The sequence below is a fragment of the Ceratotherium simum genome, chromosome 29, assembly GCF_057802395.1.
Source record: "Ceratotherium simum simum isolate JZ-2026a chromosome 29, ASM5780239v1, whole genome shotgun sequence".
Classification (NCBI taxonomy): domain Eukaryota; kingdom Metazoa; phylum Chordata; class Mammalia; order Perissodactyla; family Rhinocerotidae; genus Ceratotherium; species Ceratotherium simum.
In genome coordinates this window covers 1,439,664-1,508,377 of record NC_141928.1, presented here as the reverse complement: position 1 = coordinate 1,508,377, position 68,714 = coordinate 1,439,664, and the positions used below count along the sequence as shown (strand labels likewise).

Below are 68,714 nucleotides of genomic sequence, written 5' to 3'. Positions count from 1 at the left end.
ATAATTTGCACACAGTGAAGGTCACCACTTGGTGCAGGGTTCTAGGAGTTTGGCAACCCCATCCATTCGATCCCTTTGAAGGTGACCTTGGTCCCCTTGCTCCAGGCTGCGCCTCCTCACCCGCGGGCTCTGCCTCCCCGGTGCCTGGACTCTGTTAGCAGCAGCAGCTGAGTGAACCACCTGCAGGGAGGTGACAGTGATTGCAGCACCCCCCCCGGCCCCCAACAGGTACATGCACGCCCTGCCCTGCACAAGCTTGTCGCCCCAATACTTGGGACCCCTGTGGTCGAGGACCCCTGGCTGGGAGGGGCAGGTTGGTGGCCGAAGTCACACAGTAAGTGAGGGGGGTCTGGGGGTGCCCTCCTCCCCTCTGGAGAGCCAAGCGTCCTGTCTCCTCCCTGGGGCCAGCCCAGCCTGCCCAGGTCCTCCAGCACACCCCACCCCTGCCTCGTGCCCCGGCTCCTGGAGAGACGCAGAGCGGTGAGAGGAGCCGTCAGGGGGGACAGACCCCACCTTCCTCCGTCCACCCCACCCCTGTCAGCACCCAGTGGCTGTGTAGAGTGCACCCAGGAATGACCCGGGATGCTGCGGGGCTGGCGGGTTCAAGCACAGTCCCTGGGTGCTGCACCTGCCCCTTCACAGGCTAATGGACCGGCCGGCAGGAGCGGGCACTGGAGGGAGGGGTGTCCCGGCTTCCAGCCCTGCTGACCCCGTGCCTAGTGCTCGTCCCCTCAGCCCGGGGGACCCTCACGCCGTTCTGGACTTAGCTCAGGGCTCCCTCCAAGACCACGGCAGGGGCTGCAAACCCCAAAGCTGCCTTTGGACTCCCCCATGGACTCTCCGTGCGGCCCATTTACGAGTCACGCAAAGAGGGCACCTGGGCTCCAGGCTCACATCCTGGCCCGAGTCTGTTTGTGGTCCGCCATGGGCAGCAGCGCCCGTCAGCACAACAGGGCTGACCAGGGAGCGGTGGTGCACGGAGCCTCCTGGCCCTGCTTCCCGTGCCCCGACTGGGACAGTGCACCCAGCCGCCTGAGGCAGAGTCTAAGCTAGGAGTCCTGCTCCTGGAAGGCTCCCCAGGCACGCCTGGGAGATGAGGCCTCCACATTGGTCAGGGGGCCAGGCTGCCCACCGTTCATGATGCCCACTCAGGGTTGGGCCACCACGAAGCTGCCTGGAAGTTGAGACTGTCCCCAGCCCCTCCCCAGCCTCCTGGGAGCAGCCAGCCCCCCACGCCCCTCTGCTGTCTCACCTTGACAGGTCCTCCTGGGGGTCTGGTTCTTCCTCCTCGTGGCCTTCCTCCTGAGCCCGGAGGCCCAGACCAGCACCAGGCCCACGGTCAGAGTGGAGCTGCATCTCCTGGGCACCGCCTGGGTTTGGTGACAACTGGGGACTTACGGGCTCCAGTGACTCTGGCCTGCAGCCAGTCTATGTACCTGTGGTGGGGGTGCGAGGTCACACGGCAATGGCTCCTGCCCTGTCCCCAGTGGGGCAGCGGGGACTCTTATCCTAATGTCTTAATGTTAGCCAGCTCTAGTCTGTTCTCTGTTGCTTTGGACACCAAAAGCATTATGTTCTCACAGAGCTAGTTTCCAAAATCAATAGCCAGTCGTGGGCCAGGCTACCTTCCTGGGCCTGCGTGGTGCTGCGGTCACCTTGGTGTGCCCTCCAGGTCTCCCACGTTGCTGGACCGTGGCTAGTGAACACGGGCCGTGGACAGAGAGACCGTGGGGTTGAGTACTGGGTGGGGGTGGGGGTGGGGGTGCATGGGTCAAGGGTCTTGCCAGTTATGCAGGAACCAAGGGTGCCCCCCTTACAATGAGCCCTGCAGGCCACCGGGGAAGCTGCAGCCCCCACAGGATGAGGACACTGACTGGAGTCTCTTATGGGCTGAACTGAGTCCCCCACATGCATATGTTGACGTCCTAACCCCCAGTCCCTCAGACGTGCCTTATCTGAAACCAGAGTCATTGTAGATGTAAGTAGTAAGAAGAGGCCACAAGGGAGCAGGGTGGAGTCCTGGTAGATGGGAATTGGACACAGAGGGAAAACGCCATGTGAAGATTGGGGTGATGCTGCCACAAGCCAAGGGACCCCCTGAAGCTGGGAGAGGCTGGGACAGATCCTCCCCTGGAGCTTCAGCCAGAACCAACCCTGCCAACACCTCGATCTCAGGCTTCTAGCCTCAGAACTGTGGGAGAATCTCTTGTTTAGGTGCCCCAGGCACTTTGTTATGGCCGCCTGGGCAGACTCACAACATCTGACCAGCATCCCCTTCCCTGCTCCCAGAGGTCACTGCTCTGTAGCCGCTGTCCCTTCTGCCTGGACCCAAGGTCTGGGAGGGGCATTCCCCAGGGAGCTCCCTGCCAGCTTCAGTGACTGAGTTACAGAGAATCACATGGCCCCGTGGTTCTGCACTAGCAGACAGGAGCCTCCCCCAACTCAGAGCAGCTGAGAAGTTCTCCCAATAGGAAGCCGTTCTCCTTGGCCTGCCTCTTCCGTGGTCAGGCGGGCAGGAACAGAGAGAGAGTCACATGGTGACCACTGACCCCTAGGCTTGGCTGTGTCAGATCTTCACCAGCCCCTCCCCATGGCTGTCCCCGTTGATCTTCCAGCACTGACGGGAGGTACGCATTCATCCCCTTCCGTGGAAGCCAGGCCCTCTGGGAAGTGATAGTCAGGAGTGCAGACAGTCTGTCGGGGGTGCTATGGGTCGAGTTGTGTTCAAGTCCTCCTCCCCAGAAGCTCAGAACTGCCCTCGTTCGGGAATGGGGTCTTTGCAGGTGTACTTCCACACTGGAGCAGGATGAGCCCTAAAGCCCATGTGACTGTGTCCTTATGAGAAGAGGGAAATGGACCCAGACACACATGAGGGGAAGATGATGTGAAGACTGAGGCAGAGATTGGAGCGATGCTTTTACAAGCCAAGGGACACCACGGATTTCAACCACCACCAGAAGCTGGAGAGAGGCCTCAGGTGGTTCTCCCCAAGAGCCACCAGAAGGAACCAAGCCTGCTGACCTTGATTTTGGACCTTTGGCCTCAGAACTGTGAGAGAATAAATGTATGTTGTTTTAAGCCCCGCAGTCCATGGTAATTTGTTATGGCAGCCCCAGGAAGAGAATCTGGAGGGTAACACCCATGCAAGAGGAGGAAGCAGGAATGGGCCTGAGAGCCTTGCCCACAATATGGCTCTGACCATCTCGGATGGCCCAGCGGGACCTGGACTGAGGGGGGAGTCCTGCCGGGGCGGAAATGGCCGGCCCAGCACTGCCCAGGAAGAGGGTAGCCTCGGCTCTGAAGCTGAGGGGTCTCCTGGGGGCACTGCCACTGGAGGATGTTGGCCAACTGCCCTCCTTGCCGCTGAGCAGTGGGTTCTCTCTTGATGGGGGTCCCTCTATGGACCCCACATTTACAGAAGAGGACCACAAGACTGAGCTCACACACCTGCTGCAGGTTCACACCCATGGCGGAGTGTTACAGACAGAGGTCAGGGAGAACGACAGGTGTCCTGGTCTTCGTGAATTCCCGAGACTGTAACTACTTCCTTTGTTTTACCCATATTTATTGAGCACCTACTGCGTACCAGTGCGAGGTGGGGGGAAACAGCAGGAAATCTCGCAGACTGAAGACCTGCCCTGCAGAGTGAACGGTCTGGAGGGGAGCCGACAACAAGACTGGGGAGCACGTTCAAGATGATCAGTTCTGTGGAGAAAACTACAAGGGAGATCCAGGAAGCTGGGGAGCACTTTTGGGTCAATTTTAAAAGGGAAGTCTGAGAAAGTGACCTGTGAGCAGAGACGGGAGGGAAGCAGGGAGAGAACTTCCAGGTGGGGGCAGGACAGGCAGTGAGGGGCTCGTGGTGGGGGGTGCGGGCGGGGTTTAGGGGCAGCAGGGAGACAGGGGCCTAGAGGGGAGTCAGCGAAGGGGACAGTGGTGGGAATGAGGTCAGGCCCACCTCACAGGACTCTGGACTTACCCTGCATGAGGTGAGCGCAGAGAGCGGACACCACCCAACATGATTTAAATTTGCCTTCATTCTTGAAGGACGTTTACACTGGATGAGAATCCTGGTTTGATGTTGGCAATTTAAAAGCAAATTCGCCTGTTATTCTATCTCAAAACGAGTTTATACCGGAATAGCCAAAAGAATTGCCATTCAGGACATGCAAACGCAAACCAGCGGCCAACCCTGAGAACAAAGGAGGGAGCTGCTTTTATAGAGAAAAAAGGGGAGAGGGAGGGGCTGCTCTAAAGGAAAGTCCACTGGGGGAGAGAAACAGATCAGGTGGCAATGCTTCTCATTGGCTGAACTGTGACATTTCTGATTGGCAGAGCTGCGGCATTTCTGATTGGCTGAGCTGCGGCATTTCTGATTGGCTGAGCTGCAGCATTTCTGATTGGCTGAGCTGTGGTGTTTCTGATTGGCTGGGCTGTTGCTGGGCTGGGAGAGAAGTCTTTCCTCGGTAGTAAGTAGTTGTACTTCCTGTTTGGGGTGATTGACGGTGTGTGATGGGGCGAGAGCACCCCCTGCAGGCCTTCCCCACCCAGTTTAGTTAGGTTTCTTTATTAATTTCCACAAGGTTTATTGCTTCTTTCATCACTTCCAAGGTGCTGTTCCATGTCTTCCGTTGTCCATTGTTTCTGATGGAAAGTCGTCAGTTCCAGCTGTGTTCCCTGTGTGCAATGTGGCATTCAAGGTCATTACTATTGGTTTTCAGCAGTTTTACGATGTGTCTGAGGGTGGTTTCTTTGTACTTACTCTGCCTGGGGTTTGCTGAGTATCAAGAATCTATAAATTTATGTCTTTCAGCAAATTTGGGATTTTTTTGGTCCATTATTTTAAAAATTTTTTTCCTTGCCCGTGTCCCTCCCTTTCTCCCTTGGAACTGCAAGTGAACATGTCAGTCCTTTTGATGTCGCCCCACAGACCGATGATGTGCTATTCGTTTTCTTCAATCTTTTTTTCCTCTTTTGGATTGGATAATTTCTATAGATCCATCTTCAAGTTCAAGTTCCCTGACTCTTCTGTCGTCTCAGATCTGCTGCTAAGACCATCCAGTGAGTTTTTGATTTTAGATGTTGTATGTGTATATATTTTGAGTTCTGGGATTTCCATTTGCTTCTTTCTGTGGTTTTTATCTCTCTTCTGAGACATCCATGTTTTTATCCTTTAGGAGCATATGTTTCCTTTCTGTCTGTGAACGTAGCTACAATAGCTGCTTCAGCATCCTTGCTGGTAGCATCAGCATCTAGGTTATCTCAGTATTAGCGGGCACACGGCTTCCTTTCTCCCTCCCCTTCGTGTACTTACGTTTAGGATTGTACCCTAGACACTGTGAGGGGTGTGATTTAGATTCTGGATTCTGCTTTGTTCCTCTCAAGAGTCTTTAGCAGTCCATTTCCTTGGCTGGATTCAAACTTCGAGCTCTGTTTTCTCCGTGTGGTGAGACAGAAATGTCTGTCCCACCCATTCAGGCCTGGCTGGGCTGCAGGGCCTGTCCCAGGCCCGCGGAGCCCCAGAGCCGGCAGGGGTGTGGACAGAGTGCACCTGCGGATTTGGGGCTCGCATTGCATGGCACTCTCCTTTCTAGGATCCCCCCTTCCTTCTCAGCTGCTCTGGCTTCCTTGAACCTTGTTCTCTGGTTCTTTAAGCCAAGCAGATCGAGGTCTCCATCTGAGTGTTAGCCACCCAGCCTGAGCCGAAAGGGGCCTGTGCTCAGGCAGAAAGCTGTTAACAAAAAAAAGCGGGTGAAGCTCCTCCAGTGCTCTTTCCTTTGTCCCAGTGTCAACTTCTCTCCAGTGTCTGCTGTCTTGGGGTCACTCTCCAGTACCTTTAGACAGTTGTTTTTATATTTTATGCAGACTCGTTGGTTATCTCTGTGTGTGTGTGTGTGTGTGTGTGGATGTGTGTGTGTGTGTGTGGATGTGTGTGGGTGTGTGGGTGTGCGTGGGTGTGTGTGTATCTGTCTGTCTGTGTGTGTTGGTGTATGTGTGTGGGGGTGGGGGTGCGTGTGCATGTGTGTGTGTGTGGTGTGTGGGTGTGGGTTTTGGTGTGTGTGTGGGTGTGTGGGTGTGTGTGTGGGTGTGGATGTTGGTGTGTATGGGTATGGGTGTGGGTGTTGGTGTGTGTGTGTGTTGTGTGTGTGTGTGGGTGTGTGTGGGTGTGTGTGTGTGTGGGTGTTGTCCAGTTGCAGCTGCTCCACGTTGCGGAAGCAGAACGCTGACTCCCGTTTGAGCGGGGATGTTGTGGCTGTTGGGTGGAGAATAGGCTGTCGGGCAGGACAGAAGCACAGTGACCCATGGGGAGGCCACTGCCATAATCCGGGGGAGAGAGAGGGGATGGCTTGGACCAGGGGGGCAGTGGAGCAGGTGAAGAGGGTCGAGTCTGTTTTGAAAAGACAAAGATTTGCTGAGAGATTGGGTGAGGGCTGTGGGAGAAGGAGGCCTAAGGACGATTGTTGGCCGGAGCAACTGGACGTTTGCTGCGGCCATTGACAGAGATGGTGGCGGAATCCGTGTGAGTGGGCGGAGCCTCCTAGACGTCAGCAGACGTGTGGTGTTGGTGGGCATCATAAGCCTCTGGGGTCCCGGAGTGAGGGGTCCCCACGGGTGTAGATCTGAGAGTCACTGCCAGGCTCTGTGTGTTTGAAGCCACGAGACGTGAAGGGTCCCTCCGGCCTGAGCCTGGAGAGGAGATGACTGCACAACGACTCCTGGGTATTTTACACGACAGAGTAACAGACAGAATGTCAAAGCCTGAAGGACACACCCCACTGACCCTCGGCCCTGGGTCTCAGCCTGAGGTCACATGAAGGAGACTGGGACTGAAGTCAGGGGTCCAGTGCTGATACATCCCGGTGGGGAGGCCCCGGGCCAGCCACTGTGAGGTTCAGGGCACCGTGGAAAGAAACTGGAGTGAAACAGCCATTGCACGGGGCCTTTGGGAGAAAGAACCGAGTGGGATACTATGCGTATGGAAGAGGTCTGAGCTTTGCCAACAAAGTGTAACTGGGTGAGTCACTTCCAGGCAGCTTAAGTTAGAGCCAGGCTGCTCCCCTGGACCCCAGGAATGAGGTGAACCCCTGGGGCAGTGGCTTTCCCTCCCCACACCTTGGGAGGCCCCTGACCCTCGGCCTCCTGGTGTGGCGGGGGACATTCACGCAGGCCCTCTGCAAGCCTGGCCCTGCTCTGGAGCTCAGGGAGTTGCTGCTGGGCCCATGAGCTCCTGAACCTGCCCACCTCCCCCATCCTGCCGGGTCTGATGCCCCCAAGTTCAGTCCAGGGTCCCGGGACCATCCAGGCACACCCGGGGCCCCCCAGCCTCATTACAGGCCAATGGAGTCTGAGCAGTGCAGCCAGGGACCAGTCCTCTGAGGGCCCCTCCCTCCCCAGGGGTTCTCCGACGTTATCTCAGCACCTCCGGACGATCCATCACGGGCTTGGTGACACTGATGGAAAGAGGCTGCAAAAACGCTGACTTTGGAAAATGCCTGAATGTCACGAAGCCTGGCTGCCTGGGGCAGAAGCAGCAGAAGTGACTTGGGACCAGCTTGTCCGAGGACAGGAGGGAATGGGGTGAGGTCACCGCTTTGCCTGAGTCCCCGGCCTGCACAGGGTGCTCGTGTCTAGTGTTCATTGTGGCTGCTCGTGGGATGATGAGCTCCACTTCCTCCCCCCAGGAGGTAAACCCGTCCATGGCTAGTCCCCCCAGGGCGGTTCCTGGGTCACAGGTGTGTCCTCTCCGGGACCCCACAGCAGGATGGTGCAGACAGCAGGTACAGACAGAGAGGTGGGTGCAGGGAGCCACTCAGCCGCCCCACGGCCTCCCCGGTCCCCTCACGTGGTCTTCCCAGGTACGGCCACCAGAGGCCGTGCAGGACGCTCAGTTAAACTCCGTCTTCAGATGGTGGATGGCATTTTAGTGTTAGCACGGCCCAGTACTGCGGGCAACCTGGATTTTCATTTTCTGAATCTGGCAATCTTATCCCAGGGGCCCGGGCTCTAAACTCTATCCTCACCTTCACCCCCACATGCCGTCGGTGGTCCCCCCATCCTAAGGCACCTTCCATGATGTCTCCACATCTGTCTGTCTGTGTTTCCTGTCCAGTCCTGGCTCTGGCTGCACCTCTCACCTGGCTCTCGCCCTGTAACCCTGAGGTGACCCTCGGAGCCCTGTCCCCCCTCCTTAGCCCTCCAGGAGGGCAATGGTGCCGCGTGTGAGCCACGTGCCTCAGCTTGCCTTCACACCCGGACAGACCACCCTCCCAGTTCACCGAAGCCCCGAGCGTCACCTTCCGGGACCCTGGTGGACCCAGGGCTGCAGAAACAGAGGGTGAGAAGGCCATGTTCGTGCCCTGGGGACTTGGGTCCTTGGGCGGGGAGGATGGGCCAGGGTTAATGGCTCTGCCCCCCCTTCTCCACATGTCTCGGTCTTTGCCCCTCAACCCTGCCATGTGGGGTCACTACTCCAGGGCTCTTTCCCTGGCCTGGAGCCCGCAGACGCCTGGCTCCCTCCATGCCACATTCATTCTGGAATCTGAGCTCTGCACCCCTTACCAAACTGAATTCAGTGGATGCAGTTCGAGCTCAGAGAGCGAGCGACAGAGGCCACGGGGGGCCTGGGGCTCGAGGGCCTGTGGGTCCTGCAAGCTTGGCTGACGGGGACCCAGACCTTTCTGCCAGTCATGGCCAAGGTCCCTTTCGTCCCACCGTCCAAACCTGGCTGTCAGGTGCTTCTGGCACCGACTGGACGCTGGCTTTGAAATGTTGGTCCTTAAGAACAACACGGAGTGGGCCAGCTGCTAGGATGCAGAGGCTGCAGCCTCAGCTCCAGCCAGCCGGGACCCGGAGCATCCAGCCCGGACCAGCCCCTGACCTCGAGGGAGGACTGACAGGTGTGCCCACCCCTGGCTCAGAGCTCCAACACCGTGACCGATGATTTAATTGAGGTGACTGTGTGCTAGACTCCTCGTTGGGCACTGAGAATATGGTGATGGCCAAGCAGACCCGGCCCACCCCTGAGAACTCACGGTGAGCTCGTGCTCAACCCTAACAACAGCAGCAAGAGTCTCTGTTTTAAGTGCTTTACACGTTTTTATGGACTTAATCCTCGTAAGGACAACCTGATGGTGCAGGTGCTCTTGTTATCCACAGCTTGCAGGTGTGGAGACTGAGGCACAGGGAGGTCGAGAACCGTGACGGAGCTCACACAGCTGGTAGGCGGCAGAGTCTGGCCCAGAGGCCTGCAGGTGCGAGACGCTGAGCTGCCCAAGTGCTGGTTCCTGAGCTCACACACGCCACCGGCAGGCGGAGGAGAAGGGATTAAAAGTTTCCATGTTTCCGAATGACACGGCAAATCCAGCAGGTGAAAGGCAGGTGACAGAGGGAGACGACGCCTGCCACTCGGGAGAAAAGCCGGACTGATGTCCAAATAGAGAGTTAAAAGTCAACAAGGAAAAAGAACAAACGAAAAATGGGCAAGGGGTCTGAATGGGCAGCTCCCAGAGGACGATGCCAGTGGGTCCTCTGCACAGGAACACGCCTCCACCTGTGGAGTCGGGGCGCGGAGACGGGGAGCCGCTCTTCCTCGTCCTCCAGGTCAGGTCTGAGCCTCACCTGCTTGGGAGTCGGGGGCGGGCTCCGGCCACGGGGAGGGCAGCCACCGTGGAGTCGTTTGGATGTGCTGGCCTTGTGGCGACGCACACGCCCTCGGGCCAGCTCTTCTGCGTCCCTGGAGGGAAGGCAGGCGCACCCCAACGTCCTCCAGCAGAAGAGTGGGTCAGTAGAGTGAGGCACAGTCACACAGAAACAGGGAACCCTGCGGAGCCACGTGCGGGATGAACAGGGCTGTGGCGTCCACATGGATAAACCGACAGCCCAGTGCTGGGCAAGAGCACGGGTTCCATCAATGTGGAAACGTCAGCGTGGCGCAACAGCTCATGTTGCTTGTAGACTTGTGCACACGCACGGGTCCCCGAGCCTCGCCGAGAGCCGCCAGAGGGAGAGAAGGGGGATGTAGTCACAGAGAACCACATCACGGCCCTCCTCGCTACGGCCTTGGTGCCAGCTCTCTAGGATCTGTCCTTACTGCTTTAGTGTCCAGCTTTGTGCATCTCTGATGGGTCCTGTGTGCCCTCCCCGGGCAGAAGGGCAGACCTGGGGGTAGTGGCAGAGACTCGAGCCCTGGTGACCTTGGGAAGGGCAGGTCTCCCACCCTTGGCCCTCTCAGGCCACTCCCCATAGACTAGGGATAGCCACGACCCTGTGGGCCCAGCACTCCCTGGGGTGGGGGACGGAGACACCTCCCAAGGACCAAGCGAGAGGGAGAGAGATGCTCCAGGTGACAGCTCCCGGGGGCAGCGGGGAGCCTGGTCTGGGTGGAGCCCCTCTCCACATAGTTTCATGTCGGACCTCTGAGGACGTGCGTGGGGCTTGCCTCTGCCTCCACGGTGGCCCTGAGAGGTGTGAGCCGGGAGGCTGTGCTCACGGACGCGTGGGCTCTACCTAGGGTGGCCTTGTGGTCTCAATGCCCTTTATATAGTGTTCATGTAGGAGCTCACGTGCCGTCTAGGTGCAGGAAACTTCTTCCCCAAGGAAGCATCAGCTTCCTTGGACTTCTCACGATGTCTTGGACGCGTGTTTTAACAGGTCCCTGGGCTCAGCCAGCCCTACAATCCCTTTGGGCCGGTCTTCCGCATGTGCTGCGTCACGTCCACACAGCCCACGGCCTCTACTGGGCCTGCTCCGCCAGCCTGGCTCTGGTCTTGCAGCCCGCGGTGTTTGCTGGGTGTGGGAGCCCCGAAATGCCTGGAGGGGCCTGGCCTTTCTGGACTCTGGCCATTGCGCCCACGGCTCATGGGGGGAGGATGCGACTCCAGGCACGTTTCTCCGGAATAACTGAAAAATCCCAGCTTCAGGAGGGCTTTGAAAGGGGACAGCAGGCAGGAAGATGTTGGATGGATGTACACGGGGTGAAGTGCTGGCCAGCGTTCCCCCTGCGGCAGGGGCTCTGGAGGCCTGGCTGGGCGGCATGTGTCCCACAGGGTCTGGATGTGCATTTGAGCCGTCCCAGGCCCTAAAGCCAGTTGAGGGTCTGCCTTCTCCATGCAGGGACAGTGTCAGGCCCAGGGGCACTCTGGCTGGTATGGGATGGGGACTTTCGGGTGAGCTGTCCTTGCCCAGCCCTCTCCCCTCCCCCAAACAAGTGCCCAGTGCCGCCTGCCTGGTTGGGCTAGACAGAAACTGGCTACTCCTTGCCGAGCGCTGTGGGGTTTGGGACCTTGTCCCCTTTCTTCCCTTGGGGCCCTTGTTCCTAAACCCACTTCCTTCTGGACGTGCGCATGTTGGCCTCCGGGGCCAGGCCCTTCCATCTTGGCCCTCTTTCTAGCAGCCAGCACCCCCCGGGAAGCATCCCAAGCCCAGACGTGGCAATGGGGGAGTCAGCCTCACACCTCAGTGCCACCGGCCTCTATTTCCTGGTTCCTGCTGAGCAGGCAGCCACTAGGACCTCCCCAGGCAGGGTTTTGTGCCTGGAAAGGGAAGTAATGCCCGCTTGGTGGGCAGACGGCCCGGCCTGGCACTTCCTCTGCTCTCAGACCCACCGATACGGGGACCGGGCTCCCTGTGTTGGGCTCCCCCTCTGCCCGGAGGCTCCATGCGGCCTGGGTCTCCTCAGGGAGAAGGAAATGAAGCAGCAGGTCCTCATTATGCGTGTCAATCTTCTGGATAAAACCCACAAGGGACCCTCGTCCTGCCCTCTGTCATCTGAGGCCAAGAGACAAGGGTGCACCTTCTGGAAAGCCATGGGGGACATCAGAGATGAAAGAGGACGGCCACAGGCATGGACGCCTGTTGCCCTGCTCCCCCAGGATGGAGAGGCGGCAGCGGCCCTTCCTTCCTGTCCTCCCCCGCAGGGCCCTGCGCTCTGACCCCACTTAGAGAGCAGGACTCCAGAACCGCCCTGCCTCCTGGCTGCCCACACTCACGCTGGCTGTGGAGTCCACGCCAGCGGTGATTCACGCCTCTGCGGTGGGGTGGCGTTCCAGGGACCCCCTCTAAGGCCCCTTCTTAGGTCAGCCAGGAAGTGCATGGCATCGCAGCCCCCTCCTCTGCTGGACTCAGCCTCTGAAGCTGCTCCTGGTCCCCATCGAGGCCCCTGGACGCTCTGCCCGACCCCGACCTGTGTGGCAACTGGCACCTTCCGCGTGGCCGAGAGCACCGCAGCCCGTCCCTCTCGGTGCATCTCGATGTGGACAGAGCAACGTGACGGGCCGGCTGGGGTAGGGTGTGCGACGATGGTCAGGGGCTGCTAATGTCCTTTTTCACTGAGAATAAAACCACTTTTAATCACAGTAAGTGAGGTGAAGTTAGACACTGAGAAGGACTTTCCCGTTTAGGATCACATGGCTTCTGGAGGTGACCGGATGTCTTCTCTACCTCCTCTCCTCCCACAGGCTTACTTAGCCTTGGGGGCGCCAGGCTCACTGTTCATCCGTCTGAATCCTTCACTGCGGATTGACCTCAGCCGCCCAGATGCTGGCAGCGATGATGGCCTCCGGGTGCTTCCTTCGTGCTCCACCGAGTCTCGCTTTGCCCTGAGCCCCGCCTGGGCCCAGCTTCCCTGCCCACTGCACCTGTGCCCTGGTCCCCCTGGGGGTCTCTGGGGTTGGGTTGGGCTGCAGGAGCCGGCGGGCCAGCCCCAGCCCCACGCTAATCACCAGAGCTGGCTCTGATGGGCCTGGCCGGGCGCCTGGGCACCCCCTGGCTCTGGCTCAGCTCCCCTCTGCCCCTCCTTTTGGAGTGGTCTTCTTTGTGGTCCCGGGGCCTCTTCCAGTACTGTGGTCAGCCGCCTCCCAAGCACCCCTCCCTCTGTGCAGCCCCCGTTCTGTTCTGCACCAGCAGGCCCCGGCCAAGTGGGCAGCTTCCTAGACGTCCCTGGCCACGGCCCAGCAGGCCCGACCAAGGTTCCGGACGGGCAGCTAGAGGCCAGGCTGGCCTGGGAGAGCTGGGGCCCCCCAGCCCCTGCCCATCCCGATGGGGCCACTCTGTCCTGGCATCAAGCACCTTTGGAAGGGGCACAAAGCTCTCCATCCCCCACAGCCTGGAGTACACGAGCGAAGGGGGCCAGTGCCCCGAGCCCTGGGCCCAAAGCAGCCTGACCCAGCTCTTACAAGCAGACACTGGTGCCGGGCTGGGCTCGTCCCCCCAGTCCATATCCCCATCCCGGAGATTTCTGGGGCAGCAGGCCGGGGGGAGGGTCTCAGGCTGTGTTTACCTGTGGAGGGAGGGGCAGGGCCTGCTGCTCCTCAGACTGGGGGTTCTGACGGGCCAGGAGAGCCCCCTCCTCCCTCTGCCTGGCTGCCCCACCCTCGAGCTGCACAGGAGCCGGCTAAGCGTTTTGGAGCACGCGTGTTCCGACGGGGGGGTGGGGCAGGTGGAGGGAACGCTGGTTGGGGGCAGAGGGGACGGGGAGGCAGGGGCACGGATTGTGGTGGGGGCTGGGCCTGAGTCCCAGAGTCCGAGTCAGTGGTGAGGCCGGGGCTGGTGGGGCAGTGCCTGTCGGACGGGACGGGTGGCAGCAGGGAAGGAGCCTGTTGGCATTTTCTGGGTTGACTTGGCAGGAACGACAAACACTTTCTCTTTTTAATGTTTTATTTTGAGATAGTTGTAGATTCACATGCGGTTGTGAGAAGTCAACAGAGGTCCCTGGTACCCTTCACCCCTTCTCCCCGATGAGCCGCTTCACAATCCTAGGATGGTGTCCCACTGATGGGGACACTGGTGCCACCCCGCCCCGCCCCGTCCAACGCAGATTTCTCTGTTCACACGCACCGACCCGGGTGTGAGGGTGTGAGTGTCAGTGTGAATGTGTCAGAGTGAGACTGAGTGTGCAAGTGTGTCAGTGTGGGTATTTAGGGTATTTAGGTCCCTGGATCCACCCCCACAGTCCAGGTACAGAACTTTCCATCCCCACGAGGACCCCTCCCATTGCCTGTTTAAACCACACCCACCTCCCTCACCCCCTCCCCATCCCTAACCCCTGGAAATCATGAATCGGTTCTCCACGTCTATAGTTCTGTCATTTCGAGAATATTCTGTAAACGGAGTCATACATTGTAGCCTTTTGAGGTTGGCTGGTGCACTCGACGTAGTTCTCTTGAGATCCATCCAGCTGGTTCCTCTTCACGCTGAGTTGTGCCCCGGGGCGTGTGTGACCGGCTTGTTCTTCTGTCTGGGGACATTGGGCTGTTTCCAGTTGGGCGATTGTGAATAGAGCTGCTATACACATTTGTGTGGAGGTTTTTGTGTGGACACGTCCTATCTCGGACGAATGCCCAAGGGGCCATCGCTTTCAATGCACGGGGTAACCATGGATTGGCTGGGCCCCTCATGCATTCACCAAAACTTGGGGAGGTCACTTGTCCTGGCTGCTGATCTATTAATAGTCTTCTTGGAGGGACGGCTGAGCCGCTGTTGGGGGGGCGGTCGTGGATGACCTTCTCACTCCCGCCTTCAAACCTCACGGGCCCTCATCAAAGGTTCTTAAGGTCCCAGCTCCTCAGATGAGACGACTCTGGAGGCCAGTCCCTGGGGAAGGGGGCGATCTTCACTGGGGCAGGGCTGGCTCCTGAGCAAGGAGGGCCGCTTGGAGTAGGAGCCTCTGGTGGGCTGAATGGTGCCCCCCCAAATACGTCCACATTCAAATCCCAGTGCCCAGAACCTGTGAACGGGACCTTATTTGGAAAAAGGGTCTTTGCAGATGTGATTAAGGCAAAGATCTTGAGAAGGGATCATCCTGGATGACCTGGGGGCCCTAAATCCAATAACAAGTGTCCTTATAAGAGACAGAAGAGGAGATCCACAGGCACAGAGGAAAGACCGTGTGACCACGGAGGCAGAGATGGAGGGATGGGGCCACAAGCCCAGGGACGCCTGGAGCCCCCAGAAGCTGAAAGAGGCAGGAAGGACCCTCCCCTGGAGCCTCCAAAGGGAGCATGGCCCTGTGATGCCTTGATTTCAGACTTCTGGCCTCCAGCACTGCGAGAGAATGAATTTCTGTTGTAAGTCACCCAGTTTGTGGTCCTTTGTGACAGCAGCCCCAGGACACTGACACAGCGCACATCTCATGTCTGCTCAGCCCCACCACCCGTAAGGCTCCCCACGACTTCAGCAGGAAAACCCTGCAGGCAGAGCGAGGGGTGGGCTTGGGAAGGGTCCGCCCGCCGCCACACCCAGCTCCCCCCCCGACCACCCCCAGGGCAGCCCCCGCCCGAGTTGAATCTCACGCACGGGAAGGCCTGGCCAACTCCTCTACCTCTCGTGCTTGAGACAGGGATCTGGGAAGACGGAGCGGGTTCTCAGACGGGCCTCGCTGGGGTCTCCACCCCGACCCCGTGAGCCCCTGGGGCCCTCTGTGCCAGGGCCGGGCTGGGCCGGAACGCTTTCTCAGAGCTCCGCTCTTGGCCGCGGCTGCTGGTGTGGACGGCGTGAGCCTACCTTTGTTGCTCAGGTTGATGATATTTTGTGGACCAAGTCCGTATTTTTTGCAAGTTTTTTCAAATCTGTTCAGGAAGCTGGGGCTCAGGTCCGGGATTCGTCCTGAGGACAGAAGGCCAGGGGCTGGGGGTCCCTCACTGGTCATTGGGGATGATGTGTGGGAGGGTCTCAGGGGTCTTGGGCAGTGCTGAGGCTGAGGGGTCTCGTGCTAGGTGGGGTGTGGACGAACTTCAGCCTGGAGCCCGGTGCACCCTCGCCCCACGATGTGACTTGACTGTGGGTAGACGGAGGTGGGAACCCTGGCATGGGGAGACCCCAGCAGGATGGGGCCTGTCAGAAGAGGGGTCCCCAGGGCCCTGCCAGGCCCCCCGGGAGACAGGAGGGTCGGGAGGCGGTACCGTAGAGCGCCAGCACTTGAGTGCCGTTCCTGAGGTTCCGCAGGTAGAAGGTGACGTACAGCCTGTAGTCCGTCTCCTCGAGGAGCACCCGGTTCTCTCCCTTGTCTGCGGGGACACTGGGCTCAGAGCAGCCCGCCCACCACTGTCGCCCCGGCACCCCTGGGTTAGGCACTGGGTGCGCCGTGTGGCCGTGGGCGTGGACGGTGGGCTGGGTGGCTGAGCACACTGTGCCCACTAGGTGGAGACCCCTGTGGCGTCGCTGGCGGCAGCAGCAGCAGGCTCCCCTCCTCATCGGCCTGCTGGCCCTGCTGGCCTCTCGCGTGCTCGCCCCCCGACCCCGAGCCCCAAGCTGGCCCACCTGCCTCCCCAGGGCCCTGGCCAGGGCCTTCCCAACAGGGGGCTGGTGGGGCGCGTGGGGTGTGTGCCAGTGGGTCCTCTCACTTCGGGGTCAAGCCGTCTAGAGGTCCCATAAAATCCCCTGAGTCAGAGCTCGCCTGGCCCTGAGGAGTGGGCACTCCCTGCCGTCGGCGCGGGAAGACCCGGCGTCTACTCACAGGCAACGCTGTACTCCCCGTCCTTCCCCGTTCTCTCACAGGCCGCGGCCGCCTCCACGCAGTCCCCCTGCAGCCTGCAGACCAGCTGGTGACGCCCCGAGTGGGGCTCCAGCCCCAGCAGCCGTGTGACGGGCACAGGGCCCCCGTGCCACCCGCACAGGTCCCTCTCCCTCACCTCCCACCTCAGGACCCTTGGCATTTCTATCGCTGCCCGCCCCCCCGGCCCACCCATCCCGGGGCCTCGCTTCTGACACCCCACCAAGGAATGGTCAGACGCTGATTCACACGGGGAAGGTGTGCAGGAGCGAGGGTCTGCTTTGGGGGTGGGGCGGGAGGGACACCCGTCTCCCCGGTTCCAGCTACTGTGGGCAGCACTCACATGAACTGGAAATGGAATTTCAGACCACCGTTCGCTAAGCTTTCGATATTCCGTATGAAGACCCTCAGGTCCCCGTCTTCTTTAATCCTCTTCATGTCGTCCGAGGCCATGGAAACAGAATACCAGTTTCCTGAAACCTGCAGGGGAGGCTCTGCTGGATGGGGAGCCTGCGGGACAGCCTACGGCTTCTTGGTGCCTCCCTCCTGGGGCCAGACCCCTGGGCATATGGCTCCCAACCAGGGTCTCCTCTGCCCTCGCAGGACCTCCTCTGCCCTCCTAGGAACCCCTGTGTCCTCCCAGGCCCCCACCCCAGGCCTCCGCTGCCCTCCCAGGACCCCCTCTGCCCTCCCAGGACCCCCTCTGCCCTCCCAGAAACCCCTCTGTCCTCCCAGGACCCCTCCAGGCCCCCGCTGCCCTCCCAGGACTCCCTGTGTCCTCCCAGGAACCCCTCTGCCCTCCCAGGACCCCTCTGCCCTCCCAGGAACCCCTGTGTCCTCCCAGGAACACTTCTGCCCTCCCAGGGCCCCACTCTGTCCTCCCAGGCCCCTGCTGCCCTCCCAGAGCCCCACTCTGCCCTCCCAGGACCCCTGTGTCCTCCCAGGCCCCCGCTGCCCTCTCAGGGCCCCACTCTGTCCTCCCAGGCCCCCCTGTGCCCTCCCAGGACCCCCTCTGCCCTCCCAGGCTGCCGTCACAGCTGGGGGAAGAGAGATGGCCTCCCCTAGGAGCAGCACCCTTGTCACAGGTCAAAGACCCCAGGCTGAGGGAGGACAGTGCCCCAGCCTGGCTCTCTGGGGAAGGCCGGGACCCCAGACCCACCCTGGCGGTGTCGTAGTTCCTCCGCACGACGGTACGGAGGTTGAGCTCCTGGGCCGAGACCAGGCCCAGCTCCAGGCTCAGCAGAAGCAGTGCCATCCCCTCCAGTGGGCGCCTCGCCCGCAGCCCCCCCTTTATACCCCCTCCTGCACTGTGGTTTCCAGCCCCCGCGGCACTCCCGTCCTCCGCACACGTCCTCTCCCACTGGGAAAGCAGCCAAAGGCCACTGCAGCTGCCCCCGACTGCTCATGGTGGCAATGACAGAGGCTGAGTCCACGAGGTAACAGATGTGGAGAGACTGTGGTTTCCTGTGGGTGTTTCTGTCACACAGAGAATCTGGCCCTAAAAAGCCCCACTTTGGGGTGACAATCCCAGAATTTATCCCTCCTCGGGAGCAGGCTTACTTGCAGGGGCTCTGGGACGGCCTGGGGGCATCAGCGTCAACCTCAGCCAGGTGGACACCATGAGATGCTCCTTCATATTCACATTCTCATCACGATTGTGACTAGGCATCCACACAACGGTGACCCAGGCAGCACTGGTACCGGAATTGTCACATGGCCGGGAGGATCCGACCTTCTGGGAGATATGAAGGAGCCCAGGGAGCCACCCCCGGGCTGCCACTGCCCTCTGTGTCCTCGCTTTGGTGGACACGTGGTGTCCCACTGGCTCTTCCAACATGAAGCTACTTCTGCTCACCATCAGCTGGGGCCCGATCTGGGCCCAGAAACCCCCACACTGTGTCCCTACCTTGACCCATGTCCGGGGTCAGTGGGCTCCGCTTCCCTGGTCCACACTTTATCTTATTCACAGGTGAATGCTCTAAGAACTTGCAAATGCTTGAGTCATGCTTCCAGAGGGCTCTGAGCCTCCCTGCAGATCCTCCTTTCCCAGTGGGACCTGGTTCAGCTGCTCAGAATTGAGAGGATCCACTGATTTCCAGACATGCAGGTCTCAGAGTGGCTTCCTACTCCAAGGACAGAGCTGTTGGGACCCACGTAAAAGCCTCTCTCCCCAACAGGAAGCAGGAGCCCTCTCCTCTGGGAGCAGGTATCCAAACAGATGCCTTCTCCCCTGGGAGCAGGTATCCCAGCAGACGTCCTGTCCCCTGGGTGCAGGTATCCACACAGGTGCTCTCTCACCTGGGGGCAGGTATCCCAGCAGACACCCTCTCACCTGGGAGCAGGTATCCAGCAGACACCCTCTCACCTGGGAGCAGGTATCCCAGCAGACGCCCTCTTCCCTGGGAGCAGGTATCCACACAGGTACCCTCTCCCCTGGGCTCCCTCTTTAGATCTTGGGGATGGTTCCCCAGCAGGGCAGCTCCAAGCTGACTACAGACGGCCTTGCCAGGTTGGTGGATGCAGTTGTTGAATGAGACTCGAGGACCTCCCTACGGGAACCTGGTGGTGAGCCGTAGCCTGTGGATGATCATAGGGCTCCTCTGGGGGCTTCCTGCCAGGCCAGCACAGGCCAAATCACCTGACCCCCACGAGGCACAGGCTTTGGGCCAAAAGCACAGGTGGAGAGATGCCCTGGCCAAAAGAAAGACCCGGTAGACGTGCTTTTCTTCTGCTACTAACGAGCTGCGTGCCCCCCAACAAAAGTGCCCCTACACAGTAGGTTCGCAACATAGCTGCTGAAGGAACGTTCTTCACCAGGTGAGCAGAGAGCTCTGATGACCATTTGTCATGTCAAGAGGTCTTATTAGATGACTGCCAATGTCGCCTCCTGCGGGGACATACTCATCCACAGGTCTGAGCCCCCAGGCAGTTCCGCAGCCCAAACGCGCTGCTCCCAGGGGGAGGGGCAGGGACGTGCGCTCTGTGGGACAGGACTGTTCCAACTCCCCCCCACCCTCCGGTGCTCTTGGGGACAGGGGAGGGAAGGAGCCCATCCCACCCCATCTTCCTGTACCCGCAAGCAAAGGCCCCCACTGTCCCCTCTCTGGGGGTGGATCTGGCTGACCCAGAGCAGGGACAGCGTCTCCCTCTGCACCTGCGATGGAATCCGATGGTGGTTGTGCTCCTGCAGTGTGGAATGTTCTTCTGATTCCCCCTCAATGTCCCCTCTGCAGCCCCTCCCCAGCACAGAGCCTCCAGGCCAGTCATCCTAACTCCCATGACCCCACCTCCTCTTTCCCTTGCAGGAGGAGGACACTGCAGACAGATGGGAGGCACACTGTCTGTGCCTGGGAGCCCAGCGTTCCTGGGGTTCTCCACGCGGACTGTGAGTTCCCTGGAGGGAGACTGAAGGGGGGTCACAGAAGGGGCCCCGGGGGGGGGGTCTGTCCATGTCAGCGCTCTGCCCGCAGGGGACGCTGCTCCCGAGGGTGCTGTCAGGAAGCGGGCAGGAGAGCCTCCCCCAAGGTCGCAGCAGGAGAGGATGCTGTGAGCAGTAACGGGGTCTTGCCTTCTGCTGGGTCCCCGTGTGTTGCAGGCTGAGGAGCCCCGCTGGAAGGACAGGTCCCCAGAGTCCTGAATTTGGTGTCGGAACTGGCTGGAAGCCTCAGAGAGGACTCGAGAGCGTCCAGAGGTGAGCCGAGGATCTGAGAGCCCCTGTGGGGAAGGACCAGCTGGGGCCAGCGTGCCACCTTCGGGCTCTTTCATCTCGCCGATACCAAGGGATCCCGCGGACAATGAGGTCGGCTTGGCCTCAGAAGGTGACTCCCTATCCCCTCAGCAGGCCGCATCCCTCTCTGATGTCAACCGAGGAACCTGAGCTGCTGCTGCCTGGCTTCTGACCCCGTCCCAGGAGGTCGCCTCTGAATTGGACAGCGGCGGGGCATGAGGGAGAGACCATGCCCCTGGTCACACCCTGTCTCATCCTGCTCGGAAAATGCATCCCAGATGGCCCGCAGGTGAGTGCAACGTCTCACATCTGCTGAGTCCCTTAAACACAGGGCTACCCCCAACACTCCCCCACCCAGGCCCTCCCCACGTTCTCGCCCTCCTGTCCTTCCAGCAAGATCCAGGTTCTGGGAAGCCTGACCCCTAGGGAAGTCACAGCCTGGGGGTGATCCTGGAGGGGCCGTGCTGGTGACCCGCACCCCGCGTTCCCTCACAGGGCCCCAGGCTAGAAGATGGACCACTGTCTGGAACCTTCTAGGATGGCGGAGGCGGCACCTCCCAGAGTGGCAGCTTCTCCCCGTATGCGCCCTGGGCTGGGATGGGTGCAGGCTGCAGTGTGAGCTTCGTCTCCAGAGTGGCCACTTTGTGGAGTCAACGCAGGGAGGCGAGGCGTCAGGCGGCCTCAGGCAGCCAGGTATGTTCACTGTAGGGGCAGAGAGCTGGTCACCTGGCCAGGATCCAACTGAGGATCTTGTAGGTGCCATGGAACCACCTACCACCCACCTGAGGCCCCCTGGACAGGGCTCCCTCCATGAACCGGGCAGGAAACTCAGGTCACTGTCTGTCTCACTTGTTTCTATGGCGATAAAAGTTGCGTGCAGTGAAATGCACGCTTCCTGAATGTGCGACGTGCGTGGGTTTGGCACAGGAGGCACCTGGTAACCCATGCCTCAGTCAACATGGAGAACATATCCTTCATTCTAGAAAGTTCTCTCATGCCCCCTTCCAGGCAGGCACAATTTGATTCTTATCATTGGAGAACTTTGAGAAGTTTCCAGAACCACGAGGATTGAGGTGGCTTGTCTTAGTCCTCAGGCCTGCCTGGAAAAACCAGTGTCCAGGGCTCCCTGGTCAATGGGGGTCCCTGGGACTGGGGGCCAGGGACCTGGCTTCTGGTGCTGTCTCTACACCAGAGGGGGATTTTGTGCATCATTTGACCTTGGGTTCTTGTGGACATAGTGGAGTCACGGCACCCCATATGCCCAAGAGCCTGTGTCAGTGACCTGCGGTCTCTGTAACAAAGGACCACAAACAACAGGCTCAAAACAACAAAAATTCATCCTCTCCCAGTTCTGGGGGCCAGAAGTCCCCCAGAAGGTGTCGCAGGGCCGTGCTCCCTCCGGAGGCTCTGGAGGAGGATCCTTCCTTGTCTTCCAGCTCCTGGCAGCTCCAGCGTCCTCGGCTTGTGGCTGCGTCACTCCCGTCTCTGCTCCGCCCTCACGTGGCTTCTCCTCTGTGTAACCTCTTCTTCCAAGAGCATCAGTCACTGGATTTAGGAATCATCGCAAATCCAGAATGGTCTCTTCTCAAGTTTTATCTTAACCACATCTGCAAAGACCTTTTTTCCAAATAAGGTCACATTCTGATGTTCTGAGTGGACATGAATTTTAGGGGGACCCTGTTCAACCTCCTCCAAGGCCCTGGGCAGGTTGCCCAAGGCAGTGTTTCATTCGTGACAGAGTGGACCCAGAGAGGTCGGTGGGGAGCTGAGCCCCTGGGATCAGCAAATCCTGTCAGGTAGAAAAGCTGCAGGAAGGGTGGGCGCTTCTCCACTCACCTCTGGGTGCCCGCCGTCCTGCCTTGAGAGCATTCAAGGCGAGCCAGGAAAGACAAGTCAGGTCTGTCTCGCTCATGGACACAGATTCAAACATCGCAGTAAAATATTGGCAAACTGACCCTAGTTTTGTAGTAAAACGTTACACATCACACCCAAGTGTGGAAGAGTGACTCAACCTTGGAAGATGTTGCAGTGTGATTTGTCACTTTAGCAGTCGAGGAAAGAAAACTAAAATCACTTCCCAGATACCAAGATATTTTTATTAAATTCAGCCACCATACATGATAAAAACGTCTAGCAAGCCACAATGCCAGTCTCAGTTTGATAAAGGGCCTCCACAAGAAGGCTCTGTTGCAGTGAGCACCCTTCCTAATGGTGAAACACTGGAAGCCGTCTTCCAAAGACAAGAATGGGACAAAAGGAGGACTAATTATTATGCATTTGAGGTGCTTCCACAGTAAATACATGAAGAGAAACAGAAGAGAAGGGTACATACTGGAAAAGAGGAGTCCCGTGGTCTCCACGTGCTGCAGATCTCCACCTCACCATGCGAGAAGGCTGGTGAGGTGGCTGGCTGTCTGCAGAGCAATCGCCTTCCTGTATGCACATGGTGGTCATTGGAAATGCAGTGAACAAGGTCTTATTCACGATGATAGTGGAAATAATGTGAAAATGAGCAAGATCCACACAAAGAAAATGATAATCTTTCCTGAAGAACTCCAAAGAAGCTTTGAAAACAATGGAGATGCGTGCCATATTCCTGGATGGAAAGACTCCATATAATAAAAACATCAATTCTCTACAAATAAATCTGTGCCTTTGACATCATCACAGCCGCGATTCCAAAAGGATAGTTTATGAGACCAGGACAATCACTTAGGGATGCGGATGAACAATAAGTCATAAAAAATGTTTGAAAAGAACCTCGTGTGTTGTGGATATGTTGGTTTGCTTTGGCTTACTGGAAAAAGGAAGAAACTCTTAATACTCGCAACAACATGGGATAAATCTCAAAATAATTTTGCTGAGCAAAAAAGGCACACACAAGAGTACATTTATATAAAATTCCAGAAAATACACACCATCCATAGTGGCAGAAAGCAGATCAACGGCTCTTGGACTGGGACTGGGGTGCAGGGAGGGAGGGAAGGACTGTAGAGGGGCATGGGGAGGTTTGGGGGGTGATGGAAATGGGTTTACGTGTGTCCCATTGTGTACATGTCACAACTCGCCACATCTCATGCTTTAAATATGTGCAGCTTAGATTCGGTTATACCTCAATAAAGCATTAAGTACAGTATAAACTTACAGTAATTAAAACAGTGTAGTATATTTGCAGGAATAGATAAATAGATCAATGGGGCAGAGTTTACAGATGGGAATTTATTTCACGAGAAGGTTTGTATTTCCAATGGGCCGCTTGGGAGATGGTGCTGGGTGACTGGTTTTCCGCGCGTAAAAAAGGCATGGTGGCCCCGCCTCCGACAGAGTCGGGTCTCAGAGGGACCGGAGGACCATGGTAAAGCAGTCGCCAAAAGAAAACCCCCAAGTATCCAAACTGTTAAAGAATTAGAGGAAAATATCGAAGACTATTCTTATACTCTTAAAGTTGGGAAGGACTTTCTGAGCAGGACTCAGAAGCTGGAGAAGAAACATTGATTGTTTCAGCAAAATAAATAAAGATGCACATTACGATCACAAATTAAGGTGGTTACCCCAAGACGGCGGGTTCCACACGGTTATCATTTCATTGTGCTTTGTTGCATCTGACAGATCTCATAACACAAAAACGTTATTTCTATAATCAGAAAAAATGAGTACTTAAAAAAACATTCTGAAAAGCATAAGAAGAGTCGTGCTGTCTTGGGGCGAATTGGACATTGCCCAGAGGACGAAGAGGGAAAGCTACTGCCCTTTGCCCCGTCATAAACATAAACACACACACCATGCAAGATAGCTCCCTGTGAGCCAGGATCAGGCATTAGGAAGCAAGGAGGGACAGCAGAGGAAGTGAAAAGCAACAGAGCAGTTAAAAATATCCTTTAATTTTTCCAACAGGACAAAGTCCCGTCATCTGGCAACCATGAGAAGCCACTGCTGGCAGATGCATCATTGTGACTGTGACTTTCTGATGCTTGCATCATCAAAGGGTCTGCTGATATCACCACCCTCAGAAGGCTCCGGCCCACGAGAGTAGGGTACAGCACTGGGCTCATGATTGTACAAAGACCCAAGGACAGAACCCCTGGACAAAGTCTGTCCTCATAGGACGTCTTTGGCTGGCTTACCAAGGCACCAGGACCCATCAGCAGGGAGGTAGGAAAGTCTGCATGATGGTGGTAGAAGTGGCGCCTGCCTTGGGAATGATGCCACCAAGGGACACTGCTGAACAGACCCCTATCCTATCCCATCTAGGTGGCATTTCTAATGCCCTGGAATTTAAGAGGTGGTCAATGTCACAGTTTGGGGACATGAAACTGTGCCCAGTGGAAGCCAGCCCAGTGTGGTGTTGTCTAAAGAAGAACTGTCCAGTAGAAATATAATGTGAGCTGTGTTTGTTACGTCTAGTTTTCTAGTAGCCACATTACAAAAGGTAAAAAGAAACAAGTGAATTAAATTTCATAATATATTTGTATTTAATGCAGTAGATCCAGACTATTATTGTTCCTATATATGAGCAATATAAAATTATTGATGAGATTTTTTAATTCCTTTCTTTCGTACTACATTTGTCTCCAAAACCCAGTGTGTTTTGTACTCTCACAGCACATCTCAAGTCAGACCAGCCCCGTTTCACGTGCTCAATGGCCACATCTGGCCGGAGGCTACTGGATTGGCCGGTGTGGACCTAACGCGTCTTGCTCATTAAACGGATGCTCAGACGTGTAGTGTCAGAGACCTCTATTTGCTTCAACACGGGACCCTACAGGCTGTGAAAGAAATCCCACGTACAACTTCCAACATGAGCTCGGGGCGTTGGCTGAAGCCAGAACTTCTGTGTTAGAACCGAACACCTTTAGTTTAGACTTTATCTCTGTTTACAAACATCTGCCTCCCAGAGAGCTCATGTGGCTAGACAACCACAGTCTTGGAATAAAGGATCCCTCTTACTATTTCTGCGAGGAGAAAGAATAAAAAGTCAACTTTGGGGGCAGTTGACATCCTCCTAGTTCAGGAAGACTTCCTCATCGTGACCTCATTTCATTCCCACAGCTGTATAGTGGAGAGATTTGTTGCATTTCTTTTATGCAATCAAGGTGGACTTCAAGAGGAACACAGGCGTGTCTGAGGCTGTGGGCCCACGGGCCCCACAGGAGCGGGCGGCACCCCGGGGAGATTCCAGCCAGCAGAGGTCTGCCCCAGTCAAGCTGCCTTCTCCCTAAGCCTGGGCGTTCCAGAAGCAGGCACTCAGGCTGGCGTCCCCATGTCTATAGATGAGTCCATTGATCTGTCGTTAGAAGCTGGCAAAGGTGTCACTTTTTACTGTTTAAAATCTACTTTCTTCTTTTTCCTCTAGGAGACAATGAATTCTAAAAGAAAAAAAATGCTGTTAATGATTTCATGTGTTGTATCACTCATACTGGTTGAGCGTCATTCCAGGTAAATCTAAAATATTGATGAATCATGACCTGCCGTATTGGCAGAGATGATCTAAACCACTGAGTTTTGTTCAAAGATATTAGTAATACTCTCAAAATTGATCAGACACTACCTCATCTCTGTGGGACAAAGCAAAGGATACATACTTTAAGTCCTTCATTTTTTTAACGTTCAGCAGTTATTATTGAGTGCTGTCTGGGTGCCAGGCTCTGTCCCAGGGGCTGAGGAAGCAGCACGGACCCAAAGTGCCCGCCCTCGTGGAGTTTTCCATTCCAGGTGGAGAAGGCAGACAATAAACATAAAACAGACCGTCAACAAGGTCGCATTTTACATAATAAATATCAGGAAGAAAAAATACAGCAAGGGAAGAGACGGCACTGGGTTGTGATTCCAGACAAACTGTAAACTGTCTCAGAGTTCCATCTTGTGTCTAATGTGAACAGGACTAAAAGCCACCTGCTATGGCAGCGTGTGTATGGGGGACACGTTTGTTGACCTGCTGAAATTCTCTCATGCAGAAAAATTGCAGTTCTTACTTCCTCCATGCCCACGCCTCGTGGTCTCCTTCACAAGCAATGCAATCTTCCCAGATGCCGTTTGAAAAGTAGTCCTGCTGTGAGAGACAATGTCTTTAAAGATGAAACCTTTACAAAACACATCTGATAAAAGCCTTCTATTCAAAATATGCGAAGAACTCCTAAAACTCAACAATAAGGAAACAAACAACTTAACTAAAAAATGGGCAACAGCTGAATAAACATATCACCAGAGAAGATATACGGATAGCAAATAGGCATATAAAAAGACTCTTAACATCATATGTCATTAGATAATTGCAAATTAAAACAATGAGATACTGCTACACACCTATTAGAAGGACCTGAATCCAGAACACTCACAGCACCAGATGCTGGTGAGGATGTGGAGCCACAGGAACTCGCATACGCTGCTGGTGGGAATGCAAAATGGTACAGCCACTTTGGAAGACAGTTTGGCGGTTTCTTACAAAGCTAAACATAGTCTTTCCAATGACCCAGCAATCATGCTCCTGAGTATTTATCCAAGTGTTTTGAAAACTTATGTCCACAAACAACCCGCACAAAATGTTTATAGCAGCCTTATTCATAATTGCTAAAAACTGGAAGCAACCAAGAGGTCCTTCAGTAGGTGGATGGGTAAACCAACTGAGGTCCATCCAGACAATGGAATATTATTCAGCACTAAAAAGAAATGAACTAGCAAGCCATGAAAAGATAAGGAGGAACCTCAATTGCATATGACTAAGGGAAAGAAACCAACCTGAAGAGGCTACACAGTGTCTGATTCCAACTATACGACATTCTGGAAAAGACAAAACTATGGAGATGGCAAAAGAACAGTGGTTGCCAGGAGTTTGGGGAGGTGGGGGTGGGGGAGAGGGGTGAATAGGTGAGGCACGGAGGATTTGGGGGGCAGTGGAGCTATTCTGTACAACACTGCGATTGTGGACACACGATGCTGCAGTTTTCAAAAACCATAGAACTTTGCAGCACAAAGAGTGAAGCTTAGCTTATATAAATTAAAAAATCATCTAGGAGGTTGAGAGGTCCCAGGAAGGAGTGCCGAATGTGACAAAATAATCTGTCTCAGAAACGCCCGAAACAAGCTCACTGAGAGGGTGGGGGAAGGTGCTGACCTGAGTGACCTTGGGAGTGAGTGGAGCGAGGGACCCGCACGCGGTGCCGTCTCCAGCTGAGACAGTCGTTGCCCACGGGGGTCCCGGCAGCGATTCTGGGTCCACGTGGTGATGGGTTAGAGCTGGAGACGTGGGCACACACTCATGTGCAGCTTCATACAACACAGAGCTACACGTGGACATATTTCTAGATCTGAGTGTACGCATGGGTTGGTGTACACACACACATTTCCTTGCTCTCAGCTGCGAGGGCCTAGAAACAATGACCCCCAGCGGCAGCAAGCACACCCAGCCCCACATCTTGGTCTCTAATATTATTCTACAAAACCAGTTTGTAGAATGGCTGATTCTAGGGCTGGGGCAGGAAATATACAAGATATTCTTATAGTGCCAAAATATAAGGAAATTCTCAAAAAAGAAAATAAAAACCTCTGTGTTGAAGAGAGTATGTCAAAGGAGCACAGACGCCACCTGGAAGAGTTCCCAGTGGGTAAGGCGGGAAAGATTTGAACAAGAAAGCAAAGTAGTGTTGGATTATAACCCAAACTATAAAACAAATATCCATGAGTCCACACTGATATAAATAAATGGCTGAATAAACTAATAAATAAATGGGAGAGAAGAGACAAATCTACCATTCATAAGAATTCCAAACAGTTGGTGTAGATGCTCCCCTCAAGGATGTGGAGTAATGACCGCGCATAACCCCCACTCCTCCTGCGTGGGCGGCCACGGTATTTCTCATAAAGATTACGGTACAGAAAGGGGGAGAAAGAGAGGCCGTACAGTGGAGAAGCCTGAAAACATGGCCTCAGCGGGTGGTCAAGTTCAGCATCAGCAGAGACAGGTCATGACACGGTCCAGGAAACTCACAGCTGAGAGGAGCCGAGGCAGACGTGAGGACCAAGTGTCCTGTGGGTCCTGCATGGGATCCCGGAGAGGAAAGAGGCGTTAGCCAGAAACTAAGGAAATCTGACAGAAGCGTGGACTGGAGTCAACAATGGTGTGTCCATATTGCTGTGTGAATTGTAGGAATGTACCATACGAATGCAAGCTCTTGATGGTGGGGGAGTCGGGTGCAGGGGATTCCATCTTTACAGTTTTTTTCTGTAAAATTGCTCTAAATATAAAGTATTAAAAAAGAAGGGGAAATAAAAACAATTAATAATGCAAAATCAAAGAAGAAAAAATTAACCCCACCGTTTGGGTATTGTGTATTTTGTGTGGTATGTCTTCCTGCCGCATTTTACCTTAAGGAAAGGACTCCTGGCCAATGGTCACATTGTTAAGGTCATCTCTTTGAAGACAGTAATGACGGGCTATCCTCTGCAGAAAGGACACAGCGGACCACACGCTAAGTCACAGCACAGATTTCGTCCTGTGCCCCAGAACCGTGGCATCACGCCTGCATATAGTAGCATCAGCAATGATTTGGTTAAAAAGAGAATAAAAAAGAGACTAAATAACTCTGAATTCTAGAGTTTTTGGTATCCAAATTGCAATAGGTGTTTGTTCAAATTCAAAACTTAAATGATTTTTTTTTGTTTAAAGAATAAATCATTTACTGATAGGATTGACAAATTTAGCAAATAAAAATGCAAGATACTCAGTTACATTTGAATTTTCGATAAACAATGAATCACTTTTAGCAATGATTCCCCGCGCAATATTTTGGGACATACTTATACTAAAACGTTATTCGTTGCTTATCTTAAACTCAAATTGAATGGGCATCCTCTAGTTTGTCTGGCAAACCTCCCCACAGGAGAGGCATCTCAGGTAGCAGGAATCTTTGTTGAATAAGGATTCTACAAACTGGAAAGCAAAACTGGTAGGAGCCAGGGGGGTTCCAATGGGGACAGAACCAGGAGGGACAGAAAACCAAAGGCTGAAGTCCGTGGAGGCAACCTCTGTTATCTTTCTTGCCTGTCACTTCAGAAATAGTCTACACGCATGCATATCTATGTGTGGATTAGCATGTATGTACTGTGTGTGCGTGTGTGTCCGAGGAGTTTGGTGTTGATCGAGGAAGAGGCAGGACACGAGGTGGCAGTATTGTGCAAGCTTCATGGGGCAGCAGAGCTTCTGGAGACAGTAGGGCGGGGCCGCCACCCAGAAGGGGAGTCAGGGAGGGGGCTATGTGTGTGGTTGAAGCCAGCAGCAAGGAAGGCTTTCCTGGGTCGGAGCTCCGAAGGGCAGCAGGGTCCCAGGTTTCTCCATGGTGAGCAGATGCTGGGTGCCGTTTTGTGGGATTTGTAAAGCAGGCTGTAAACAGGCTTGCGTGGCCCACGTTAAAAGTGATCAGAGGTGTGAGAAGGTAGTTTGGGCTGATGGTCCCGGCCCGCTGTGAAGGAGGAAACGACATAGAGCCCAGGGCACCTCTGACCCATGACGTAAGAATCCGTCTCTGAGTCTCCCTGGCTCAGCCCCTCACCTGCTCCCCCGGACGAGGTTGACTTTGCTGCAGTACAAGCATCTCTCTCGAGGGTGATAGTTTCTTTACATCAGGATCCGCTCTCCAGCCAGCCACGTTTTCTACTTGTCGATCGTTTCCTAGGAATTCATAAGATCAGCATTCTAAAAGACGACTTTTTACTAAAGTTTCCATTTGTCACTTTTTGTCACTGCCTGTTTCTCGTGACATTTGGCCCCGGCAATCCTGAGGAACCCCGTAACGCAGTACCTGTGGCAAAGTTCCCCTCTGATATTGTCAGGACAGTTGCCCTCTCAAAGTTATTTCTCTTCTTTACAAAATAGCCCAGGGTTACAGAAGGAAGTTGCCTAATAAGCTCATTAATTGAATAATTGGCTTAAAAGCACCATGAAACTCTGGATGACTCGTGTCTAAATGAAAATTGAAGACGGACTCTTGACCTGCTCCAATTCTGTCCCTCCACACTTGACAAAGCCACTCCTGGGTGACGGACGGGTGGATTAAACCCACGTTTTGTCTGCATCCACATTGTCTAACTGCTGTTAGTTTTGGTTTTTTAACCCTTCCTCCCGACACGACACTCTTTCTTGCCTTCCTCCCTCTGGCCGTCACCTCATCCCCCCACGCCTCTTTGCTGACCACCTGTTTCCCTCCAGACCCGGGTGAGAGATCTCCTCTCCAAGTGGCTTCCTCTCGCCTCAAATTTGGGTTGAACGTGGCACTTATGCTCCCACAGGGCCCTGCCACTCCCATCAGCACCCGCTACTGGGACTGTCGTGTCTGCTCAAGGCCGCCTTCTCTGCCGTAGTCTTTCCAAGGGCAGGGGCTGGGGCTGCGTTCCCAGTTGTAGAACCTGCTGTGCCACCGGGGCTCAGGAGATACTTGTTGAACGGATGGAATGCTCGTAATAACTCGGTTTTCCCTTGGCCCCCAGGAATCAAGTGGAAGAACTTCGGCTCTCAGACTGGTTTAATCCTAGGTAAGAACGAAATGTCTGCTCGCACACACAAAATAGAACTCAACTTGGAGTCAAAGGTTTGTTTTTCCAATCACCAAGTTACAGCTATCCTGGGGAGTGTCCAGGAGTTGGAGTTTTAATTTTTAAAGCTATTAGTAGTGACACAGTCTTCTTGGCTTACCCTTCCTGGTTTATTTAGTGAAAGAATCTCTTTGGAGGCAGCTTGAAAATGCCACTCATGGCTCTTGATTTCCCACCAGCAGCAGAGGAGCGGCCTGTCTCCTGCTTCCTGGTGATAAACCATCACTCCTGTGACCCATGCCCTCCTGGTTTAGGTTGTTTACAGTCTGGGGCTACTACAAGTAAGTTTATCCGTGGGGTAAATTCCCCAAATGGAGTCATTAGGTCAAAGAAGGCAGACGTTTAAAATTTTGGTGTAAGTTGCCAAATTTCCTTTTAATAATTGTACCATTTTATTTTCTTATCTGCGGTGGATAAACTGAAGTATCATAAAATCTTTTTTTCTTGGCAAAACTGCTAGTTAAAATATCCCAATTCAATTTGCATTTCTGTAATTATTGCATTTGAGCATATTCAATATGTTTATCATTCACTGTGTTTAATCTCCTGTGAATTTCTTTTACATATATATATATTTTTAATGGACTTCAGGTGCTCAGAATTAGATTATCATAGTTCATGATTCACGACACGCTCTCATCATTGGTTCATGTAAAAGCTGCTTATATTCATTTATTTGTTAGTTTGCTTTTGCTTCATGAAACAAAAACGATAATCTTCAAAAACTTACATCCATCTTATGTTCTTTCTCATCCCTTTACCTTGCCCTCCCCACCTCCACCTATGAAATAATCAACATCCTGAACCCTGGTGGATTATACTCTTCCTTTCCTTTTTATATAATTTATCTCGTCTATATGCATTCTGAAAAAAAGCCTATTTTTGAATTTTAGTTGTTTGTAACTTTATGAGGCTATCAAGCTTATGTAATCTTCCAGGACTTACATTTTCCCTTGATACTGTATTTCTAAGATTCACTCAAATTTTGCATATCACTGTAATTCATTCTGGACAGCTGTATAATAATCCAATGTAGAAATATACCATTTTAGGGGCCGGCCCGGTGGCGCAAGTGGTTAAGTGCGCGCGCTCTGCTGTGGCGGCCCGGGGTTTGCCGGTTCAGATCCCGGGCGCGCGCTGACCCACCCCTTGGAAAGCCATGCTGTGGCGGTGTCCCATATAAAGTGGAGGAAGATGAGCACAGATGTTAGCCCAGGGCCAGTCTTCCTCAGCAAAAAAAAAAAAAAAAAAAGTGGAGGATTGGCAGATGTTAGCACAGGGCTGATTTTCCTCACAAAAAAAATATACCATTTTATTCATCCTGGCCCCTTGAATCATTTCTGTGCTTTGCTACTATGAAGAGTGCTGTTGTGACCATTACGTGTGTTTCCTGGTACATGCATACAAGAGCCTCACCTGGGCAGAAGTGGATCCACTGGGTGGCAGGCATTTGACTATCTGACCTAGAAGTCAGTGCTCATCATTTTCCAAAGCGGGTATCCCAATGTAAATTCCTAAAGGTCCCCTTGCTTTCTGAGGCTTGGTGCTGCCAATAGAATGGGAAAAAATTCTGTCTCGAGTTATGTCACCAAAAATGATAGAGTAATAACCTCCAATTTTTTCTCCTTCATAAAACCAATGAGAAAACTGGCAAAAATTGTTATAATGAACTCTTTCAGAGTTGCAAAACTCTGGAAATTAACCAAAGGCTTGCACCCATCTAGGGAGAATTTGCTCAAGAAAAACAGCTGACTCTCAGTAAGAAAAGTGAGCTTTGTGGCGTTGTAACTTGCCCTGCACTGATTGCCCCTCTCCAGCTCCACAATGGCCTCAAGTCAGATTCTCCCTCTCCAGATTTTGTTTTGCTGTTTGTTGTTACGTTTGTTTGTTTAATGACTTTTCTGAACTAATTTTATAAAGTCTGTATTCTTTGTCATTTTTGGCCACTGAAATCTCTGCTCAGTTAGGGAGAATCTGATTTACAGAGTTACCACGTTATATTGTATAAATTATCCATTTTTTCAACCAATAATTACCAAGCATGCCAAGAAATAAGACAGTATGGCCTGTACACAAGAAAGAAAAGCAATAGAAACGATCCCTGAAGAAGCCCAGGGGTTGGACTTACTAAACAAAGACTTTAAATCAGCTATTTTAAATAAAGTTCAAAGAACTAAAGGAAACCATGTGCAAAGAACTAACGGAGAGTATGAGGACAGTGTCTTACCAAAACGAGAATATCAATAAAGATATAGAAATGATAAAAAAAAAACCAAATAGAAATTCTGGAGTTGAAAAGTGCAGGGTCTGAACCAAAAAGCTCACTAGAGGAGCTCAACAGTGGATTTGAGCAGCAGAAGAAAGAATCAGTAATCCAAGGAGCTCAGCAAACTCCAGGTGAGAAAACTCAGAGACCCGCTACTAGACAGGTCACAATCAGACCGCCAGAGACCAAAGACAGAGAAGGGATCTGGAAAGCCGCGGGAGAGAACTGATCCGACAAGACTGACAGGTGATTTTTCATCCGACGTCGTGAAGGCTGGAAGACAGTGTGATGAAACATAAACAATGCTGAAGGAAAAAACCTGCCAACTAAGACTTCTGCTTCTACATACAGAAAACTAAGAAGAAGGAGAATGAGAAGGGGAAGAAGAAGAAGAAATCCAGATATTCCCAGAAAACAAAAGCTGAGAAAGTTTGTCACTAGCAGAACAGATATACAAGAAATACTAAAGGGAGTCCTTCAGGCTGAAATAATGGGACCTAGACAGTAACTTGAGTCCACATAAAGAAATACAGAACACGAGTAAAGGTAACTACATAGGTAAATATGAAAGACAGGTTAAATGTATTTTTGTTTGTAATTCTCTTCTTCTCTAATCTAATTTAAAAGACAGCTGCATAAAGCAATAATTATAAATCTGTATTGATGCTCACAAAGTGATAAAGATGTAATTAGTATGAGAATAACAACACAAAGACAGGAGACAGAATGGAGCTATATAGAAGCAAAGTTTTTGTATACTATTGAAATTACGTTGACATTAGTTGATTTAGATTGTTATAAATTAAGATATTGTGATTCCCAAGACAACCACTAAGGAAATAACTAAATTACAAATAGTAAAAGAAACTAGAAGTGAATTAAATGGTACTCTAGAAAATATCTATTTAACACAATAGAAGGCATTAATGGAAGACTAGAAGAATGAAAAGGACATAAGACATATAGAAAACAAATAGGAAAATGGCCACTGTGCTATTATGCTTTGTGAATGGATTAAACACTCCAATTAAAAGGCAGAGATTGTTAGAATGGATTAAAAATGATCCCACTATATGCTCTCTACAAAAGGCACTTTAGATTCAAAGACACACAAACCTAATTTATGTTGAACTAAAACAACTGAAAAAGATATACCATGCAGACAGTAACCAGAAGGGATCTGGCAGGGAAATACTAATATCAGACAAAATAGACAAAGACAAAAATTGTTCCTATAGGCAAAATAGGACATTTTATAATGATAAAAGAATCAATCCATCAAGAAGCTATAACAATTAGAAACATATATGCACCTAACAACAGAGTCCAAATCATGGGCAAAAATGTACAGAATTGAAGGGAGAAGTAGACAGTTCAATAATAATAGTTTGAAACTTCAAAACCTCACTTTCAGTAATGGGCAGAGCAACTAGACAGAAAATCAACAAGGAAATGGAAGGCTTGAAGAACACTGCAAACTGGACCTAAGAGGCATCTATAGAACATTCTTCCAATCACAGAAGAATAGTCATTCTTCTTGAATGCACATGGAACATTCTCCAGGGTAGACCATTTTGTTATTACATGATAAAATAAGTCTCAATAAATTCAAAAGGATTTGGATCACACAAAGTTTTTCTCTGACCAAAATGAAATAAAATTAGAAATCAATAACAAAGAGAAATTTGGGAAATTCACAAATATGAGGACATTAAACAACACACTCCTAAATAACCAATGGGTCAAAGAAGAAACAACAAGGGAAATTATAAAATACTTTGAGATGATTGGAAATAAAAACACAATATACCCAAACTTATGGGATGCAGTGACAGCAGTGCTTACAATGAAATTTACAGCTGTAAATGCCTACATTAAAAAATAAGAAAGATCTCAAGTTCATAACCTAACTTTACACATTAAGGAAACAGAAAATGAAGAACAAATTAAACTAAAGCAAGCAGAGGGAAAAAATGACGAAAATTAAAGAGTAAATAAATGAAATAGAAAGATAGAGAAAATCAATGAAACCAAAATTTGTTCTTTGAAAAATAACAACAAAATTGACAAACCTCTAACTAGATTGACCAAGTAAAAAGAAGACTCAAATTACTAACATGAAGAGTTACAAACTTCAGAAGTAATCATGATGATAAGGGAATACTGTGAGCAGTTGTATGTCAGCAAATTAGATAACCTAGATGAAAAGGACAAATTCCTAGACTCAAGAAGAAAGGGAAATTTGAATAGATCCTTAGCAAGTAAAGAGATTGAATTAGTAATGAAAAATTTTCCATGAAGAGAAGCCCAGGACCAGATGACTTCCTTGGTAAATTCAACCAAACATTTCAAGAAGAATTAATACCAATCCTTCACAAACTCTCCCCAAAATTAGAAGAGAACTCATTCTAGGAGACCAGTATTACTGTGATCCCAAAACTAGACAAAGACGTTACATGAAACTACAGATCAGGATCCTGTATGAATAGAGATGCAAACATTTCCAACAAAATGCTAGAAAATCAAATCGGGTAACATATAAATAGGATTATGCACCACAAACTAGTGGAATTTATCCCAGGAATGTAAGATTGATTCAACACACAAAAATCAACCAAAGTAATACACTATATTAATAGAATAAAAAAAAAAACCACATGATCATCTCAATATATGCAGAAAAATAGTTTGACAAAATTCAACATCCTTCGTAATATAAACATTCAATAAACTAAGAATGGAAAGGAATTTCCTCAACCTGATAAGCCAAAAACACAACAAAAAAGAAAAAATAGGTTAAATGGACTTCATCAAAATTAAAAACTTTTGTAAATCAAAGGACACTATCAACAAAGTGAAAAGACAACCCACAGAGTGGGAAAAATATTCCCAAATCATATATCTGATCAGGGTCTAATATCCAGAATATATAAAGAATTCTTATAATTAAACAACAAAAAGACAAATAGCAATAAAAAAGAATGGGCAAAGGATCTGAATAAACATTTCTCCAAGGAACTTATACAAATAGCTAATAAGCCCATGAAAATATCCTTGATATCACTAGTTATCAGGGAAATGCAAATCAAGATCACAATAACATACCACTTCATACTCTATGATGTATAAAGATCGTAGGGCGACTAGAATCAAAAAGTTAGACCACAAAAAGTGTTGGGGAGGATGTAGAGAAATTTGAACTCTCGTAAACTGCTAGCGGGAATGTAAAATGGCGCAGCTGCTGTGGAAAACAGTTTGGCAGTTCCTCAAAAAGTTAACCACGGAATTACAATATGACGCAGAAATTCCACTTCTAGGTGTATATCCCAGAGAATTAAAAACATATGTTCACAGAAAAACTGTATGTAAATGTTCATAGCAGTATTATTCATAATAGCTGAAAATGCAAGCAACTAAAATGTCCGTCAACTGATGAGTGGATAAACACTATCCATACAGTGGAATATTATTCAGCCGTAAAAGGAATGAAGTACTGATTCATGCTACCACATAGATAACCCTTGAAAACATGCTAAGTGAAAGAAGCCAGACACAAAAGACCACACAGGATATGATTCCATTTATATGAAATTTCCAGGATAGGCAAATGTACAGAGACAGAAAGTATATCAGTTCCTGTCAGGGGCTGCAGGGAGAAGGGTGGAGAACGGCTGCTAATGGGCACAGAGGTATATCAAAGCCTTTCATTTTCTTGGGAGCAACTGTAAGTAGCATTGTGTTTTTAAACTCAGTGTCTGCTTGTTCATTGTTAGTATATCGAAATGAGATTAATTTTTTCTGTGTGCTGATCTTGTGTCCTGTAACTTTGCTGAATTCACTTATTAGTTCTAGGAGATTTTTTTGTAAATTCCTTAGGATTTTCTATGTAGACAATCAAATTATCTACAAACAGGGACAGGATTAATTTTTCCTTTCCAGTCTGATGCATGTATTTTCTTTTCTCGCCTTATTTCGGTGGCTAGAACTTGCGTTGCTCTGTTGAATAAGAGTTGGTGAGAGTGGCCGTCCTTTCCTTGTTCCCATTGTAAGGAGAGAAAGCATTCAGTCTTTCACCCTTGAGTATGACATTAGCTGTGGGATTTTTGTAGATGCTCTTTATCAAGTTCAGGTAATTCCCCTCTGTTCTTGTTTTTCTGAGCTTTTCTTTTTCTATCTTGAATGGGTGTTGGACCTTGTATAACAATTTTTTCTGTGTCAGTTGATTGTTCTTTTGTAGTTTCTTGCTGCAGAAATGATTTTCAAATGTTGAACCAGGTTTACATATCTTAATATAAATAAACACTGTTGTTAGTTTGTTGTTATTGAAAGCAAATCTAATGTCTCTCTCCCTTTTCTGCTGGATTATACTGATGGACTTAAGGCACGAGAGAGAAGGTAAAAAAAAGCCTCCTCTAGATCTCTTAGGGAAAGGGGAGGGAGAGGAGGAAGAAGGAGGCAGGAGAGCACAGGACACTCGGGTGGCAGTGGTGCTGTGCGCACAGCACTGGCTTCGGGGGATAGACGATGTTCTGCGTCTGGGTGCCCACGTCTAAGCGCAGTCAGAGCTCAGAGAAGGTGGGCCCCTGGGCTCAAAAGGCAGGCGGTGTGACGACGAAAGTGGAAACTGGCTGGGTCTCGCATCTTGACTCACATGGGTCAACTCTGTGGTGTTGGGCAGCTCACCCAACCAATCTGAGCCTCTGTTTCCCCTCGTGAAGAACAGGGATCCTAAAGGCGCTCCCTGCAGAGGGCACTGCAAGGACGAAACAAGCGACAATGCGCTTGAACGCTGTGCCCGGCGCGTGGTTGGTGCCCTACGAGCATTGGCCGCTGTCGCTCCGGCAGCCTCTGCGGCTGTCACGGCAAAGGCCGCACCTGCTTCACTTGCTTCTTGTTTGTTGAACAGGAGACGCCCCGAGGTCATCACGACCACGGATTGGCTGGCTCCCGTCATATGGGAAGGCACCTTCAACAGACAGGTCCTAGAAAAATACTACAGAAAGCAGAACCTCACCACGGGCTTGGCTGTCTTTGCCATTGGCAGGTAAGGGCCACTAACCTTTGTCCTTTTTTATTTGGGAAAATGCGATGAGCCCCATGGATCTTCTGCCTCCAAAGGGCTGCTCATTGTTACCGTAACCACTGCTTCTGGCTGTCCTGTACAAAAATGTAGTGTGGTTATTTTCTCCTTCCTCAGCTGCGCCGTCTTTTTACTAATATCCATTTAGTGCTCTTTCTTTCTTCCCAACGGTGTTGCAAAGCTTTAAGGCTTTTCTCAGCGGCCCCCCGCCACCCCCGTTTATGACATCCTCTTTCACTAACCTGTGCAGTTGACGCTGCAGACCTGACCCCTCTCCCCTTATCTACTGGTAGTTCTGTAGCATCAACGGCTCACACGTTAGATAACACGTTTGGTGACGTGTATTCTCCCGGAAGTGTTTGGGAACTAGGCGTCTGCCTCGCTGTGTGCATGTGTGTTTTGCAGCATTGCAGACCAGTACCTGGAGCAGTTCTTACAATCAGCAATAAAGCATTTCATGACCGGCTACCGAGTTGTCTTTTACATCACGGTGGATAACTTAAACAGGGTGCCTGACCTGGAGCCGGGGCCTCTTCAGACATTCAAAGTATTTACCATCAAAGAAGAGAGCTGGTGGCATGACTTCCACGTCATGCGCATGAACAGCCTCAGTGAGCAGATCACACAGCACATCCAGGACGAGGTCGACTTCCTCTTCAGCATGGCCATCAGCCAGATCTTCCAGAATGACGTCGGGGTGGAGACCCTGGGCACATCTGTGGCTCAGCTCCATGCCTGGTGGTACTTTAAAGACACCAAGAATTTCCCTTACGAGAGGAGGCGCAAATCAGCGGCTTGCATCCCGTTCGGTCAGGGGGATTTCTATTACGACAGTGCGTTCGTTGGGGGCACGCCCCTGGAGGTTTTACACCTCATCGAAGAATGTCTGAAAGGGATTGCTCAGGACAACAAGAAAGGGCTGGACAGCACCTACGAAAGCCACCTGAACAAATACTTTTTCCTCAATAAACCCACCAAGCTGCTGTCACCAGAATACAACTGGGACGCTACGTTTTACCCGCCTCCGCAGGTTCAGTACGTCAAGGTGGCCCAGCTCTCCAAAGAGAAATGGTGACTGGCCAGCGCCTTACGCCTGACGGGTGAGCCACAACCATCCTTCGTCATAAAGGGCATCTTAACACTTTCCAGTTTCGAGAGAAATAAAAATTTACACCCGTCCAAAAGAGTTTTTTCTCTATGCCATTTTGAACCATCCAGTTTGGCCAATGCCAGATAAAGAATAAAAGGATGCTATTAATGTTTAATACACAGTGGTGTTAGTATCTATGTATTGTAGATCACCTGGAGATAATTTTGGAGGCATGAATGAAAATTTTTTTAAATGGAGAAAGACTCTAGTTCAGAAAAAATATTATACGAAAGAGGGCCAAGGATTATACACACAGGAAAAACAAAACACTCCTCAGCGCACTCCCGAGGGGTCAAGTGTGTTCCTTGGTGTTGGGGTGTGTGTTGCTGCGTCTGACCCCTCGAATAGCCTCCGTCTGTCCAGTGTGTGATCAGACGTGGGTGAACTAGAGACTTTCTACCAAATACTTACCTTTCTTCTATTGTTACAAGGAGGGATGTCAAGTTCATTTGTTTCAAGCTATAGGCATTTAATTTGCTTTTAAAAAGACATGTACCGAGCTCTGCAGTGGAGGCATTCTGCCAGGCGCAGTGAGGAGAGAAAAAGAGTTGAAAACAGAATCATGTCCTCAAGCTGCCTGAGGTGTGGCAGGGAGGCGGGACTGCTCAGGCCGTTTTCTTTCGCAAGTTCAAAAGTGCTCAGAGTGACGAGGAAGACGTGGGCAGCTGGGAGATGTGGGGCTCCTGGAGGTCCAGGAGAGGGGCTGTCCCCCCGGGAGGTTGTCTGTCACATGGAGGGAGGGTGCAGGACCGTTTGTTCATGACAGTGACGGGTTACAGAGTCATATGGGGTGGAGGGTTTGAAGTCACAATAAGGATCTCCTCTTATCCCTCTTTTATGGGAGAAAAAGCAGGGTTAGTCAGTGTTATGGCCTGAATTGTGTTCCCCCCTCAAATTCATATGTTGAAGTCCTGACCCAGAGGACCTCAGAATGTGACTGCATTTGGAGATGGGGCCTTGGAAGAGGTGATTAAGGTAAAACGAGGTCAGTAGGGTGGGCCCTGATCCAATAGGCCTGGTGACATTATGGGAGAGGAGATCAGGACACAGACACGCACAGAGGGACGACCACGTGAGGACACAGGGAGAAGACGGCTGTCCAAACGCCCAGGAGAGAGGCCTCGGGAGGAAACTGCACCTCGACCTCGGACGTCCAGCCCCCAGAGCCTCGGGAAGCAAGCCTCTGTTGTTTCTGCCTCCTGCCCGCTGTGCTTTGTCACGGCAGCCCCAGCAAACCAGCACAGCACGAAACCCAAAATCATGGGAATTCAAACTCTAACACCCTAAGGAGCATTGACAGGCACTTCATGGGAAAGAGTGGACAGAATTCAGTTAAAAACGTCTATACAAGTTTCAACACAGAGAAAATAAACATTCCATTAGCCACAGGCCCTACGCAGACAGTAATTGGTCTCAGTTATCTCGGGTCAGACCCGGAGAGAGAGGGCAAGTAGGACTCCCACACTGAGCTAAGAGAGACACACACGATTTTCCTGCCAGTTATGGGTACGCCTGGGAGATCTATCGAGAGGGGTCCTGAGATCCTGCTTTAAAAAAGCCACAGGATCAATATTAGAGCACAGCAAATTCCTGGCTTTCTTGGGGAGGAAAGCAGGTAAACTTGCTCACGTCTAGAAGTTCCAGGTCCAAGAACAAACCTGTTTAAAAGGCCTGTGAAACCGGGTGACGCCAGGATGGTCTGTCCTGTTTCCATCCCTCCTCACAGGAGCGTGCTCCCCACCCGGTGGGCACTAATTGAGGTTTAAAACTTTTTTCATTTTGCCAAAAATTTGATAAGCAAAAATAGCACCTCTTTTTCTTGTATTACTTATGAAGTGGAACCTTCTTTTGACCTATAAGTATCAGCCCTTGGACTGGTGTCCGTCTCTTGCTCGTTGTTCTGATACGGTGTCCTGCCTCCTTGGGTGAGCTGTGATGTATGTAATAGATCCACGGATGTGATGTGGGCCCTTGGTCACAGTTGTTGAAAACATTAATTTCAGGCTGTCGTTTGTATTTTAATTTTGTTGATGGTGCGTTTGATGGACCAAAGTTCAAGGTTTCCACAATTACCATCTTTTCCCTTGACGTTTATATCCGTAGTGTCGGCACCCCATCCCCAAGTTACAGACACTATAGAACTTTCAAAGTTTCTTTTCATTCAGAATTAATCAGGAATTAATTCTAAGATAATGTGCAGAGTTAGAGATCTAACCTTATTTTTTTTCCTCCAAATATCTTGGCCGTTTCCCCTAACATGATTTCTGGATTAAACAATGCTTTGTAAGGTGGATTATTTGTGTGATATGTTAAGTGGTATTTCCTGTGTTCATTTCTTAACTTTACATCCAGTTCCACTGACCCCTCCTTCTGTCCCTGAGCTGTGCCACACGATTTTAACCGCTGTACTTTCATATTAGTTATGGTAGAATGGTAGGTCAATTTGCATTACTCTTCTCTCTCAAAGATTTCAAAATTTTTGTTCTTTCATGTGGATTTTAGATTCAGTTTTGCAGCTGGGAGAAAATATCCCATTGGAATATTGATTGATTGCTTGAAACGTATAGGTTAGTTTGAGGATTATTAAATATTTATGATGTCGAAGATCATGCAGGAATATCACTTATTTGTTTATTCAGGTCAGTTTTTCAGTGCCCCGGGGTAAGGATACACTTTTAAAAATTTCTCTGTGTAAATTCTTGCAGTTTCTTCCTAAACGCACGAGCGTGTGCTTTCTGGTTACGGTGTGTCTGTTATGCTTTTCTGGTTGGGTTTGCTGGTGCGTAGGAAGCGTCTGCGCTCCGAGCGCCTGTCCTCACCGGCTTGTGGCTGAGCTGCAGGGCGACGCCGCACAGGCAGCCAGTGGTCCACTCCACCGTGCTGACCTCACGTGTTGGCCGTGGTGGAAGTCGTCTGGCTGAGGCGTGGCCTGCCGGGAGGCTTGTCCTTGCTGAGGGCATTTCTGGGGCAGGATCTGGTCACACTTGTCTCTGGCGTTTCCAGACAGTGAGTGTTGAGGCCTCCAACCCAGTTTACTAAGAGCCTGTCCTGCCGCGGGTGGCGCCTGGCTCGCCCAGGGAAGAGGAGGGCACCTTCTGTCCAGGCACCACCCTCACCTTGACTGAGGAGAGCCGGTGACCTGTCTCAGCTCACCTGTCACGCAGGTACACAGGCCTGTGTCTACCTGGCTCTTCTGGGGAGCGTGGGCTGGCACTGTGGTCACTCAGTGTCCCTCTGACCTGGGCGGGGACATGCTGCGTTGGCTCAAGGAGCCCAGAGCACCTCTCTGGAGCCGCCCAGAGCAGGAAGCAGGTGGGGGCAGGTCAGAGGGGTGCCCGCCCAGCCCCTTGCAGGGTCACCATCCCTGAAGGACACCGAGGTGGCTCCCTCCACCGGACTGCAACACTGTGCTCACTGTGGCCAGGAGCTTGGGTGACCACCTGTCCCCTCCTCGCCATCCAGAGTGTCCTTGAGCCCGTGGGTCAGGCTGGGAGAGGCTGGGAAGGGGGCAAGGAGAGGGAGGGTCCCAGGCTGGAGGGCTTCCTCAGGTGGCAAGCTGCGGGGAAGGGAAGGAGGCGAGGGCAGCAGGGCTGGAGGGGACACGGCAGGAAGACTCAGGCGGTGGCTTCACTAGACTTGGGAGGGTGGACACAGGGCTGTGGAGGGAAGAGAGCAAGGTGGGGATTTGAAACCAATCAATCAGTCAGTCGGTCAATCACAGCACATGAGCATTGTCTGTCCCTGGATCACCCTGCCCTCTGCCATCCAGCACCCCGACGGCGGCTCATGTCCTGCCATGGCCCTGGTGCCCTCACGATGACCCTCAAGAGCTCTGCGAGCCCAGCTCTCCTACCCTCCTCGGTTCCCTCCTCCGCAGCCTTTAACTCTAACAAATAGGTGACTGAACTGCAATGTCCCGTGTGAGCTGCACACGGGACCAGGTCTGTCTTGTTCCACACGCATCCAAATTCCAGGAGCAGGGCCTGGCCCATGTGTTTGTTGATCGACTGAATGATGCACAGGGGAGGGGTACAGGGGAGAGGCCCATGCCTCCCAGCTCCTCCTCCCGCCTGTGTGACCTTGGCCTTGTTTCTGAACCTCTCTGAGCCTCAGTGTCCACCTCCATAGCATGGAGATGGCGATTGTGCCCACATCACCACGTTATACTGGCTTCGTGAGACCTGGCAGGTGAGGTGCCCAGCACAGGCCTGACCATTTCGGGCGTCCTGTGGAGGCTGGCCCTGGATTTGATTGCTCTGGTCTCCTGGTTATTATTACCAGTGGGGGTTCCAGGCCTGAAAGACGAGGCTCCAGACCTCGGCCCAGCTTGCCTGGGAGCCAGGGGAAATGGCTGAGGGCAGCGCTTACCATCGAGGTTGAAGACGGGGGCTTTTTGCAGCTGGAATTCTGCAACGTCCTCAAGGTATTTCTCCAGCCCTTCGGGGTCCCTGAGCATTCTTCTGGCTGGAGTCAGATTGCTGGTGGTGAGGGGCTGAGAGTGCAGAGGCCCTGACTGTCCTCAGACGGGCCCCTCCGCCCGGCTCCCTGCCAGCTGGAGCGGCGCTGCCCGGTTGCTGCAGTGGCTGCAGCTCTCGTCACCTCACTGCCTCGTCTCCTCTGAAAGCCGGCACTCCTTGAAGGGGTGAGTCAGGGCCTCTCCCCTCGGCCGAGGACCCCCAGAGGGTCCCCACTTCACTCACAGTCGCCTGCTGCCGTGTCACCAGGCCCTCCAACACTGATGACCTCAGCCGCCGGGGCTCTGGCTCTGTCGGTCCCTGTCTCCGGGATGCCCCTGGCCCCACCCTCACCTCCGTCTAGTTTTCAGGACGCTGTGACCCCCCACTGCCTGGCACAGCCACCCTCCGTTCCCTCCCCGGTGCCCGGGGCTCTTCTGCTTTCTGAAGCCCACCAGGACTCATGGCCACATTGGCCATGCCCCCCAGGGGTAAATGAGGGAGGGGTTTTCTGATCTGTCACCAGGTGTCCAGGCTCCCAGGACACGCCGAGCACGGGGCAGGCAGGAGACCGGTTCAGTGTGTGAGTGTGTGAGTGGGGGCGCCCCACCTGAGGGCGGGGGGAGGAGGCGCCCGCACCCTCAGAGCGGCAGGCAGGCCCGGCCAGCTCTGGGGACACCCCACCTACCCAGCAGCGCCCACAGGCTGGTGGTCTCGCCGCCGTCCTGGAAGCGGACGTAGAGGATGAGGCTGCTGCAGTCGGTGCTGACGAGCGGACGTGCATGCTGCTGCCTCCCTCAACCGTGGGAGACCCCGCGCTGGTGACGGGTGACGCCCCTCTCCTCTGGCCCCAGTCCCGCCCCGTGGACAGTGCAGGACCCGGGCCGGAGGGCTGGGCTACTCACAGGAGCCTTGGTACTGGCCTTGGGGCCCAGCCGGATGGACGGTGACGTTTACCCCTCTGCACACCCCTTCTCCTCTGGGAAAAGAGAAAGGAGCTGACACTTGCTCACCTGTCCCCCTGCCTCCTGGCCCCTGCGTCGTGCCGGCGCAGGCCCCAGGGGGACGTCAGAGGCACCCCCAGCTGACGTCCCTGGTGTCCACACAAGGATCTCAGCTCCCCGGGCTCAGCAGGGTCACCCAGCCGGAGGGAGGAGGGCAGGCCCACGGGGTGCCGGGATGTGGCTGGAGGGGCTAGAGGGTGGGAGCCAGGAATGGGGAGTTTCTTATTTCTGGGACAGAGCTAACCCCCCCCAGAAGGGGTTGGAGCTTGTCCTTGGCTCGGAGCTTCAGGTCTCGGGTGGGGACCCGATCCTGGCTATCTCGGTCACGTGGGCTCTGAGCATAGACCAAGCCTTTTGCTCCCCCACCCCGAGGTCTTCAGTTTTTCACCTGGTGGGGAGGGTGGGCTGTGTGCCGACGGACCCTGGGACTGCACGGGCCACTGCAGTGGTGTTTGTGGCTGAGCATCGGCAAGGCCGTGGCCATAACTGCCTTCAGCGCAGGGCGCAGACTGTCCTGAGCCTTGCCCAGCTCAGCACAGCTCACATTGCAGATTTTCCTGACTGGCCCCCAGGGCTGGAAGCACAGCCCCACCCAGGACTCTGCAGCTTACAAGGCAGGGAGGGCGTGTGCCCCCAGGACCCGGCTGTGTGCGCCTGCCCCACCGGCCCCTTGTCGTAAAGCTTCGGAGCCTCCAGAGTTAAACCTGAGAACTCTCAGGCAGGGTCTGGAGCCCCCAGCTCAGTGCCGTGTGTCCCTCTGGTTCTAACCGCTGGCACTGTCCCTGGGGAGACCCCTGAATATGAGAACCCCGCGAGGAGCCGCAGGGGCCATGCTTACGTCCAGAATAAGACAAACTCCAGGTCCCCGTCCCAGGTCCAAATGGAATGGAGAGCGAGCCTCAGGGGGTCGGCTGGGGAGACCAGGTGTGCGTGGCTGGCGGCCAGCTGGATGGTCAACCAGCGTCCCTACACCTGCAGGGCTGCAGGGTGCCAGGTAGGTGAGGGTCCCTGGCTGTGTGGCACCTGGAGCCCCCAGTCTTGGCTCTCAGGCCACAGCACCAGCACTGAGCACTGCCGGGGGATGTGTTGGTGAGTGCCCGTGGGCCCCAGGCCAGAGGACAAGTGGTCTACTTCCTTCTTGTAAACATTTTTTCTCTCTCAGGCTGCCCTCCTCTACCCCCAGTCCCCATCCTCACTGCCCTCTCTCCCTCTCCCACCTCCTTCAGCTCCTCCTGTGTCTCCCTGTCCGGTTCTTCATCCCCTGGTGGAGTCCAGGGAGGGTGAGGGATGCCCTGGAATGGCCACCGAGTCCTGGAACTGCTCTCGCTGCCTCCTGCCCAGCACCATCCTCACTCCCCAGTGGTGGGTGATGGGCAGGCGGGTCAAGCAGGGCAGGAGTGACTCTGGGCCCCTCCCAGCCCCCAGGACTGGCCCCTTCCTATCGTCCCAGTGGTGACACTACCAATGCTTGGCCAGGTGCCCGGGGACCCCTCTTCCGGGCCTGGCCCCACCCCCAGGGTCTGAGCGCTTTGCCTTGACCGCTGTAAACTGTGCTGCAGCTTCTCCCGAGAAGTTTACTCCCACCCCGCCCCCGCTCCCCTGGCAGCCCAGGGCCAGGGCCAGCTGTGCAGGAACACGAGACCTGCTCCTGCACAGGCGGGACAGACGCCCCGAGGACCGGCTGACCCTCCAGGGAGGCGGCATCTGGGCCTGAAACACCCCTCACCCAGCCTCTGTCCCTTCGTGTCCTGCACCCCGCTGCTGCCCACCTGATCCCCGGGCACCGCCTCCTGCAACACCTGCTCTGTGTCTTCGTCCCAGGGCTGAGCCTGGGACCTGACCACTTGGTTACCTTCTGGGCATCAAAGCCTGGCTGCACCGGCACTTCTTCTAGAGTCTTCTGGGCACTGGCTAGGCCCAGGCTCAGGGTCAGCAGCAGGAGGGGCCCTCTCTCCAGGGCCATGACTGCAGGGGCCCAGAGGGAGGAGAGGCCGGGCAGCCGGTGCCCCCGCTTCATGTGTGTCCTCCAGCGGCCCACACAGATGCCTGGGCCAACCCAGCTGGCCCAGCCGGACTCCCTGGAAGTTCTGGAATCTTTCCCACAGATGTGACACGGCCTCCTTGCTGCCCTGCCTCGTGTCTGAAGGACGTGAAGGGTGTCATTTGGCCTGGGGCTGATGCTGTCTGGGCAGCTCCACCATACTGCCTGGGAGCAGTGGGAGGCGGGGGGAGGAGGAGCGTCTGCTCCTCCCACAGGGCTCAGCTCCCTCCTCCTGGGCGTCCGTCCATCCATCCGCCAGAGCCAAGAAGGCAAGGACCACTCTCCTCCCTCTCTCCTCTGCCGTCTTGTGGGGTGTGGTGGGAGCAAGGGCCTCAACGCCCTCAGCACGTGCTCGGTACACAGCAGGAAACCAGCCCCCGGGGTAGTCTGTTCTATTTACTGCAAGCATCTCTCACACCCAGCTCCCCCATCCCCGTGGGCACCCGGACCAGGCTGCAGCCTCTGTCTCTATCCCACCACCCTCTGCCCGAGGCCCTCTGAGTGCTGGTCAGGGTGCAGACGAGAGCCCAGAGCAGATGCATGGGGTTTATTGCATGGGGTGGGGGGTGGGTTGGGCAGGGAGGTCAGAACAGTAGTGGATGGGGTGTGGGCAGGGAGGTCAGGACGCATCCAGGTGGGAACATAGGGACAGGACAATGGCCCTGGGAGGCACCTTGAGGATCTGGGGACGCAGCCCAGCAGGGACGCTCCCTCTTATGCGGGGGCACTTGGCTCTGGGGCGGGCATCCTACACTGTTCCCTGTGTCTGTCCCCTCCTCCTGGGGTCCTGCCCTTCCCCTGCACCCTCCCTGCTCCCTGTCCTCCAGGCCCTGTGTGCGCAGTGTCCAGGCAGGCAGCCAAGGTCTTGGACCTGGAGCCTCATGGGGCCAGTGCTCTGAGTCCATGCAAGGCCGTGGTCCTCAGGGTCACCAGCCCCTGGACTCTGCTGCTTGGCCTCCCTCCAGGGTGGACCCACCTGTCAGTCTCATCCACAGTGTGGAATTCTTTTATGCGCTTTCTGCTTTGTCTAAAAGGAAAGCAGCCTTCTTAGTGAGATGTGCCCACGGGAGCCAGGCCCTATTTGGGTCACCCCGGGAGGAGAACCAGTCGGCCTGGGTTCACCCAGTGGAGCTGCAGGCTCCTGTCCTGCCTGCCTCCAGGGGAGCAGTAGCCACCCAGATGCCCCTCCCCAGGCTGTGAGGGGAACCCCATGAGCAGCAGGAAAGCCGGGGGAGGGGGTCGGGACACGCGGTCAGCCCTGGGCTCTCTGAGGACACGGCCAGGCTGAGCCAGGGACAGGTGGAGACCCAGGCCAGGACATGTGTGTGTGTGAGCTAGGACGCATGTACCTAGTGCTGTATCTGTGTGTGTACACCTGTGTGTGCTGTTATATGTTCCTTGTCAATAGCTTTTGCCACACTTCCAAGGGGGTGCATGACCCTATGGACTGGTCAATCTCTTCTGGCCAGGTCAACCCAGGGATGTGACACCCTGAGGTCACCTCCGTCAACCCAGGGCCTGGCAACCCCTGAGTCCAGGGCTCTGCCTGCTCCTTCCCTCAGCCCCTGATCTGGGCACTCCAGGAACAGAGAATTTAAGAGGAAATTCAAGGTTCTTGGGACGTGTGGAAATGCCCAGAATCACACGGGAAAGCCGCAAACTCTTGTTCCCAGAAATCGTCCTTGACCACGTCCATGGAAGTGCGAGCAGGGGCCTGGCAGAGAGCTGCGGTGGAGGTGGCTCCGGGGCCAGCAGCGAGCAGTGGGAGGCTGAGCTGGATCCCGTGGGCTGGGAGACACAGAGTGGAGAGACAGGACACAGCCTCTGAGCCTCTGATCTCACGAAGGGGCTGAAGACAGACTTGACCATCGATCCTGGACTCCAAAGCCAGGGAAGCTTCTGGAGCAGCAGGAGGTCTGCAGGGAAGTGATCATGTTCATCTGGAGAAATGGGAGAACAGCCCAGAAACCCCGATCACGGAGGGCGCTGGGGGAGCTGCAGACGACAGCCTATCCGAGACACCGCGTGGGCCTCCACCACGTGGTGGGCACCACGAGAGAGGTGGCACGAGGAGAGAGCGCCGGGTGAGGTCCATAGAGCCTTCTGGAACTTACAGCCCGCCTGGGGGCTCCACACGGAGCCACACAAGTGAGAGCATCACACAGCACCCACCTCTCGGAGGCAGTGGCCACTAAGCCGCATGCTGGGAGGTGGGGCTTTGCGAAGGGAGGAGGGACAGTATTCCAGAGGTGGAATAGCCTGCACAAGAGCCCCGAGGAGAACCTGGGAAGGCTGGCTGAGTGAGCGCCTCTGCGGTGGGTCCAAGAGGCATGGGAACGTGGGGGGCTTGGTGAAGGTGCTGCCACTCCATTAGGTCACCGAGGCCAGGTCACAGGAGCTCCTGGACCAGCTGCAGCGTGTAGATTTCACCATATGTGACAGGAGCTGCTGGGAGAGGGCATGATTGGCAGGGTCCCTTGGCTGAGAGGCTGTTGGGGCACTCACTTCCCCCTCGGCTGCCACTCTCACCAAGGCCAGGCTGGCGGGGCGAGACCAAGGCCATGCGGGAGGTCAGCCTCCAAGCAGTGGGGCAGCCAGGGGCCTGGGCTGGCCATGCCCCCAGAGGGCCAGAGGGCCGTGGTCAGAGAGGCACTGGGTGTTGGGCGGGGCCTGAACGCTGCAGAGTCTTCCTCGAGGAGTTTGCTGAAAGCCGCGTGTGTGGTTCTGGAAACTGTTCTGGTGGTGGGCATGGGTATGCTCCAGGCACTCGCTCTTTGATAGAAAGTGGCACCCAAGCCTTAAATTCTTTTCGGAAAAAAGCCGAAAAACACACATGAGCTGAAAATGAAAACAACTCTGCACAAACTGCCAGCGTACCACCATAGGACGGCCTCCTTGAAGGACTCAGGGAAAGTGGGAGGAAAAGGGATTTTCATCTGGGGAGACATGCACAGTGCTCACCCACTCCTTCCCTCCCCCCCCCCCCGCCTCTCCCTGATCACACGAGTCACCACGTCACCACGTGTCCTCTGAGAGCTCCGGGCCTACTCAGACTCTGCCCTGAGGGCGCCCTTGCCTGCGGCCACCACTTCTCTGCCCCTGGGACAGTCAGCCCCCGCCAGGCCAGGCTCCTGGCTGTTAGCGTCATGACACCCCCTGTGTCCGAGGGTGAGGTGCCCCTGGCCTGCCTCTCTGGGACCCACCATCACCCATGGACACAGGGAGACCAGCTCCCGGCTGCATTGCCCACTGTCAGCCGGGCCCCAGAGAGGTCACTAGAGCCCCTCACCAAGGGAATGTCCCTGCGGGCAGCTGGGGTGGGCTCTGGGATCTCAGGTGAAGGCCCCCACTGCACCTCTCTGTCTTCCTCAGCCCTGGGAGGGGTCCGGCGCCTGCGTTCTTGGGGGTGGGCCTGGTGAGAGGTCAGGTGTGGTGGGCGCCTGGGCCTGGGCCGTGTGATTCTGAGCCGGGCTCCGCCTGCATTGCTCTCAGGCGATGGTCGCTGTGCTCGCCTGGCCTCGGCAGACCCAGGGCGTGTCCTCGCAGACTGGAGACCAAGCACGACTACGCTGCTGGTGTCCCCGAAGGACACTAACGAGACTCATTTGTGGAAATCTAGCTGGCCCTTTAGGAGGGGTGTCTGAGTCCTGCCCGAATTCGCAGTCTGCTGTTAAGATGCAGACAGGTAGAAGCAGGACGGCTGAGCCCCTTGGGTAAAATTTCCCCGCCATTTCTGTCCAGTTTGGGCCCCTTCGACCCTGGTGCGCTCCTGTGATAAGAGGACTCAGGCGCCAGCAAGCGGCTGTCCTGGGGACATCAGAGCCCGTGGCTGCGCGGGAGCAGCTGGTATCTTTTCCTTCTCTAGGAACAAACATTTCTACTTGAGTCAAATCCTCAGGTTCAAAGTGGGAAAACCCATGAGAGCTGCCTGTCTGCTCAGCGGTCAGCTCGAGCTTTCCCTGCAGCTTCAAAGGTGTCAGCTCTGTGTTTGCTTTGTCTCAGCAACTCCAGCCTCCTGCGGATGTCCGACTGCTGCTACGTCATCGTTGATTTCTTCCTCTTTGATAGGGATGCCCGGAAAGTGAGGGATCCCTTTACAGCCTGACGAGACTGCGAAAACCCAGGAGGTCCATCTGTCGCCAGTGTGCTGGTGACTCCATGGGTGAGGCCCAGCCACGCGACCACTGAGGCCTGGGCAAGAGGCAACCCCCACTCAGGGTGTTCAGAGTTGCAGCATGTAAGGCACAAAATAGACCTCAGGTTTTTAAAGATAGGAGCGAGTGGTGAAAAACACTATAGCAGGGCTGTCTGGGGGAGAATGGGTCACAGGGACAGGTGTTCTGGAACGGAATGGGCCTTGTGCAGTCATGGCTTCCCCTGCACGCCAGGAAGCTCTGCTGCAGGTTTTCTATGGGAGCAGCTTTGATAATTGGGTGGGAAGCAGACAGTAACAGAATCTCCAAGGTGCAGTGGTGGCTAGCCGAGCAATGCTGGGCGTGATTTGGAGAAATGAGGCTCCTTCCTATGAGGGACCCACAGAGAGAGAGGCAAGGAGAGGCCTCTGTTTGCCGGGAGCCTTGCCAGGGCACGGAGGGACCAGTGAAGGTGGCGCGCCAAGCTTGTGAGGAGCACACCGTCGTCTTGTACGCAAATCAGGACAGGTTTAGATGGTTTTAGGGATGCCCCAGTCCAGAGGGCTGCATGTCAGTTAGGCGTATTTGTGCGAGTCTATTTCTGGGTTCTCTGTCACTGATCCACGAGTTTACGCCTCTGCAAAGACCATAGGGACTTCATTACTGTAAGTACATAATAAGATTTGAAATTTGACAGACTGATTCCTCACATTTTACTTTTTTTTCAAAATTATTTTAGCTATTTTAGTTCCTTTGCGTTTCCATATAAATCTTAGAATAATCTTTTATCTATGTCTACAAAAACCCTTGCTGGGATTTCGGTAGGAATTGCATTAAACCTGTCTATCAATTTGAGAAGAATTGACGTCTTTACTATGTTGAGTCTTCCAGTCCGTGGACTGTAAGTCTCTCCATTTATTTAGATCGTCCTTGATTTCTTTTGTCGGCATTGTGTTGTTCTCAACATGCAGATCCTGCACATGTTTCATTAGATTTACACCTAAGTATTCTACTTTTTTTTTTTGGAGTGATTATAAATGGTGTTGTATTTTTAACTTTGGTGTCCACATGTCCATTGCTAGTATGTAGAAATACAATCGATTTTTGTATGTTTATCTTGTATCCTGCCACCTTGGTGAACTCACTTATTAGTTCTAGGAGTTTTATTTTTAGATTCCTTGAGATTTTCTGCAAATAGAGATGCTTTTGTTTCTTCCTTTCAGATCCATATGCCTTTTGTTATCTTTTCTTGCCTTATTGCCCTGGTTAGAACTCCCTGCACTATGATGAACAGGAGGGGTGAGAGCAGACATCCTTGCCATGTTCCTAATCCTTCATCACTGATGAAGGCATTCGTCATTCCCCATTAAGTACAATGTTAATTCTAAGTTTTTTGCAGATGCCCTTATCAAACTGAGGAAGCTCCCTTCATTCTTATTCTCTGAGGCTTTTTTTTTTCATCATGAATAGGTGTTGAATTTTGTCAAATGCTGTTTCTACATTGATATGATCATATGATTTTTCTTTGTCAGCCTGATAAGACAGTGAGCTACATTGATTGATTTCCAAGTGTTGAACCATCCTTGCATCCCTGGCATAAACCTTACTTGGTTATTTTGTATAATTCTTTTTATATATTGCTGAAATCTATTTGCTAGTATTTTATTAAGGATCGTTGCATCTATATTGATGAGAAACATCAGTCTGTAGTTTTCCTTTTTTAAAAAAAACGTGTCTTTGTATGGTTTTGGTATCAGAGCAATATTAGCTTCATAAAATGAATTGAGAAGTGTTCCCTCCTCTTCTATTTCCTGCAAGAGATTGTGCAGCATTCATGCTCATTCTTCTTTAATCATTTGGTGTAGTTTTCCTGTGAAATCTTCGGGGCCTGGAAATGTCTTTTTGGGGAGGTTTTAAATTAGGAATTCAATTTTCTTCATAGTTGTAGGGCTATTCGAATTACCTAGTTTGTATTGGATGAGTCGTGGTAGTTTGTATTTTTTGAGGAATTGGTCCATTTCCTGTCAGTTGTCAAATTATGTCTGCAGAGTTGTTCACAGTGTTCCCTTACCATCCTTTGACATCTGCAGGGTCTGCAGGGACCCCCTCCTTCATTCCTGATGTTAGTCTTTTGTGTCTTCTCTCTCTTTTGCTTTGTCAGTTGTGCAAGAGGTTTCCTTTCCAATGTTTATGCCTTTCCTTTCTTCTCACTGTCCTATCGCACTGAGGTATTCAGTGTGATGATGAAGAGGAATGTGGGGAGAGGTCGTCCGTGCCTTGTTCTCAGTCTTGGAGGAAAGCATGCATCTCTTACCATTAAGTACATGTCAGCTATTGTTTTTTTTTTTTTAATTTATCATCAGTTTAAGGACGTTTCCTTCTATTTCTTGGTAGGAGTGTACTTCCTGGTTCCCTTCTAGTCAAGTGACAACTTCTGGTTGAGCAGGAAGGTGATGTGTGTACCTGTGAGGACAGGAGCACTGACTGGCCGGTTGGCCAGTTATTATTCTCTTAAAGCTTCCTTTTTAAGCCAGTATTGGTAACTGATATTTTTCTAGAAATGTATCCATCCCATCTATGTTTTAAAACTTTCATTTTATACTTATATTGTTATGGATATATAATATATATTTATATATATAACTATACACATATATACAGGAAAATATGGGTATATATTGTTATATGTAAATTGTTCTTATTATTTAAAAATCACTGTTTCTGTTGTTATACACCGTTTTTCCCTTTGTGACACTCCAAAGTTTGTGACAACAAGCTTCCTTTCCACCTCTGGCCTCTTCTGCCCAGTTACTCTAGCCAGCGGAAATCTCTTTATTCTGCATTAGCTCAGAAAAGATCAGTGCATTTATAGGCATACGAAGTTTGGTACCAAGTGTTCCTAGTCACAATTACCCTTATGTTCCTGAAAGAGAGCCTTGAGGGTCGTGGGGGCTGCATTTTTAAGAGTGCAGAATTCGATTTGCATGTAACTTAAGTGTTTATACCAATATTTATTAGGTTAAGTGACCGGGAATTTTCATTGCTCGTCCTCCGTGAGGTTTTGGTGTTAAGTGCGGAGCTGCCTCTGGAGCACTTCTATCTAGTTCCTGAAAGTTTAAGAGCCCCTCATGATGTGTGCTGACCCCCAAATGCCCTGAGGCCTATGACACAGAAGCCCTGAATCCCAGCCCTGCTCTTCATCCCCTGAGCCGCCCCCTCAGCTCCATCCCGCCCGCATCAGCCAGGAAGGACTCAGACAGAGAGAGAGCTCAGGCTTATTTCTTTACTGCTGAAGGAGGAGTGGCTCAGGGCAGGAGATCGAGGCTGGGATCCGACATGCCAGGGTCCCAGGGGGAGCGACGTCCACCTTGGTCTCGTCCCTCCTGACTCCTCTGACAGGGGAGGGGAGACATTGTCTCTGCAGGGGGGCTGAGGCTCCCAGGACCTGTAATGGATGATGGGCTCCTCTGGGATTCCTGGGGAACCTGCCAGACCCTCGCCAGCCCCTCCCCGACTGGGGGTATGGGACAACCCCTCCTTGGAAGAGGGAGCCCCTGCCTCACCCCCTCAGGCTGAGTGGCTGTCACCCTATGCCTTGCTTCCCAGCCCTCCATCCCCCACCCAGAAGGAGTGGTGGGGCCATCAGCGTGAGTGTGGTCGGGACACAGGAGACGATATCCCAGAAAGGCCATTCGAGAGCGGGCATGCGGCCAGCCTGGCTTCTGCAATGACCAGGAGAGACCCCGGTTCCAGCCATTCCCACAGGGGCGCCCAGGCTGATAGAGGGGAGTCTGGCCCCACTGACACCCCCCACATGTGCCCGGGACATGGGGCCCAGCTGGTACGTTACCCCAGGAGGCGGACGGGCAGGAGCACACCTAGACGCGGCACCGCTCTGTGGGAGGAGGGAGAGCCGCGGGGAAGGGATGCAGGTCAGACACGGCAGCCCTGGTCCCAGGGTGTGGTGGGGGGAGGACCCCACCTCAGGGACCCTGTACCCCCTCCTGCCCACCCACCTGCCTCCTGGGGGGCCTGGGGGGAATGGGGGACCACTGTGGGAGAAGACGTTCCCAGTGCTCATGGCTTTCTGGTTGAGGAGCCACAAGCCGGGGGAAAGCCCTGTCATGGGTCAGGAGGTGGTCACCTTCCATCTGGGTCTGGTCCGGGATGATCTGGAAGTTCCCAGGCAGAGGCTTGAGGGCTCTGTCGAATTTCTCCATGACCTCCTCATCGACCTTCAGGGTCCTAGCTGTGGGGGAGGAGGAGTCAGTCCCTGGGCTGTGGGGGCTTTGACGAGACCTCGGGGGGCTGAGGGGCCCCACCCAGGGGGCATGGGAAGGACAAGCCAACATCCTGGGGTCGGCAGAGCCTGGTCCACCCCAGCTTCCCAGGGTGGTCTCCAGGGCTCAGCCCACCTGCCCTCTAGGGTCCCTTCCTAACCCCACCCCGGCCCAGTCCCCTCTCCTCCCAGGGTAGTGCTGGGGGGTCACCCGGTCTCAGAGGAATAGGACCCCCCTTGGGCTCTGGGGTCTCCTCCACCACCCTGGCTGGCCAATTTATGGACCAGAGAGCCCTCCGCAGCCCAGCGCTGTGGTCAACTCGGACCCTGGGACACGCAACGGCACTGCTTCTGTGACAGTGAAAGTCACCCTACGTTTGTTTTCCGGACGTTACAGTTTAAGGACGTTTTTATGTCTGACTTCCTATTTGGTGAAATAATTGAAACTCTCCCTTAACAAAGGCTGTTGGATTCATAGTAACCCATGGGCCGTGTCGAGACTGTCAAACCAACCACAAGGGCTTGCAGCCCACCTGCGTGTCTGGCCCTCGTCACCAGCCACCCACAGTCCCAGGAGACACCACCTTTCCAGCATCCGACCACCGTCTCCCTCGCCCCACCCCCTCCTTCTTCACAGCTGGGCCCGACCAGCAGGGTCTCAGTCCGGAAACCTGGGGGCGTGGTGCGTACCCAGGTACTGGCAGGCCAGGCTCTGCGCAGGGGCAGCGGCGTCGTCCTGCATGCAGAGGAGCAGGTAGTTTTCATAGTCGGTGTCGAGCACGAAGAGCTTGTTCTCGTCCAGGTCTGGAGGAGAGACCAGGATGGCGGCAGACGTGAGATTCGGGTTCTTGTCTCCGGCAGTGGGGGATGCTGGTCAGCAACCTCTCTGCATGACCAGCAGGATCCTCCGGGCAGAGCACAGGGCGGGAGCTGCCTGCACCCCGACATGGGTCGGCCTTTCCCTGCAGCTGGCCCAGGCACAGAGGCCGAGAAGCCCTCGAGCTAACCACAGATCTCACCAGAGGTGTTCCGCCGCCTCCTGGACTCGGGCTCACCTGTCACTCAATCCAAGACCCCCCACCAGGTCCCGAGACCCACAGTGGTTGAGAAGTGGGGTTTCCACACTGATCTCGGGGGAGACCTGGCACAGCCGAGTGAGGGAGGAGAAGAGGATGGTCCTCCGACAGGGTCACATTTGAGGGGGCGGAGCAGCCCTGGAGCCTTGGGAGCCGGAGGAGCCAGAGTGGGGCTGCCTGACTGAGGCCAGTGGGTGCCACCATCTGCCCAGCAGAGTGTCCTGGGCAGCTTCAAAGGAAGTGCCAGTGTCCCGACCCTGCTGTGGCAGATGGTGCCGGGGCCCCGGGGGCGGGTGCCCTGGCATTGGTGTCCGTGGTTGTCGTGTGCAGCCTTGGGTCAAAATCAGTCTTGAGGGCCAGCCAGGGGTGGGGAAAGCAAGACGCGGCCCAGGCTGCCTGGAGCGGGGACAGCCCTGGTGGAAAGTACCCCCCACACCCATCGCGCGTTCTCCTCTTGGATTTAGTGAGGAACGAGCGGATGAGGGAATGAATCCTGGGTCCAGGAGATGGACGATGTGACAGGCTGGGGCACCAGGGGCTGCCCTGACCCTTGCGGAGCGGGCAGTGGCTCCTAGCTCCCTGAAGGCAGCCTGGGAAGGCAGTGACCGCACGGATGCTTCCTGAGCTCAGCCCGAGGGACTCGAGGACCCGCCCCGTGTAGAGACCTCTGTCACCTTGGGAGTTAGACCAGCCCAGTGGGGACCTGCCCGTGGCCACTGGCTCCACAGCACCAGAGGGAGGGGCAGGCAGGGCAGCGGAAGCTGGCGTTCATGACCGCATCGGCACCGTCCCCACCTGCACCTTAGCATCCTCAGGCCAGAGCCTGGCCCCCTGCGCCTGCCCCCAGAGCCCCGGGGCCTCCGGCACTCACAGTTGATCTTGAACTCAGCAGGGCTCTTGGTCTTTTCTGCGAAGATCTTCCTCTCAGCACACCCTTTGCTCTCCCTGAAAGGCAGTCGATTCTGTGAGCCGCCTGCACAGACGGCATTTCCATAAGGTCAAACCGTGGGGCAGGGAGCAGAAACCGGGCTCCGGGAGGGGCTCTGAGGGGAGAGTCTGGTCACTGGGGCGTAGGCTGCACCCATTGTCACCTCTAACAGCAGGCCGGTGACCAGCTTGGACAGGGCTATGAGAAGTCAGATGGAGCCAGAGAAAAACCTGCTGGGAGTGCCCTCACCCTGCGGGGTCAATGACTCACATTCGGCAGGCGATCCCGGGGTTCAGGTCCTCATCTCTGCCCCCACATCCACCCGGCTCTCTCCTGCACCCTCCGCCCCACTCTGGGGGCAGACAGGGCTCATGGCAGGAACAGCCCGGGCCCTGAGGGCCCCAGCCTGCAGCTGACCAGCCGGCATCCATGCGGGCCTCTCCCCACACTGACCAGGGGCCGCTCTGTGGTTGGCCTGTTGGTCCAGAGCCCTGGTTGGGGCCCCTAGGGGATGGGGATCTTCCGAGCCCTGATCCTCGCCCCTGGGGCACCGTGCCCTCCCACAGTGGAGCCAGGTCCCATCGGGAGCCCACCCATTCCGGAGCCAGGCCCTGGCCGGCCCACAGCCCGGGGGGCACACCCACCCTTCTCGCAGGATGATCTCCAGGTTGTCCTCGGGGGTGGGCTTCAGCTCCTGGATGTACACTCTCAGAGGGGCGCTCTCAGAGTCCGGGAGGGGGAGGTCGCTGGCCGCCATGGCCACGGAGTGCCACGTCCCTGCCACCTGAAGGGGGACCCTCAGCTGCACTCTGGGGGCGGGAATGGGACCCCAGCCCCACAGTGGGCTCTCTGTCCCACCCTGTCCCTGCCAGCCTGAGTCTTGCCCTCAGGCTGGCCTAGGAAGGAATTGGGCTGTGGTTCTCGGAGCACTCAGTGACCCCCGACCTGGGAAGCCCTGGGACCCTCCTCCTCTGCTGACCTGAGGAGTGTTCTAACCTAACTCATTCCAAGCCCAAAGAAGGACCTAGATGAGCCCATCAGCATGAGTGAGTGGGGAAAGTTTGGATCTTGGGGAGACGTGGCTGGAGATGGAAAAAGGTTGGGCTCAGAGAGGCCTTGTTATGGGCTGAATTATGTCCCCCTCAAAATTCTTATGTTGAAGCCCTGACCCCCAGGACCTCAGAACATGACTATGTTTGGAGATGGGGTCTTTAAAGAGGTGATTAAGGTAAAATGAGGTCATTAGGCTGAGCCCTGATCCAATCTGACTGTGACCTTATGAGAAGAGGAGATCAGGAGACAGACACACAGAGGGACGACCACGTGAGGACACAGGGAGGGAACACCATCTATAAGCCCAGGAGAGAGGACTCAGGAGGAACCAGCCCTGTCCACACCTTGATCTCAGACTCCCAGCCTCAGGACGTGACAGTTTCTGATGTTTAAGCTGCTCGGACTGTGATAATTTTTAGGGCGGCCCAGGCAGACCAGTGCAGGCTCCTGACAGAACAGTCTCCTCTGTCTCTGCTTGTCTTTCTGAGGCCCAGCTTCCCTGCCCGCCCTGCAGCTCACCGCCCACCCCAGCCATCCGCAAACCTTCTGCAGGTCCAGGTCCTCCATGGTCTGGGGGATGCTGGTGGCCTGGGTGCCACACATGAGGGCCAGGCCTACGGCGAGCAGGAGGCACTTCATGGCTGCAGCTGCGGTTGCACTCTGAGCTCCGGAGACTGAGGAGGCTGAAGCAGAGCAAGGAGGCCAAGGTGGAGGGAGGAGGCCGAGGCACGGGCTCAGGGGCTCATATAGGAGAGGGCTGGAGAGGGCCCACCAGCCAGCACCGTCTGGGCCCCCCGCCATGCAGTTCCCTGAATCCCCGTGACTCATCCTCGGCCCTCAGTGGCTTCCTCGACTGGGACAATAGGAGGCCTTCTTCCCTCTGAGTCCCCGGGGCCTGGACAATTCCTGGTAGGGCCCCAGAAGGGAAGGGTCTAGGGTGCGGGTCCAGGCTGGCCGCCAGCATTGGGACACTTCCTGGGTTGGGCTCTTGGACAATGACAGCTCAGAGCCAGCACTGAGGACAGCTGAGCCCCGGAGGGTGGGCCCTGTGGGTCAGCCAAGGGCTGGAGAGCCCCATGCCAGCCCCAGCATCCGTGGACGTTGTGCCAGTGAGTGGCCATCTGTCCCACACAAGGGACATCACCAGCGCCCCTTCACCCCTGTCCTGCCCGCTGCCCTTCCTGCGGGCTCCCACCAGCTCCAGGTGTCGCCCACCCCTCCCGGCTGGGTAAGGCCTCCTTGAAAGGCTGTGGTCTGTTCCTGGTCTTCATCCTGTTTCTGTGTCACTCTCCCGCCTCAGGCATCGGCTCCTCCAAAGCCTGGGACCATGGCCTTGAGCAGATGGGTTCGCCTTTGTGGCCCCTACCCACCGAGGGACGGGGCAAGGGTGAAGTGGGGTTCAGACAGAGCTCCAAGGGTGGGCCCGGCCTGTGGTGAGCATTGTGTGAGCGTTTGCTGCTCAGTAAGACTAATAAGAAAGACAATAGGACAACGGTGACAGTCACAGTGATCACCAGGGTCACCCAGAGGATGGGTGGTCCAGGTGGGAAAGGGACCTCACCTTTGAGGGGTGCGTGACGGGGGCAGCGCGGGCGTGTTCCACGTGGGCAAGTGTGATGGAGAGTCTGCAGTATCAGAGTCTTCACTCTACCGAATCTGGACTTGTAAATCTTCCGCAGCTCTCCTGTGCCGCTCGACATTGCAGCAAGCCGCCATCAACAACTGGGGACTGCAGGGGTGCTGGCGCCGAGCGTGTCCCTGTTGAGTTTGGAGGGGATGCAAAAGTCACAGAAGAGCATGTCTCGCTCGTTCTACAATGACAAACAACACCCGTGGGGGCATGTGCATGCCCTGGGCCCCGCTCGAAGGGGCTGCAGAGGCCATTGCTCGACTGTCCAAGAGGCTAACTGGCTCATCTCTGGGGAGGCGTGGGCACTGGGGAGGGGGGCGGGAGCAAGGAGAGGGGACGGCTGCCTCCAAGGCGTCCAGCGCCCCCCAGTGGAGAGGGGCCTTGGAGGGTCGGCCCCTGTCCACCCTCCCCCAGGTGTGTAGGTCCTTTCCACATGCCACCATCAGCGTCTCAGACGGAGGCTGAGGAGTCTCCTAGGCGAGTTCTGGTGTCTTTTCCCTAGAGGATGTTTGTCACTGCACCAGGAAAGAGCCCACCCGCCAGGCAGACTGCAGATCCCAGGCTGCCCCCCAACTCCCTGTTGTAGGGGTGTAGGGTGAGAGAAAGGGCGGCTCAGGTGGCCCCAGGCCACGCCAGTCGGCCCACTTGGGCTGCTCCTCCTGTGGCAGCTGTGTGGTGACCGAGGCCCACGGGCTCCGCTTCTCACTGGGGCAGGTGCTGGTCAGCATGGGCCCCACTCCAGCTCAGGGCAGCTCTGTGTCCCGGAACCTTGAGACGTGGACCCTGCAGACCCTGTGTCTGCCGAAACTCTGTGGGAAGTTGAAGCAACATGGGGCAGGGTGGGCGAGGGAACGATGCTGTTTGCCGCCTACCGTTGGATCTGAAATGATCGAATGAAACAGACTCCCAGCCTCTGTGTTTCTCGAGCACGTGCTGTCCACAACGTCCCTTCCGGGTCCCTTTTCTGCTTTAATTCTTGCAACGGTCCTCTAAGTTCAGTGTTTCCAGTTTTCATGTTTTATCACAAGCAAAAGGCAGCGTGCTGGTCTGAATGGTGTCACCCAAAAACTCATGTCCACCCAGAACAAGAATGTGACTTTATTTGGAAACAGGGTCTTTACAGATGTAATTAGTTCAGACGAAGCAGACTGGAATGGGGGTGGGGGGCTAGTCTAATATCTAGTGTCCTCATAAGAGAAAACAGGGGCACAGAGGGGGCCCAGGGAGAAGGCTGTGTGACGACAGAGGCAGAGACTGGAGTGATGCTTCTACAAGACAAGGGATGCCAAGGATCGTGGGCACCACTGGAGCTAGAAGAGGCAAGAATCCTCCCCAGAGCCCTTGGAGGGATGGTGGCCCTGCGACACCCTGACTGTGGACTTCTGGCCTCAGGGCTGGGAGAGGATATGCTTCTGTAGAAGCCCCTCATCATGGGTGGTCCCAGGACACTAGCTGGGCAGCTTAGACAGGCGTCCACGGTGGCCCAGGTGCTAGATTCAAGAGGCCATCTCTCAAATCCTGCCCAGCTTTCAGGACAGGTCTGGCAGAGCAGAGGAGGTCAGCCAGCAGAGGTCCTGTTTTCCGGTAAGCTTGGGAAATGCCGATGCCACCAACCATGGGGGCGTCCTTCCTGCGGGCATTCTCAGGGGTTCTCAGGCACTCCTGCAAATGGTGACCGCAAGGCTTGCTTCCAGGGCACACCTGTTCATAACTTCCAGGAATGAGGTTCCACAGAATACCACTGAAAAACAAAAAAGCAACCGCTGGCCTCGGGCATTGGTGTCAGGCAGCGGGAGGAAGAACTCGCTGCCCCGGGGAGTGGGACCTGGGAGGAGACCTGGGCCCAACCAGCACTCGGCCCTCCCTGCCCACCAGGACCCCTCGTACTTTAGAACAAGGTGAGGGGTCAGGCCTGTAATTGCAGAAGCAGGACATTGCTTTTCTAGAATGAAATCCTGGGGCTGGGCAGGGTCAATGGGCTTTTATATAGCTGAGAATGCAATGCCACTTGGATGCCCAGCCCTGTCCCCCCAGGACGGCTTGCAGCCGGGCCTCAACGACACTGGGGAGCAGTGTGTTTATGAGTGCTAGTCTGAGTTTTGCTCGTCAGGACCGTGGTGACCAGCACCAGGTGCCCCCAAGCACGCACAGTGGTGAGTTACCTTTCATCTGGAAGGCACACCTTTCCTGGTGGGTCCTCCGTCCTGCACAGGTCCTCGACAGACTCCTCCCCACCCCCACCCCACCCCATGCCTGCGGAACACCAGGCGCAGAGGAGGCTCTCGACGTGTTTGCACTTACTGTCATTACTAACATCACTGTCATAGCAAATAAAATGTAATATGACAAGTACTGTCCACGTGTGCCACCAGATAGATGGCCTCTTGCAGGCCAAGTCACTGCTGCTGTGGAAGACAGGACAGCGGGTCCTCAAAAAGTAAACACCATGACCGTTTGACCCAGCAATCCCACTCTGGGCAGAGACCCCAAAGAACGGACAGCAGGGTCTTGACGAGACATCTGTACGCTCGTGTTCACAGCAGCGTTACTTACAACAGCCAAAAGGTGGAAACAACCCACATGTCCATGGACGGATGAATGGATAAACAAAACGTGGTGTGGAACACTATTCAGCCCTAAAAAGGAGGGAAATTCTGACACTTGCTGCAACATGGATGAGCTTTAAACACATTATGCTCAGTGAAATGAGCCCAACACAGAAGGACAATCCCGTAGGATTGCACTTACCTGAGGGCCCTTGAGGAGCCAAACCCATAGAGACAGGAAGTGGGATGGTGGTGCCAGGGGCTGCGGGAGGGGAGGGGGTGAGTGTTTAATGGGGACAGAGCTTCAGTTTTCGAAGATGCGAGAGTCCTGGAGATGGATGGCAGGGATGGCTACACAACATTGTGAATGTGCTGAATGTCACTGAGCTGTGCACTTAAAAGTGGCCAAGACGGTGAATGCTATGTTACGTATATTCTACCACGGTTTTAAAAAATGTCACGTTGCCCCTGCAAACCCCCCACTCCAGCACACTTCCCATCCTTTCGTCCTCGAGGCTACCCTTCTGCTCACTTCTGCCAGGAGCATCCTTCCCAGGAGGTGGATTCTTGAGTCCCTGCAGGGTCTCACTCTCTCGTTTCCTCTGCTGGGACCACCCGAGCTGCCCTGCTCTTCTGCAAAAAGCCAGCACAGCCCAGCCTGCTACTTTTTATCTAGAACGTTCTTCCAGCAGATACCTTCATGGTTCATGCCTCCCACCATCTAAGTCTCAGCTACTCCACATAGAACGTCACTCTCCCTGTTTCCCTGGGCCCTCACCCACTTTCTTCCTTTCTTTGTTGCTGTCTCCTGTCCTGGCATAAGCATGTCCCCTGACCACAGAGTGCGTCACAGAGCACGAGGGTCAGTCCTGCTCCCGCTGTGTCTGGTGCCACTGGGCGTGGAGGGCGCTGGAGACAAAGGTGGTCGACTAGTGAGGGCCAATGACAAATGCGCGTTGCTTTGGGTTCTGTTCAGCTGTGGGCTTATCACAGGACGTAGAAAAGCTCCTCTGTCACGCAGCTCAGTGCTCTGTCTTCGTGAAGGTGGGCTGTGAAGTGAGACAAGAGCGCACGGCACCAGCCAGGCCTGCGGACAGCGGGCCTCCCCCGCAAACAGCGCAGGCGAAGACAGGGGAGCCTGAAGAGGCACAGGTCGCCATACTGACTTCCATATAAGCTTTTCTTTCAAACACTTTGGAAACACGGTCTGAAAGCAGGGAGATGAGGCACCAGAGCCGTCTGCAGGCTCCGGAAGCTTCTGTCACCCAGGCTTCGGTGGCCCAGGGGGCTGCTGCCCGAAGTGTGTCCCGCTCGGAGGCGCTCGGGACACATTCATGCCCAGGACATGCCACGGCACCCACGGAGCTGTTGGTGGAATGGCAGAAACTCCTCCAGGGGCACAAGGAGGAGTCAGGGGGGCCGGCCATTGGATGAGACATAGCTACTCCTGGAGGAAGGGAGTGAGCCCCAGCTGGAGAAGGGGCCTGGGTGCTCTGAAATCAGTGAAGCATATTCTGAGAGCCCTAGGTGGATGCCGGGTGTCAGGAGCCCCCAGACTCAACAACATGGACCCCCCTCGGTCCTGGGCGAACCTCGCCGAGCTTGATGGAGGACAAGGCAAAAGGCCACACAAAACAACGGAATGAAAAAGGACACACCAGGCAGACAGCAGAGATGAAAAAGACAAGAGATCACTGTGAAAACATCATGCTAACAAATTTTTTAACGTGGATCGAAAACAAGTTTCTAGAAAAAAATGAGGGTTAGAAAGTGTGGATAACTTTATAATTATTAAGACTATTCTATCAGTGATGGAAACTATCCCCACCCAGAAAGCAGAGCCCAGCTGGTCTAACAGGTGAGTTCTGCTGCACTCTGATGGCTGTGGGTATGTTTGAATACACTTTGACTCCAACGTTACGCAAACGCTTCCAGAGAACAGAAAGTGGGAGAGTATATCCCCCACCCCATCCTCTGAGATCATTTTCACCTCTGTACTGTAGCAAGACAGGATGGTAGGTACAAGGAGGCTTACCCCAGAAATAAACGCAAAACGTCCTGGACAAAACAGAAGAAATCAAATCGGTGGATACAGACAATCCGTTGTGGCTAACTGTTTTTTTCCAGCAATGCACGGATCATATGACCTTATAAAATACCGTGATGCAATTCACAGCCTCAATAGGTTAAAGCAGAAAATCTATTTGATCACCTAGATCAATGCAGATCACACGTGGGTTAAAGTGTAACAGTAGTTCCTGGTTCAAAACAAAACAAAATGAAACCTCTTAGCAACATAGAAACGGAAGGGACTTTCCTTAACCTAATAAAGCGTATAAAGCAAAAGTTTCCAACAAAAATCCCTCTTAAAAAGGCTGTCATCCTTATCTTTTCTTTTCTCCGCTTTTAAGCAGTGTGATTAAGTTGAGCCCTGGCGTCGTTTTCTTCATGTTTCTGTGTTGATATCAGCTTAGCTGCTTTAGTCTGTGCATTTACAGTTTTCATCGGGTTTTGAAAATTTGGGGCCATTATCTCTCCAGGTAATTTTTCTGTCCTCCCTGTCCCTTGGGGATCCAATGACACATGTATTTGTCCACCGGAAGTTGTCCCCCAGCTCCCCGTTGCTCTGTCTTCTTTCAGTCTTTCTCCCCTCTGCGTTTCATCTTGACCCGATTTATTCCTGTGTCTCTAAGCTCACTGATACTTTCTTTTGTGTTGTCTAGTCTGCTGTCAATCCCACCCAGTGTTGTTGGTTTTTTTCATCTCAGACATTGTAGTTTCCATCTCTAAGATCTGGATTTGGGTCTTTTGCATCTTTTCCGCTCCTCTGCTTCGCTCTTCGTGTATAGGGAATATAGTTGTAGCGAATGTTTGGGAATTCTAACCTCTCTGTTGGTTCTGGGCTGGTTTCGATTGGTTGGTCTTTGTCCTCCTTGCGGGCTGTGTTTTCTTGGTTCTTTGCCTGCCTGGTAATTCTGATTGGATGCCAGACACAGTGAATTTGCCTTGTTGGGTTCTGGATGACATTGTATCTGTATAAACACTTTTGGCCTTGTTCTGGGACACTGCTACCTCGGTTGGAAACAATTCATTTTCTTTTTTCTGGTCTTGTTTTTAAGATTGTCACTGAAAGTAGCAGGCTGTGTAGGAGATCAATAGGGAAAACCCAGAGCACTGAGAGGGTGGTCCTAGTTGGGTAAGCAAAAATCAGCTGGCAATTTAACAGGCAGACTCACAAAACGAGAAAGCTGTAAAAGAGAAAGTGTGATATTGTGATTTATAATAGGAATATGCATTTGGGCTTCTTCCCCATTCCTGGCTCATAGCTCCTAAAACCCTTGGAATTTCCTAAGTGATAAGAGTGATAAAGGTGTCTTGATATTCCTAACAAGCCCCTTTTCAATCACACCTGAGTTTATGTTAATGAGGTGACGTGGAAAGAACCTAAGGATGGGGCTGGTTGCCAGGGGAACCAACCACCAATAGAGGGGTGGAATTTTCAGTCCCACGCAGACCTCTGAGGAGGGGAGAGGGGTGGGAGATTGAATCAACCCCCAATGGCCAGTGATGTAATCAGTTGTGCCTGTGTAATGAAGCCTCCATAAAAACCCGAAAAGGTTGGACTTGGACAGCTTCCGAGTGGGTGAACACGTGCAGATTTGGGGAGAATGGTGCCCCTGCAGAGGCCATGGAAGCTCCCAACCCGTTCCCACATACCCTGCCTTACGCATCTCTTCCATGTGTCTGTTCCTTAGTTACACCCTTTATAAGAGACCGGTAATCTAGTAAGAAAATGTTTCTCTGAGTTCTGTGATCCACTCTAGCACAGCAAAGAGGGTGTCATTGGGACCTCTAATCTATAGCCGACTGGTCAGAAGCACAGGTGACAACCTGGACTCATGACTGGCGTCTGAAGTGGGGGAGGGGGCAGTCTTTTAGGACTGACCCTGAGCCTGCGGGATCTGGGATATGGGCTATCTTGGTGACTGTTCCTTGGGCACTGGGAAAAAATGTGTGTTCCAATGTCATGGGATGGGGTCTTCTATACAAGCTAATTAAATCCTGTTGGCCGATTGTGCTGTTCACATCTTCTTGCCAACCTTATGTCTAGTGTTCTATCTCATCTGTCAGTTGCTCAGAGGGGTGTTCAAGTCCCAACTCCAATGGCAGATCTGTCATCTCTCCTTTCAGTCCTGTCAGTCTTTGCTTCGTGTGCTCTGAAGCTCTGATGTCTGTGGTGTACACACTTAGGATTGTTATGTGGTCCTGGTGGGCTGACACGTTTATCATAGGTGATGTCTCTTTTTGTAGTCGTTTTCTTTGCTCTGAGGCCTACTTCTTTGGATGTTAAAATAACCACTGCTGCTTTCTTTTTATTAACGTTTGCGTGGTGTATCTTTTTCCGTCCTTTTACTTTCAACCTACCTACGTCTTTGAATCTGTCGTCTCCACTCTGCTACTGAGCCCATCCAGCGAACTTTTAACTTCCGTTGTTATATTTTTCAGTTCTATAATTTCGATTTGGCTTTTATATAGCTTTTACTTCTTTGCTGAGACTCGCTGTTTTCATTTGTTTCCAGTGTGTTTGTAATTACTTGTTGAAGCATTTTTATGAAGGCTGCTTTAAAACCCTAGTCAGATAATTCCAACATTTGACTCATCTTGGTGTTGGTGTCAGTCGATTGTCTTTTCTCATTAAAGTCTTGATTTTCCTGGTTCTGGGTATGACAGGTGATTTGGGGTTTTTTCCTGGTCATTTTGCCTGTGACGTCAGGGGACTTGGTGCTGTTGGAACCTCTGGTTGTAGTGGGCTGTCTCCCTGGTTGGGGTCAGCAGGGCCTGGCCTACTTTTGTGGACTGATTCCAGTGACCGTCTAATATCCAGAGCCTGCGTGGTGCCGTTTTTCTGCCTGCTGGGGCTCCCACTGTCCCTGTTGGTGCTGCCTGAGGGGCAGGAGGGGTTTCTCCAGGCCGGACAGCCCCGTGTTTCCTCATGGGGCTTCGTAAGGAAAGGGAAGTGTGCCCTTTGGCTGATTACTGTTGGAGGGGCCCCTGTTGATCTCCCTCTGCCCTGGGCATTGGGCTCGCCTGGTATCGTCCCCTCCACTTGATCCAGCCTGGGAATGATACACCCTGGGCTCCTTCTGCCACTGGGCAGGGGTCAGGATACCCAGGCTTGGGTCACCTTATTCTCTTGAGTGGGGGGCATAGGGCAACGCTGTGCTGTTCCTCGGTCCCGGATTTGAACCAGTTCACCTTCCTTTACCACCTTCATAGTTCTCTCTCTGCTGGAGTGTGTGTTGTTTTCAGGGTTTCTAATTGTGCTTAGGAGGGAGAGATGAGTCTATACCACCTTGCCTGGATTGAAGTCCAACAGGCCGTGGCCTTTTAGGAAACTTCCTGACGATTAAACTCTGCCAGAGTTGCCTTTGCTTGCTTTCAAGTAACAGTGGTGTGGCGGGAGGGCCCCAGTAGGAAGGGTGGCTGTCACCACACCTCCCGGGGCTGGCCCTGGAGTCTGGGAGACTCGAGGTCAGTGAAGATGATGATGATGGTCATGGTCATGGTGATGGTGCTAGGGCAGGGGTGGTGGAGGACGTGTGCCGGCGGCTGGCAGTCACTGAGTACTTCCCACGTGCCGACGCTGCTCAGAGGGCAGGACAGCCATTTTTCTCCTTCCAGCCTCACTGACATCTCCCTGAGTTCATTCCTTCTGCGATCTCCGTTTTACAGATAAGAAAGAGATGCAGGGAGATGGAGCTTGCCCCGGGACACCCCACAAGCAGGTGACAGCAGAGCACTGGGCAGGCTGGCCTGCAGTCTGTGCTCTTGACCACAGCACTGACCGCCTCGCCAGCACGCGGCCAGGATGACCACTAACGAGTCTGGAACACCGACTCCGCACTTGCGGAAATGAACTCACTTCCTTCTCACCCCCGGTGGCCCAATCCTGTCCTGCTCTCTGCCCATCATTTTCGTCCCTGGAGCTGGACCTGGGTGTGTTCCCTTGGAGGGCGTTTGGTGTCAGGTTAGAGCAGGGACATGGAGCTGGTACAAGCGGGGTCCACGCTCAGCTCTGCCTCTGACTGGGCCGTGTGGACCTGGGGTACATGACGCTAGGCTGCTCTCCCCCTGTGTGCGTGGGGCTGCGTGAGGATGGACTGGAAGAGAACGTGTTCAACACTCACGCAGGGGCTCAGGAAGGTGAAACACGATGAACATTTGCCTGTTCCCAGTTCTCTCTTGGGCGCGCCATTCAGCTGGGCAGCGGCTCCCC

The 68,714-nt window shown here is 53.7% G+C and overlaps 5 protein-coding genes across 5 annotated transcripts in view; 1 reads left to right on the top strand and 4 right to left on the bottom strand.

Moving 5' to 3' along the window:
* Window positions 1-15,507: 15,507 nt before the first annotated feature.
* Window positions 15,508-17,741, bottom strand: LCN9 (lipocalin 9). Its single transcript, XM_087419563.1, has 5 exons — window positions 17,646-17,741; window positions 16,830-16,966; window positions 16,451-16,524; window positions 15,897-16,001; window positions 15,508-15,563 (listed from the first exon to the last, which is right to left on the bottom strand). Exons 1-5 carry the CDS (start codon window positions 17,739-17,741, stop codon window positions 15,508-15,510), a joined length of 468 nt encoding a protein of 155 aa, XP_087275689.1.
* An 11,234-nt stretch (window positions 17,742-28,975) lies between these two features.
* Window positions 28,976-39,218, top strand: GLT6D1 (glycosyltransferase 6 domain containing 1). The gene is made up of 4 exons (XM_087419606.1): window positions 28,976-29,025; window positions 30,693-30,737; window positions 37,970-38,107; window positions 38,549-39,218. Exons 1-4 carry the CDS (start codon window positions 28,976-28,978, stop codon window positions 39,216-39,218), a joined length of 903 nt encoding a protein of 300 aa, XP_087275732.1.
* A 3,486-nt stretch (window positions 39,219-42,704) lies between these two features.
* On the bottom strand, window positions 42,705-46,714 carry LOC147913162 (lipocalin 1-like). The gene is given in 7 exon segments (XM_087419605.1): window positions 42,705-42,790; window positions 43,662-43,757; window positions 44,436-44,522; window positions 44,525-44,565; window positions 44,649-44,726; window positions 45,590-45,723; window positions 46,604-46,714. Coding segments are annotated over 7 exon segments (633 nt in total).
* Window positions 46,715-53,341: 6,627 nt separating this feature from the next.
* LOC101406525 (beta-lactoglobulin-1) lies at window positions 53,342-58,903 on the bottom strand. The gene is made up of 6 exons (XM_087419604.1): window positions 58,805-58,903; window positions 57,853-57,992; window positions 57,152-57,225; window positions 55,895-56,008; window positions 55,070-55,174; window positions 53,342-53,388 (listed from the first exon to the last, which is right to left on the bottom strand). Exons 1-6 carry the CDS (start codon window positions 58,898-58,900, stop codon window positions 53,342-53,344), a joined length of 576 nt encoding a protein of 191 aa, XP_087275730.1. The 5' UTR covers window positions 58,901-58,903.
* Window positions 58,904-63,459: 4,556 nt separating this feature from the next.
* Window positions 63,460-68,714, bottom strand: part of LOC147913161 (beta-lactoglobulin-2-like) — a 10,576-nt gene continuing 5,321 nt past the window's right edge. The window contains 2 exon segments of the mRNA XM_087419603.1: window positions 63,460-63,823; window positions 67,929-68,012. Coding sequence (XP_087275729.1) covers window positions 63,460-63,823; window positions 67,929-68,012 — 448 coding nt within the window.

What these genes read in the sequence shown, in the direction of transcription:
- LOC101406525 (XM_087419604.1), bottom strand. Translation starts at nt 58,900, where the DNA reads ATGAAGTGCCTCCTGCTCGCCGTAGGCCTGGCCCTCATGTGTGGCACC. An exon ending in GAGATCATCCTGCGAGAAGG is followed by an intron (nt 57,226 to 57,852) that starts GTGGGTGTGCCC and finishes ACTGCCTTTCAG; the next exon opens with GGAGAGCAAAGGGTGTGCTG. An exon ending in CCTGGCCTGCCAGTACCTGG is followed by an intron (nt 55,175 to 55,894) that starts GTACGCACCACG and finishes CCTCCCCCACAG; the next exon opens with CTAGGACCCTGAAGGTCGAT.
- GLT6D1 (XM_087419606.1), top strand. Translation starts at nt 28,976, where the DNA reads ATGATTCCCCGCGCAATATTTTGGGACATACTTATACTAAAACGTTAT. An exon ending in TCAGACTGGTTTAATCCTAG is followed by an intron (nt 30,738 to 37,969) that starts GTAAGAACGAAA and finishes TTTGTTGAACAG; the next exon opens with GAGACGCCCCGAGGTCATCA. An exon ending in GCTGTCTTTGCCATTGGCAG is followed by an intron (nt 38,108 to 38,548) that starts GTAAGGGCCACT and finishes TGTGTTTTGCAG; the next exon opens with CATTGCAGACCAGTACCTGG.
- LCN9 (XM_087419563.1), bottom strand. Translation starts at nt 17,741, where the DNA reads ATGGCACTGCTTCTGCTGAGCCTGGAGCTGGGCCTGGTCTCGGCCCAG. An exon ending in GGAACTACGACACCGCCAGG is followed by an intron (nt 16,967 to 17,645) that starts GTGGGTCTGGGG and finishes CCTCCCCTGCAG; the next exon opens with GTTTCAGGAAACTGGTATTC. An exon ending in CGGGGAGTACAGCGTTGCCT is followed by an intron (nt 16,002 to 16,450) that starts GTGAGTAGACGC and finishes GTGTCCCCGCAG; the next exon opens with ACAAGGGAGAGAACCGGGTG.